Below are 70,584 nucleotides of genomic sequence, written 5' to 3'. Positions count from 1 at the left end.
GGTGCATGGAGCCTGCTTCGCCCTCTGCCTGTGTCTCTGCCTCTCTCTCTCTCTCTCTCTCTCTCTCTGTGTGTGTGACTATCATAAATAAATAAAAATTTAAAAAAAGATGAAATAAAAAAGGAGATCAGAAAAATACCCCCCCCTTTTTTTTTCGAGTAGGAAAGATCCTTTTATTGGGGTGGACACGGAGCACGCACTAGTCTGTGATAAAATGACTTAAGAGAAAGATCCGGAAATGCCAACTTCTCCCTCTGGCACACATTCAGAGCAAAGCCTGGGCACAGAATAGGTCCCAGCCAAGTCTTTAAGGCCCGGACTGGAGAGTAGGAGCAGGGAGAAAGGCTCCCACCCATGCTGCTGGGCCACAGCATGGCCCTGGCTCTAGACCCTTGCAGACATATTCTGGTTTTTCCGGAGGAGAACTGGAGGGGGGTGGGGGAGTGAAAGGAGGTTCTGGGTAGTGGAGTTTATGAATAAATGTTTTTTAGAAAGCATCTACCAACATCACACTACTGGTTCTGACGTCCCCTTTAACCATTGCTTGGTACATTTTACAGCATAAATAAAAACTCAAGGAAAATAAATACTTCTGCTCCTATGAGGTTGGAAGTGGTATGGATAGTCAGGTGTGGGTGGGCCAGTAGGGGCAGGACAGGGGGCGCTTACACAAGGAGGGCGGGCCGGGAGCAGACAAGACAGGAGATGCCTGTGGGGGAGTGAGAGTCTTAAGTGTCCTCATGCGTGTCCGGCTGTTGGTCTGAGCGACCTTGTGGGGGTGTGGGTGTGGGTGTGGGGGGGTACAGAGTTCTCACCCTCAAGGTCCACTTGCTTCTGGTCTCTCTTCTTGGCGGTGTTCTTTTTGTCCTATTGCTGATGTAGGTAGCGCAAAAGGATGTTTGTCTTTTCTGTCACAATGATCTGTTCAGATGGGTACTCCCAGGTGGGCAGGTAGACTGAAGGACGCCAGTTCGAAGCTTTGCACACAGAGTCAGCATGAAATCGACTAAAATTGCTTTTGTTGTAGACAGGCAGTCCTTTCAAAAAAATCTGCCATCTTCTGTTTCCTTCCTTGCTGCCTCAGCCACCGCCTCAGCCGCTGGCACAGCTGCCACAGCCACCTTCTTAAACGTGGCCGCACAGTCAGAAAAATATCTTGAGATAATAAAAATGGATACAGACATATCAAGTCTTATGAGATGTAGCAAAATCATTTCTTAAGAGAGACGTTTATGACAATAAATGCCTATGTAAGAAAGATTGCAAATAAACAACCTCGTGACACCTCAAGAAACTAGAAAAAGAACAAACAAGCCCAAAGTTATTAGAAGGATGAAAATGAATATCTGAATGGAAAGAAATGAAATTGTGATGAAAAACACATTAGAAAAGATCAATGGGGGATCCCTGGGTGGCGCAGCGGTTTGGCGCCTGCCTTTGGCCCAGGGCGCAATCCTGGAGACCCGGGATCGAATCCCACATCAGGCTCCCGGTGCATGGAGCCTGCTTTTCCCTCTGCCTGTGTCTCTGCCTCTCTCTCTCTCTCTGTGACTATCATAAATAAATAAAAATTAAAAAAAAAAAAAAAAAAAAGAAAAGATCAATGGAATGAAGAGTTGACTTTATGATCAGAAAAACAAAATTGACAATTGGTTAGCTACACTAAGAAAAAAATTATTATTTTCAGTAAATAAATAAAATACATACATTTATATTTACATAAAATATTTATATTTACACAAATATAATTTAATATAGTTAATTATAGTTATAATATAAATAATTATTATATGATAATAGTAATCACTCAAATACATACAATTATGAACAAAACAGGGAGACATCACCACTGATCCCACAAAGGTATGTATGAGCATAAGACTCTGACAGTAAATGCCAACAAATTAAATAGAAATATTGGATAAATTCCTAAAAACATAAAAGTTACCGAGACTGAATCATGAAAATTTAGCGAATCTGAACAGATCAATAACTAGTAGAAGATTGAATGGAGAATAGAAAGTCTTCCTACAAAAGAAAGCACCCATGCAACTTCACTGGTGAATTCTATCAAACATAAGGAAGAATCAATACCAATCTTTCTCAGACTCTTCTAAAATATTAAAGAGGAAGACAGACTTCCAAAGTCATTTAATGTGGCCAACTTCATGCTGATAGCAAAGCCAGACAAGGACATTATGAGAAAAGAAAATAACGGGCTAATATCATGGATGAATGAAGATGCAACCATCCTCAACAAAATACCAGCAAAATGAATTCAAAAGCTGTTTAAAAGGAACATATACCATGATCAAGTGAGATTTATGCCTGGGATCCAGCGATGCTTCAAAATACATTTGACAAAATTCAATATCCTTTCATGATCAAAACTCTCAAGAAACTGGGTATAGAAGAAATGTTTGTCAACATAATAAAGGCCATATATACCAAGCGCCCGCTAACATCATCCTCAATGGTGAAAAGCAAAGGCCTTTACTCCAAGATGGGGAACAAGACAATGATGCTCACTCTCACCATGTCTATTCATCATAGTACTGGAAATCCTAGCCAGAGCACTGAGGCAAGGAAAAGAAATAAAAAGCGTCCAAATTGGAAAGGAAGAGGTGAAACTGTCTCTGTTTGCAGATGACATGAATTTTTTTCTTTCAAGATTTCCTCTCCTAGCAACGTTCAAATACACAAAGCAGTATTGTTGACTAGTCATCATGCTATACGACAGGCTTGTAGCTTCCTTTACAATTGGAAATCTATAACTGTTGGCCCCCTTCACAAATCTGTTCACTGTTTTTATGAGCACAATCTTTTACACTTTTTGAGGGGGAGTTGTTTGTTGGTTGCTGTTGTTTTAGATTCCACACACAAGTGAGATCATGTGGTATTTCTCTCTTTCTGACTTATTTTCCTAAGTACAATATCCACAGAGTCCATCCCTATCATCACAAATGGCAAGATTTCATTCTTTAGTATAGCTGACTACTGTGGGCAACCACGGACTAGCTGGAGTAACTAAACCAAACTAGGCCCGGACTCGCGTCCCTCATTCACTCAAAAGGCTCGGGAGCCTAAAGGGTGAATAGTTGGTTGATGCTTGAGAAAGGGCTTGAGCAATGGTTTTCAGAGCTTGCTGGTAGGTGATCACCCACAAAACACATTAGATACAATGTATTCTGGCCTGGCCATAAAGTTGAATAGGGGTCTGTGCTGTTCTTGCTGGTCTGTTAATCATATTTAATGTTCCTTTGAGGAATGTACATCTGGAGCAACAAGCTTATCTATTTACCAAGGTCTTCTGGCGCCAGTGGGTCTGTCTTGCATGCTGATAAAGGGGAACCTTGGAGGGTTTCACAAACTTGGTAAGAACAGATACTTCTTTGTCCTTGTTTTGCTTATGCTATATAATGTTGTTGAACCTTGAATAAAGCTGGCACTGCTTGGACATCATCCACTGTGTCCCTCCTGTCCCCATCTCTTTACTTTTATTTTCCTCATCCCCTTACCCTCGGAACCCTGATCGTGTTGCCGCAGAGCGTGCAACAGACTACAATCCCATTGTACATATATATATATACACACAATTATATATATTGTGTATATATACAATATTATATATACAGTTATCTTTATACATATTTTACATAATGTATATTAAATATGTATAATGTATATATACACAATATTATATATATATACAATTATCTTTATCCATTCATTCATTCATTCATTCATGAGCACTCAAGTTGTTTCCATATTTTAGCTATGACTTAATCTTATAAGGAGAAAACCCTAAAGACTTCAACAAAGAAACTTTAGGACTAATAACAAATTCAGTAATGTTATGGGATATGAAATCAGTATATATATAAAAGTTTGACTATACCCTAACAACAAAATATCTGAAAGAGGAATTCAGAAAGCAATACATTTATAGTTGCATCAGAAATAATACAAGACTTAGGAATAAATTTAATCAGGGAAAAATACGCGCACAAAAAATTTTGATGAAAAACTTTCAGATGAGGCAATAAATGAAATGATATCCCAGGACACCTGGGTGGCTCAGCAGTTGAGTGTCTGCCTTCGGCTCAGGGCATGATCCTGGAGTTCTGGGATCGAGTCCCACAGTGGGCTCCCTCCATGGAGCCTACTTCTGCCTATGTCTCTGCCTCTCTTTCTGTGTCTCTCATGAATAAATAAATAAATAAATAAATAAATAAATAAATAAATAAAATCATAAAATAAAGAAATAAGAAAAGATATCCCATATTCTTGGATTGGAAGAATTAATATTGTTAAATTATCCACAGTGTCAAAGTGACATATGGAGCCCATGCAATCTGTATCAGAATTGCAATGATAGCTTTCAAGGAAACAGTAAAACCTATACCCACATTCATATGGGATTAAAAGAGACCCCAAATAGCCAAAACAATGTTGAGAAAGAACAACAAATCCAAGGCCCTACAATTCCTTTTTTTTTAAAAAAAAGATATTATTTATTCATTCATGGAAGACACCCAGAGAGAGTCAGAGATATATTGAGCCACCCAGGAGTCTCTGAGCACTCCAATTCCTGATTTCCAACTACATCACAAAGCTGTACTGATCAGAACAGTATGGTACTGGCATAAAAGCAGGCAGAGAGAACAATGGACTAGAACTGAGAGCCCACAAATAAACCTCACATATATGGCGAACTAATCTTTGATGAGGGAACCAACCACATGGTTGGTACCATTTTGGAGATCCACATGCAGAAGAACGACACTGCATTTTTGTCTCCCGTCACTCACAAAAATTTACTTGAATGGATTTAAGACTTAAATGTAAGAAGTGAAACCATAAAACTCCTAGGGAAAAAAACAGAGAACTTTTCTCATCAGTGGTCTTAGCAATGACTTGGGCGTATCACGAAAAGCACAGGACACAAAAGCTAAAATCAAGTGGGACTACATCAATGAAAAGGCTTCTACACAGCAAAGGAAACCATCTAATGAAACATGTAAAGGCAACCTATGGAGTGGGAGAAAATATTTGGCACTCATTATCTGGTAAGAGTTTAATATCCAAAATATATAAGTAGCACAAAGAAATCAAGAGGGAAAAACAAATGATGCAATTTAAAAATAGGCAACAAATCTGAATAGACATTTTTTCAAAGAAGACATACACATTGTCAACAGGTACCCGAAAAGGTGCTCGATATCACTGGTTATTATGAAAAGGCAAATCTAAACCTCAGTGAAACATCATGTCACACCTGTTAGAATGGCTATTATAAGAGGACCAGGGAACAGATGGGGGAGGGTGTGGAGACAAGGAAATCCTTGTCACTATTGGTGGTATGGAAGAGTGTGGAACCTCCCGGAAAAAATTTTTTTTAAAGATTTTATTTATTTATTAATGAGAGACACACACACACAGAAAGAGAGGCAGAGACACAGGCAGAGGGAGAAGCAGGCTCCATGCAGGGAACCCGACGTGGGATGTGATCACAGGTCTCCAGGATCAGGCTCTGGGCTGAAGGGGGCGCCAAACCCCTGAGCCACCGGGGTTGCCCTGGAAAAAAATTTTAAATAGAACTACCACATGATCCAGCAATCAAAACCCAGGGTACTATCACAGGAAATGAAATAGGAACCAAAGCAGGCTTTCAATTAAAAAACTTACAAAAGAAAAAAAAACTTACAAAAGACAACATTGCACTTTGAGAGAATATTCAGTAAAAGAAACTATAATCATTTTAAACATTTACACACCTAATAAAAGGTCCTCAAAACACATGAAAGAAAAACTGACAGACCAAAGGGAGGAATGCACAGTTCTATAATCATAGTTGGAGGCTTCAATACCCTATTCTTAATGATGATTAGAACCACCAGACAGAAGAGAAATAGAGAACATAGAGGACTTGAACAACACCGTAATCCAACTAGAGGTAATACACATACACACAACACTCTAACCAAAACAACAGACTGTATGGTCTCTCAAATCACCTGGATGGCTGTTCTCCAGTATTGATCATGTGCTAGGCTACAAATTAAGTTTCATAGATTTGAAAGGTATCATACAAACTATCTTCTCCAACTAAAATGGGTTGAAAGTGGAAATCAATAGAATATGGAAAACTGGGGGCAGCCTGGGTGGTTCAGCAGATTAGCGCCACTTTCAGCCCAGGGTGTGATCCTGGAGACCTGGGATTGAGTCCTAAGTCAGGCTCCCTGTGTGGGACCTGCTTCTCCCTCTGCCTGTGTCTTTGCCTCTCTCTCTCTCTGTGTCTCTCACGAATAAATAAATAAAATCTTTAAAAAAAGATGGAAAACTGGAAATTCCGCAAATTTGTGAAATGTTAACAACACCCCCTTAAATAACCAGTGGGTCTAAAGGAAACCACGAGGAAATTAGGAAATATTTAGAGACAAATACAAATGAAGCACAACATACCGACACTTACAGGATGCAGTGAAAGCAGTACTAAGAGGGAGATTCAGAGCTGCAAATACTTACATAAAAAAGAAGGCGCATCTGATGGCTTCATCAGTTAAGCTTCTGACTCTTGGCTTCAGCTCAGTTCATGATCTCATGATCTCAGGGTTGTGAGATGGAGCCTGCACTCAGCACAGAGTCTGCTTGAGAATCCTTCCCCCTCCACATCCTTCCCCTTCTGCTTCTCCCTCTGCTTGAGTTGACATGCTCTCTCTAAAATAAATGAATAATTAAACATATAGATTTCTTTTTTTTATTTTTTATTTATTTATGATAGTCACACACACACACACACACAGAGAGAGAGAGAGAGAGAGAGAGAGGCAGAGACACAGGCAGAGGGAGAAGCAGGCTCCATGCACCGGGAGCCCCACGTGGGACTCGATCCCGGGTCTCCAGGATCGCGTCCTGGGCCAAAGGCAGGCGCCCAACCAGTGCGCCACCCAGGGATCCCTAAACATATAGATTTCTTAATAAAATTAAAAAAGAGGATGAAAAGACGAAGGAAGAGGAGAAAGTGAAAGAATTCAGAAATAAACCAACACTTCCGTGGTCAAATGATCTACAGCAAAGGAGTCAACAATATACAGTGGGGAAAAAGACAGTATCTTCAACCAATGGTGCTGGAAAGCAACACCTACTTCACGAGAATGAAACTGGACTATTTCTCACACCATACCCCAAAATAAACTCAAAATGGGGAGAAGAACTAAACGTGAGACCTAAAAATGTAAGATTTCTAGAGGAGAACATAGGCAGTTATATCCCTGACATCAGCCATAGAAACAATTTTCTAGGAATGTTTCCCGTGGCTTAGGAAACCAAGAAAAATCACAGTTGTAACTACATCAAAATACAAAGCTTTAGCTCAAAACCTCAATAAAACAAAGGCAACCTACTGAATGGGAGAAGATATTGGCAAAAATATATTCAATAAGGGAGCATACCCAAAATATATGAAGAATGTATATAACTCAACAAGAACAAAACACCCACCTCAACAAAATAAACCAATTTAAAGCGGGCAGAGGACACGAAGAGCCCTTTTTTTTTTTTCGAAGAGCCTTTTTTTCCAAAGAAGACAAACAAGTACTTGAAAAGATGCTCAACACCACTCATCATCTGGCAAACACAAATCAAACACACAATGAGAGGCAGCGGCCTCCTTCCACATGGTCACGCTGAGCTAGTACCCGCACCTGGAATCAGGCTGCGACCTCAGCCATGCCTGCCCCCTGCCACTACCTCTGGACCATGGACCCCTGCAGTGAGCGAGCTTCGGGCCTTCATGAAAATGTGTAAGCAGGATCTGAGCATTCTGCCTACCAAGGAAATGCGCTTCCTGCGGGAGTGGGTGGAGACCATGGGAGGTAAAATACCACCTGCTACTTATAAAACTAAATCGGAAGACAATATCAAGGAATTAAAAACAGAAGGCAGAGGAAAACATAAAGACAGAGGAACCATCAAGTGAGGAAAGTGATCTAGAAATTGACAACGACGGTGTGACTGAACCAGATACTGATGCCCCTCAGGAAATGGGAGATGAAAATGTAGAGATAACTGAGGAAATGATGGATCAGGCAAACGATAAAAAAGGGGCTGCCATTGATGCCCTACATGATGGTGACCTACAGAAAGCCATTGACTTGTTCACAGATGCCAACAAACTGAATTCTCGTTTGGCCATTTTATATGCTGAGAGCCCGTGTCTTTGTCAAATTACAGAAGCCAAATGCTGCCATTCGAGACTGTGACAGGGCTACTGAAATAAATCCCGATTCAGCTCAGCCTTGCAAGTGGTGAGGGAAGGGACACCTGGGTGGCTCAACGGTTGAGTGTCTGTCTTTGGCTCAGGCCATTATCCCAGAGTCCCGGGATCAAGTCCCAAATCGGGATCCTTGCATGGAGCCTGCTTCTCTCTCTCTGCCTGTGTCTCTCTGCCTTTCTCTCTGTGTCTCTCATGAATAAATAAATAAAATCTTAAAAAAAAAAAAAAAAAAACAAGTGGCGAGGGGAAAGTACACAGACTTCTGGGTCATTGGGAAGAAGCAGCACATGATCTGGCCCTTGCTTGTAAACTGGATTATGATGAAGATGCTAGTGCAATGCTGAAAGAAGCTCAACCGAGGGCCCAGAAAATTGTTGAACATCGGAGGAATATGAGCGAAAACATGAAGAGTGAGAGATCAAAGAAAGAATAGAAAAGGGTTAAGAGGCTCGGAAGAACATGAGAGAGCCCAGGGGGAGGAAGAAACCAGACAACAATCAGGAGCTCAGTGTATGGCTCTTTCCCAGGTGGCTCTCCTGGGGGAATGCCTAGTAATTTTCCTGGAGAAATGCCTGGAAAGGCAGCGGGGAGGATGCCTGGAATGGCAGGAATATCTGGGCTCAACTGAGAGTCTTAGTGACCCAGAGGTTCTTGCAGCCATGCAGGATCCAGAAGTTAGGGTGGCCTTCCAGGATGGAGTCCAGAACCCAGTAAATATGTCAAAATATTAGAGCAACCCAAAGGTTACAAATCTCATCAGAAATTGTCAGCCAAATTTGGAGGTCAAGCATAATGCCCTTCTGACAAATAAAGCCCTTGCTGAAGGCAAAGTAACTTCCATCACCTAATGGATGTTGCTATAATACAAACTAGTGTACCTCTGACCTTCTCGTGAAGAAAGCTGGGTGCTGTGAAGAGAATCCTTACCCCTCTGCCCCACATGCAACTGAAACATTCTATAGTGGTTTGCCACCAGGGTATTCATTCAGATGATGTTTTCCAACTAGGAATTACAAACTATAAACACTTTTTAAACCCTTAAAAATATTTAAACACATTTAAAAAACCCACAATGAGATATCACCTTACATCCATCAGAATAGCTAAAATCAAAACCACAAGAAAGAACAAGTGCTGGCAAAGATGTGTAGAACAAAGAACTCTCATGCACTGTTGGTGGGAATGCAAACTGGTGCAACCATTGTGGAAAACAGTACGGAGGTTCCTCAGGAGATTGAAAATATGATTACTATATGATCCATTATCTCCACAACTGAGTACTCGCCCAAGGAAAATGAAAACACTAATTTGAAAAGATATATGCATCCCTATGTATATTGCATCATTGTTTACAGTAGCCCAGATATGGAAGCAGCCCAGGTGTCCATACATAGAGGGAAGGGATAAAGAAGTTGTGATATTATGTATGCATTTACAGGTATGAGTATTACGGAGCCATGAATAAGAATGAAATCTTGCCATTTGCAACAACACGGATGGATGTAGAAGGTATAATATAAGTGAAATAAGTCCAAGAAGGACAAACACCATATGATGTCTTTCCTATGTGGAATTTAAGAAACAAAACAAAGAAAAAAAGAGACAAAGTAAAACAGAGATTCTTAAATGTGGAGAACAAACCGGATGCTGCCAGAGGGCGGTCGTTGGGGAGGGATGAAAGGTGAAGGGGACTAAGAGAACAATTATAGTGATGAGATGAGCAATGTATATAGATGTATAGAATTGTTGAATCATTACATTCTACATCTGACTAATATAACACTCTGAGTTAATTATATTAAATTAAAATATAAGTTTTTTAAAAAAGAAGATCTCAAGTCAACAGCCAAACTCTAAACTTAATGAAGTAGAAAAAGACAAACAAAACACAAAGTTAGTAGAAGAAAGGCAATAATAAGTATTAGAGTAGAGATCAATTAAGCAGGGCATAGAAAAACAATCGGGAAAATCAATGAACCCAAAAGTTGGTTCTTAGAAAGATCTACAGAATTGACCAACATTTAGCTGGATTGACTAAGACAAAGAGACAAGACTAAAACTGCTAAAAATCAGAAATGTCAGTGGGGATATTACTGCCTATTCTACAGAATTAAAGATGATTAGCAGGGCAATGAACAGGTATGTAGCATCAAACTGGATGACCTAGATGAGATGAACAGATGCTTAGAAACAAAAAAAAACTATCAAAACCGCATCCAAAGAAATAGAATAACTGAATAGAACCATAACCAGTAGGATTTTGAATCAATCATCAAATATCTCCTACAAAAGGAAGCCCCGGATCTGATGGATTCACTGTGAATCCTACCATTAAAGAAGACCAATCCTTCTAAAACTTGACCACAGGATGCCTGAGTGGCTCAGCGGTTGAGCATCTGCCTTTTGGTTGAATCGTGATCTCAGGGTCCTGAGATGGAATCCTGCCTCAGGCTGCCTGGAGGGAGCCTTCTTCTCCCTCTGCCTATGTCTCTGCCTCTCTCTCTTTCTCTCTCTGTGTCTCCATGAATAAGTAAATATATCTTTAAAAAAATAATGAAACTCGGGATCCCTGGGTGGCGCAGCGGTTTAGCGCCTGCCTTTGGCCCAGGGCGTGATCCTGGAGACCCGGGATCGAATCCCACGTCGGGCTCCCGGTGCATGGAGCCTGCTTCTCCCTCTGCCTATGTCTCTGCCTCTCTCTCTCTCTCTCTCACTGTGTGCCTATCATAAATAAATAAAATAAAATAAAAAATAAAAAAAATAATGAAACTCTACCACAAAACTGCAGAGGAGAGAACACTTCCAATTTATCGCATGAGGCCAGCATTGTCCTAACACCAAAGCCAGACAGAGACAATACAAGGAAACTACAGGCCAGTATCTCCTAGGAATATCCACATAGGTATCACCAGCAAAATACCAGCAAACGGAACTCAGCAGCATCACCAGGATACACTGACTATTCTTGGAATGCAAATACATGTCAACGTGTGAGCATCAAGCAATCTAATACAGCGCATTAGGAGAATGAAGGGGAAAACACATGATTATTTCAATTGATGCAGAAAAGAAGCATTTGACAAAACTCAACACTCTTTAATCATAAAAACATTCAACAAATAGGAATGGAAGGAAACTACCTCAACATAATAAGAGCCAGAGATGAATACGCTCCAGGTGTCTTTATATGAAACGAGCAAGGATGGAAGTTTTTCCTTTAAGATCAGGAACAAGGAGGATCCCCGGGTGGCTCAGCAGTTTAGCGCCACCTTCAGTCCAGGGCATGATCCTGGGAATCCGGGATCGAGTCCCACATCCGGCTCCCTGCATGGAGCCTGCTTCTCTGCCTGTTTCTCTGCCTCTCTCTCTCTCTCTGTGTCTCCTTCTCTATCTCTCTCTCTGTGTCTCCCATGAATAAATGAATAAAATCTTAAAAAAATCAGGAACAAGACAAAAGTGCCCATCTTTGCCACTTTTGTTCAACAAAGTATTATTAAAAGTTCTAGCCAAATCATTTAGAAAAAAAGACAAAAGGCATCCAAATCAGAAAGAAAGAAGTAAATTTGTGTCTGTTCCCAGATGATATATTCTTGTATGTAGAAATCCCTAAGGATTCCACACAAAGACACAAAATTTGTAGAACATTTAAACAAATTCAGCAAAGCTTCAGGATAAAGGTGACGCAGAAATCATTTTCACTTCCACACACTACACTAACAATGAACAATTTGAACAGGATGTTCTGAAGACAATTCCATTTATAATAGCATTTTAATTAACTAATTTAAATTCAATTAATTAACATATAGTGTATTATTATTCCGAGATGTAGAGTTTAGTGATTCATCAGTTTCATATACACCCAGCGCTCATGGCATCTCATACCCTCCTTCATGCCCATCACCCAGTTACCCCATCCCCACCCACCTCCTTCCAGCAACCCTCAGTTTGTTTCCTAGAATTAAGAGTGATGATTGCATTTTTAAAAAGAATAGAATACTTGGTTTTTAAACTTCCAAATAAGAGACTTGTACACTGAAAATTACAAGACATTGACTAAAGAAGGTAACAAAGGTGTAAATCAATGGAAAGACACCCTATGTTCATAGGATCCAGCAGCTGTGCTTCCCGCTATTGACCCAAAGAAGTTGAAAACCTGTCCACACAAACACCTGCAATCACTCACTCTACCTGGAGCTAGTTTACCAAAAAAGAACAGGATCATTATGATTTTTAGAATTCCCTTTTAGTTTATGATTTAGGAACTCAAGATTGGCATTTACTTCTTATTCCCTAAGGTTCATTGAACACACAGCTTCTGTCAGGTAGGAGTGAACATAATTTTTGTTGTTTCTGGAGTAGAATTTAGTAATTTATCACTTACATGTAACACCCAGTGTGCTTCACAGCGAGTACGCTCATCTTTTTTTTTTTTTAAAGATTTTATTTATTTATTCATGAGAGACACAGAGAGAGAGAGGCAGAGACACAGGCAGAGGGAAAGCAGGCTCCATGCAGGGAGCCTGATGTGGGACTCGATCCTGGGACTCCAAGATCATGCCCTAGGTGAAAGGCAGGTGCTAAACTGCTGAGCCACCCGTGGATCCCGAGTGAACTCCTTAATACCCCTCCCACCGCTAGGCCACCCCCAGCCCCATCAACTCTGTTTCTTCCCTATCATTAGGAGTCTTTTATGGTTTGCCTCCCCTTCTCTCCATCTCTCTCTTTTCTCCCTTCCGTGTCACATATTCATCTGTTTTGCTGCCTAAATTCAAAATATGAGTGAAATCATATGTTATTTGTCTTTCTCTGACTTACTTATTTTGCTTAGCATAATATCCTCTAGCTCCTTCCATGTCACTGCAAATGGCACTTTCATTCTTTTGGATGGCTGAGTAATATTTCACTGTGTACAAATCTTCTCTATCCATTCATTAGTCGACAGACACTTGGTCTCTTTCCATAGCATGGCTATTGTTGAGAATGCTGCTATAAACATCAGGATGCATGTACCCCTTTTAATCCGCATTTTTGTATCCTTTGGGTAAATACCTACTAATGCAATTGCTAAATCATGGGGTAGCTCTATTCTTACCTTTCTGTTGTTCTTCCATCTTGTTTACCAGAGTGGCTGCACCAGTTTTCATTCTTCCAACAGTGCAGGAGTGTTCCTTTCTCTGCATCCTCGCCAACATCTGTTGTTTCCTGTGTTGTGAATGTTCTCCATTCTGACAGGTGTGAGGTGGTGTCTCATCATGGTTTTGATTTGGGTTTCCCTGATGGTGAGTGATGTTGAGCATCTTTCATGTGTCTGCAAGCCATCTGGATGCCTTGGGAAAATGTCTACTCGTGTCTTCTGACCATTTCTTAATTTGATTATTTGGTTTTGGGGTGTTGAGTTTGAGAAGTTCTTCCTAAGTTTTGGATACTAAACCTTTATCAGATATAACAGTACACTTATCCTGACAATCATGATGTCATGTATAGAACTGCTGAATCATTTTATTGTACATCAGAAGCTAATATAACACTGTATGCTAACTATACTGGAATTGATAGGAAAAGAAAACAAAGATTAGTGAATGGATCTTCCTCACTTGTGTCCTAGGAACTTTTCAAACTGGTGTTTAAACTGAGTCAGAGGTGAGTGAGACTGCACACAAACTTTAAGAGTGACTACTTCATTCCCTAGAGTTGTGTGGTTTTCCTGAATATGATCCCTTTGGTTTTCAAAGCCGGGCACATGAGGGGCTCGTCTCTCCTGTGGAGGACCCAGGGTTTAGTGTCTGGTGTAGAGCACAGACCCCTTGCTTCTCAGCAAAGTTGTGTATTTTTGTGATGCCACAATATTTTGGATTCTCAGGCCTGGGGTGGATTTTCTAGTTTTTTGGTTTTGGCAAGAATGTCTCTGCCTCTCTTACCTGTGTTGATGCTGCCCTTTTATCCTTTGCTGTGGAGGCTTAGATCTTCTTTAGAGGAGATTGTTCCACAAGTAGTTGAAAATCTATTGGGTCCATGGAAGAAGATGGGTTCAGGATGTTTGTAAGCTGCCATCTTGAACCAATCCCCTGACACCGCCTTGATTACCATTGCTTTGCCAGAAGTCTTCAAATTGGGACTCGGGGGACCCTGCTTCATGTGCTTGCTACTCAAAGACCAACAGCAGCAGCAGCAACCTTGTAGAAACCCCGAATCCCACACTGTGCTCCAGCCTCTCTAGATCTGCACAGTCCAGGAAATCCCTGTGCTCACTGAAGGCTGGGCCTCTCTGTTCTATGCACCTACTAGATGCAGAACTAGATGCGTACTGCTCTGTGGGGGTGCGCTCTGATCAGCTTGCTTAGCCCTGAGCAGTCCAGGGATTGGGCCTGTTCCTTTCTCTTCTATGGCCATCACACCCTTGGTGTCCTCATCTCTGCTGAAGGCTCTGAAACTGATTGATGTGGAGCCACCTCCCAAGTATAATTCTCCAATCTTGATATCTCTGTATCCAACTGACATCAGCTACATTTCTTATAGATCCCAAATTCCACACTCCTAAGTGGATGTCTGTGATGCTGCTTCCCAATGTCCTGATTCCAGTGTCTCCTTCATCTCTATGGAAGGCACTGCACACTTCTCCTTGCAGTCTGAAATACCGGATGCCCTCCTTGATCCCTCCCTCTCACCCCCCAGAAGGAATGCCTTAGGAAATACTGCAGAGTTCACCTGTAACCATATCCAGCACCCACTCATTTCCTATTACCTTCCCTCCCCACACTCCAGATGTTCAGCCCCCATCCCCCTCCTGGGACACTGCCCTGGGTCCTACAGGTTCCTTACTAGTTGCTCCCCTTCACCTCTCAATTCTGCGCAGCAGCAAAGAGGTGCTGGTAAAGAAATTCAATGAATTGATCTGTTCATTCTTATGACTCCACATCACACTCAGAGAAAACTCAAAACCCTTCTACTGTCCTCAGGCCTCCATGACGTGACGTCATGTCACCCCCCTTGCTCTCTGCTCCAGCCCCAGGGGCCTCCTCACCCTCCCTCAAACATGGGACAGGCTCCTGCCCTGGAGCTTGAGCATGGAGGTTCCCTGCCTGGAAAGAACTTCCCCCAGACATCCTCCTACACAATTCATGTCCTCCAATCTCTCCCAGGTCGCCTTCTCAGGGAGGCTCCCCCAATCCCTGCAGTAAGGTGGCCACCGTCCCTGTCCTAGAGCAGGTTCTCTCTGGGTCACCTTCCTCAAGGCTCCTACCTACTTCCAATGTCTACACCTCCCTTACTTATTGTGCTTACACACACACACACACACACACACACACACACACACACACACACACAGTTCATGTCTGAATTACACGGGTTGGGACTGTGCGTGTGCACCTGTATGGGGACTTTTTTACTGTAAGTACTATCCACGGTGTTTCCCTTCCTTATGATTTACTAATTTATTGCAGCTTCGCTCATCATAAGAGCACAGTACACACTACCCATAACACACAGTATAAGCAACTGCTCATGTTCTCCGTGAGGTTCCAGTCACGAGCACGCTATTAGTTGGCATGTTTTGGGGGAGACATGAGCTACACTCGGATTTCCTACTACAGAAGGGGGTCACTGCCCCAATTACCCACCAGCCTGGGTCAGGTGTAGTCTCCCCCGACCACTAGAACATACTCTCCAGGAGACCAGCAGGTTTGCCTCATCTGAGTCTCACTGAGCTGCCCAGATGCAAACAGTGTGTCCTGCATGTGACACAGGACAGTTACAGCTGAATGAATGCGCAGGAAGAGGGTCTCCCTCTTCTAGAAGCGCCTGGGGCACAGCTGTTCTGTGGCAGCTCCTGCCCCCCCATCAGCCACTGGTCATCAGTGCCCCCTCTCTCTCCTCACGGGGCTGCCCCCACTTCCCTCCCTCAGCTCAGCCCCCACCCCCACACCGTTTCTCCTGCACACACCACGCACAGAGTTCACTCCTCAGACACACTGCACTTGGGCTTCCTGGGTCCTCTTCTCCAGCCACAGAGAAATCTACGTTACACTCTGCTTTATAAATCCCACGGGGATCACGGGGCCCAGGGCGGGGAGGGAGGGCAGAGCAGCAGGGGAGGCAGAAACTCCTGGACGCTTATGAGGAGAACCTCTGATTTCTCCCCTCTCTACCTCAGGATGTGAACAATAATCCAGAAAGCAGCTGGGGAGGGAGGGGGAGAGTGGATGGATCTGGAAGTTCATCTCTCCAAACCTCGGGGACTCCTGTGTGCAGGGGACGACCTAGGCCTGTGGAAACGGGAGTCCAAAGGACACCTGCTGCTGTAACCAATGGGGTCACCAGGGGACAATGGGACAGGAACTTGGACACAAGAGCAAGAGCAGGCATGAGGCTCTAGAGGAACAACTCAAAAAAAAAAAAAAAGAAAGAAAGAAAAAAAGGAAGAAACAAAATGGGGGCTATGCTGTGACTCAGACCTGGGTCTAGCAGGCTGACCCAGTCTCAGGAAGCTCTGGCTACAGAAGGTCCTGGTGACAGGTGACGTCCAAGTCCCTGTGATCACAGGTCCTGGTGAGACAAGCTTCTACAGAAGGGGCAAGGACACGGAGAAGAGAGGACCCGGCTGAGGCCTGAACACGACTCACCCAGTATGTACTGAGCACCTACTGGGCACTGGCACCGTCCCCCCTAGGCTCCTGACAGCTTTCAGCCCCCAACTGCAACTGATTGAGCACAGCAAACATGAGGATTCTGGAAGGTTCTCAGGGCTTCCATTTATTTGCTCTCTCAACTTCAGAAATCTTTTATTACCTTAAGCAGTCCCACATCCCAAGACTTAGGAAACACAAACCCCTATCTGGATGCTTATTTTTTTAAAAAAGATTTTATATATTTATTCATGAGAGATAAGAGAGAGAGAGAGAGAGAGAGAGAGAGAGAGAGAGAGAGAGAGAATGGCAGAGACACAGGCAAAGGGAGAAGCAGGCTCCATGAAAGGAGCCTGATGTGGGACTTGATCTGGGACTCCAGGATCATGCCCTGGGCTGAAGGCAGGTGTTAAACTGCTGAGCTACCCAGGGATCCCCATGGATCCTTATTTTCAATAGGTAGTAAGTCATTAACTCAACATGAAACAAAGACAGGGATGGAGATGGTCCAGCACTGCCTCTCCTGGACAGGAAAGCACATCAGAGAAGAGAGTGCACATCAGATTAGGGACAGGTCATGGTGGGCAGGGTGGGCCAATCTCTCCACCTCCTCACATTATGCTCCTAGGGACACAGGCACATCCTGACACTGTTTGCAAAGAGACAAGCCAGGGTTGATGTCATCACGTGAGATGTGAACACATCTTGCATCGCTCAGTCACCACAGGGCAGCTGGTCTCACACTGTGAGAAACAATCAAGTACAAATTGAGGTCAGTCACATAAGTGCTGACATTCTCAACAGTCCCCCTCGCACTCATCAGGTCCCCAGTGCCCCAACCCTCCCCACTTCAGGGTCTCTGGGGTCTCACCTCTAGGAGCCGTCAGAGACACATCAGAGCCCTGGGCACTGTCATCGCCTAGAGGAGAATAAACAGGACGTGGTCAGAGCTCACAGGAGGTGAGACTAAAGGAGGAGCTGTGGGGGTGAGCTCCCCAAGGGGTCCTGTCTACACTCCCCCGGGGTCTCAGGGATCACCCTGTCCATACTCACATACAGCATGAGAGTAGCCTGGTCCTTTTCCTCCTGTGGGAAGAAAACATCATGTGAGAGGCCGGGCACAGGGCTGGGCCAGGAGATCGTCGAGGAGGCTCCCAGTCCTGGTGCAGAGTGAGTCTGCAGAATTCTGACTGACCGCCCAGGTCAGGGTCAGGAGACATGACATGAGGTGAGGGGTCACTGGACCACCTGACTTGCTGAAGGTCTGTCCTCAGCGGGGCCTTCCGCTCTGTCCTGTGACGGCTGGGAATCAGTGCCCGTCACCAGAATCACCAAAGTGAAACTCTGGCCTTCATTTTCCCAAGTGTTTGCTGCACAGTGAGTGTGAGTACACAGCTCCAGTGTGGGAGAGTAACCGCGTATGGACAGCACCTCCTGTTAACAAGGCAGGACAGCGGCTCCCTAGAAAACCCCCCAACAGGACAGGAAAACACAGAGTATTCAGTCGGTTCCCTACCTGAGCGCTGCTTCCTCCAGATCACAGCTCCAATCACCCCAGCGACCACGAGGAGAACCACAGCAGCAATGCTGATGATGAGAATGGTGGACAGAGGGGAAGGCTCTGGAAAGGGGAGGGAGGACGAGGGTACAGCCTCTGGCTTTAGTCCTGACTCTGCTGAAATTCTCCAGAAGAGCTCCACTTGCCCTGAGGAGAAGCTCTACCCCAAGACCCTCCTTACCCCATCTCCGCGTGACAGGCTCTGCCAGCCCCTTGTGCTGCACGTGGCACGTGTATCTCTGCTCCTGTCCAGAGGGCACCACCACGGCCGCCCACTTCTGGAAGGTCCCATCTCCTGCAGGCCTGGTGTCCACAAGCTCTGTGTCCTGGGTCTGGTCCTCCCCATCCCGCTGCCAGGCCAGGGTGATCTCCGCAGGGTAGAAGCCCAGCGCCCAGCACCTCAGGGTGACCTCACGGTCAGAGAAGGGGTGGCGGGTCAGGTAGATTTTTGGAGGATCTAAGGAGAAGGGTCAGAAAATTTACAAATTTGCATTATACCGGGTGGGCCACCTAAGCAGCACTGTTGTGACCATGCTGAGAATGAAGAGGACAAATGGGGGAGAGGGAGTGCAAAATACAGACACCAGCCTGAACTCCAGGACCTGGGATACCTTCCTATCCCTTTGGAAGATCTAGAATCAGGATAAGATAGCCTAAGGTAGGAAGTTCCAGGTCTCTGAGTGGGACAACAGAGACTTCTGGTCCTGACCTAGGTAGAGAAAACCCAGTGCCTCTTAAAACTTGGAGGCCGACCTCCAATTAAGTTAGGTGTGGGACAGGGAGCAAGGCCTGAGGGAGGAAGTCAGTCAGTGGTGCCCAAGGTGAATGCCAGGGTCAAAGAATTCTGCTATTGAATTATTTCAAAATATCTCTATCCCTCTCCATAAAGACTGGATCCCTTAAATGTCCTGAGAGAAGGATGGGTTCTCTGAGCGAGTCTCTCTTTAGTACAGAACCGAAAACCAAGAAACTCTTCAGTTTCAGGATCCAAGAAGTGGGGCAGGGAAGGAATTCTGGTGTCAATTCCATTTTCCTTTTTGTAGGGATAGCAGGAGGTACAGCCCCAGCGGGAGGGGAGATCCCGGAGTCCCAGCTGCCTCACATACCTGTGCGCTGCAGGGTCTCTTTCCCTCTCTCCAGGTACTTAAGGAGCGACTGCACGCACTCCCCCTGCAGGTATACCCGGTAGTATTGGGCCGCGCCCGCCGCCTCCCACTTGCGCCGGGTGATCTGCGCCGCCGTGTCCGCCGCGGTCCAGGAGCGCAGGTCCCGGTTCAGGGCGATGTAATCGGCGCCGTCGTACGCGAACTGCTCATACCCGCGGAGGAGGCGCCCGTCCGGCCCCACGTCGCAGCCCGAGGTCCACTGGAAGGTGTGAGACCCTGGGCAACCCCCCGCCCCCGCCCCCGTCTCAGTCAGTCCCGCCCCGGTAGCCCGGTGCCCGCCGTCAGCCCCGTCCACCTAGACTCCCCTGGCATTGGCTCTACGGCCGGTGAGTGGTCAGAGACCTCGGAAACAGTCCGCAAGTCCTTGCAGGCTCTTCCCGCGTAGGGGGCCAGGACGGTCTCCCGGTCTGGGGGTGAATCTCAGACCCGGGAACTCGGGGAGACCCGAGCCTGTCCAAGGGGGGTTCATGGACTCGTGCACTGGACCCGGCCCGGGTCACTCACCGGCCTCGCTCTGGTTGTAGTAGCCGAGGGCCGTCTGCAGGTTGGATCGGGCGGTCTGTGCGTGCACCCTGGCGATCTCCGTCTGCTCCTCCCAAAACTCCGGCGCCTCCTGCTCCATCCACCGCGCCCGCGGCTCCACCTTCGGACTCGCCGCGTCGCTGTCGAACCGCAGGAACTGTACGTCGTCCACGTAGCCCACAGAGATGTAGAGGGCCTCCCTGCGGCCGGGCCGGGACACGGCGGTGTGGAAAAACCTCAGGGAGTGGGAGCCTGCGGAGCCGAGGGGCTGAGACCCCGCCCGACCCCCCTCCCGCCGCGGGGCCCGGGGCTCGGGGGGAGATGCCCGGGGGCGGGGCAGGGCGGAGGCGGGAGGGACGCGGGAGCCCAGGCCGCGGGGGGCCGGGGGCGGCGGGGAGGCGGCTTCCCGGGGTCCCCTCGCTCCCGCCCGCACTCACCCGCCCGGGTCAGGGTCACGGCCAGGGCCGCCGACAGCAGCACGAGGAGGGCTCGCGGCATCACCACCTCCATCTCCGGGCTCCCGGGACACTGGCGGTCGCCGCTGGACTCGGGGGCGGAGGCGGAGGCGGAGGCTTTAGAGCCCGGGACCCGGTGCCGCTGATTGGCTCCTCCAGAAACGCTGCACCCAATGGGAGCGCGAGCTTGGCTGCGTCACGAGTCTCCAGGCAGGGGCCCCTGAGCCAGGTTGGGAGAGGGAGAAGTGAAACCCAGGGAGGTGCGGACCCCCCAGCCTGAGCGTCCCCGCCCCGGACCCGCCCTGGGGCCTGAGACCCTGAGAGCCTCGCCCTCCCCGGGACCGTGCAGTGACCTGACACTTTTCGTCTTGCGTGGAGCGCTCTTTGTCACACTTTTCCCCTGACTCCTGGACCAGGGTCTTTCTGAAGAAACCAGGTGTAGACACCAGACTGGGCTCAGCCACTTTTCCTGCCTTCCTTCCTGGAGACCCTTGCTGAGCTTGACTCTCTGCCTTTAACCCCTCACCACTCCCCCTCCACCGACTGACTTGCTTACTTACTTACCTACTTCTTTATGTATGGGTTTTAATTCCAGAAGTTAACATACAGTGTTAGGTGTACCGCAAGTGATTCCATAGTCCCATACCTGACAGGTCCATCATCATGCCGGCAACTTGAAAAAGAAAGAAAAGGGACCCCTTTCTCACACCATATACAAAAATAAATTCCAGATGGAGTAAAGACCTAAATGTGAGTCCTGAAACCATAAACATCCTAGAAGAGAACACAGGCAGTAACCTCTCTAGATCTGTCTCCTGAGGCAAGGGAAACAAAAGCAAAAATACACTATTGGGACTGCACAAAAATAAAAATCTTCTACTCAGCGAAGGAAACAACAGTCCAGACAGTCCCCCTGGACTGTCTGAGAAGGAAACTTGCTCTCAGGGAATTTGATGCCAGAGAGAGAGCTGACTGTGGGACAATCGGTGAAGGAACAAGGTGTCTTCTGTACCTGAGGCAGGTGTGCTTGGGGACTAGCTAGAGATTGTCACAGAGGCCAGTTTTCTTCTTGTTTATTAACCATAATCTTGACAACCCCTGAGAGATCGGGACTCGCATGTGTCAAAGTAGTGATTTTGTCCTTTCTGTATAAATTTGCCTAAACAGCTTTGAAATAACCAAAACTGTCGTTTTCACTTTCCCAAGCCAAGACTCTAAGTTTTTGTGCTTTAAAATGACCTCTATTCCATAGCTCCGTCTGTGAATTCCAGACATAGCCTCAATACAAAGATGCACGTTGGAAGTACAGTCTGTATGTGATCTGTGTCTGGGTCTTGATTTACCCAGGTGACTAAGTGACAGGTGGAGAGGCTGATGCCATTGAAAGAAGCTGTTTTTTTTTTTTTTATTACATTACTGAGAGGAGGGGCATGGAACACCACAGAGGGCCATATGGGGGAGCACCAAGGAGCGCCAGGGGGCAGAAGGAGTGGAAGAAAGCATGGCCCAGAGCGTTTATTGTATTTTCCTTGAGAAAGGCAGAGGGGCTGGGGACACATTTTAGAATTAACTAGTCTGAATAATGTCATCAGTTGGCTTTGGGTCACAGGAGTTGTCTCCAGAAGCCTGGTAGCTGGTCCTGAGTAATTGGAGCAGAGGAACATCATATCCTGGGGTAGTCTTAAAGAGAGGTAGTTCAGAATATGTTTGCAAAGGGAAGGTGTGCTCCTGGTCAAGCATTTAGCTGGTTCTCAGAATTGGCCACTCAGGGGAGGGAGAATGTCTCCCCAGTTATGGAGGCCACAAATGCCAGAGCATCAAGGATACAAAAAAAGAGAAAGTATCATTAATATAGTACATTTCAATCAGAGTGTGCAACCATTAATCACCTCATAGTTGCAAGTATTCAGGGCAGTCCAAATGCCCGACATCAGCATTCAGTGTTGCCTGTGTGTATGAATGAGCACCTAAGGAGGATTTTATTGGGGTATTAGTGGCATCTAGGTTACTTCTTAACCCTGATAACATAAGGAGGCCACAGGTATTCAGTCCACAGAGTGCAGTAAATATTAGATGCAAACAATATCTTGCTAAGACCCGGAAATAGAGATTAAATAAAAAATTGATATAACAATGTATTCAAATTCCACTACTTTAGAATTCTTTACCACTGCTTCTCTCCCTCCACCTGCATCTGCAGCCCTTCTCTCCATCTCTCTCAGCCCTCATGCCTTCTCATCCCCTTAGTCTCCACCCCCTCTCCTGATTGCGCCCTGCTGCCACCCCAACACCTGCCACCCAGGGCCACTCTCTCCACTGGGGTCAGTGATCCTGCTAAGGTGAGTCGGAATGTGTCATTTCATCACTGAAAATGCTCCAGGGGCTCCATCTCACTTTTAGGAAGCCTCTAGAATGTAAAGCATGAGAGCACAGGTGCTTTGGGCTACTTTGATGAAAGCTGTACCCCTAGGGTAGAAAGCCATTCTTGGTGCAGAGTAGGCACTAAATTAATTGTTGTTGAATGAATGAATGAAATATGACTATTAGATTTTAATCCCATCACTTAAAAGAATCACAAATGGAAAATACATGAAAAATGAGATTTTATTTCATGCAACTAGTGTGCACGACGATTCATACATTCATTCCACTGGGAAAATGTGATGTGCATTGAGGCTATGTGGTGGTTTTCTATTGCTGCATAACAAATTAACCACAAACATAGTGACTTACAACCACACCCATGTGTATGTGCACAGTTCTGTAGGTCAGCAGTCCAGGAGTGATGCTGAGGGGTCTTCTCCTCAGCATGTCACAGACAGTGTTTGCAACTAGAGCTCGAGGTCCCCCTACAAGCTTGTACAGATCTGTTAGCAGAATTCCAGTTCTTGTAGTTGGAGGTCGGCAGTCTCCACTTCCTGGCACGCTGTCAGTGGGATGCTGTTCTTAGCTCCTGTGGCCACCAGCATTACCTTCCATCGTAAAGCCCCCACTCACAATGAATCCTGCTCACTCTTCCAGTCCCTTCACTCAGGAAGCACCCTGTGCTATTAAGGGCTCACCTGATTAGGTCAGGACTACTTGGGATAATCCTCCTGTTTCGTTTGTTTGTTTGTTTTTTATTTATTTATTTATTTATTTATTTATTTATTTATTTATTTTTAAAGACTTTATTTATTTATTCATGAGACTCACACACACACACGCACACACACACACACACACACAGAGGCAGAGACACAGGCAGAGGGAGAAGCAGGCTCCATGCAGGGAGCCCGATGTGGGACTGGATCCTGGGTCTCCAGGATCATACCATGGGCTGAAGGTGGTGCTAAACTGCTGAGCCACCCCGGCTGCCCAATCCTCCTGTTTTAAATGCAGCTGATCTGAACCTTCACTGCATATGCAAAGTCCTTTCACACTAGCACCTGGATTAGTGTTTGATCCAACAACTGGGAGAATATGAATAACCAGAGGTTAGTTATGGCAGGCCATCTTAGCATCTGCCTGGGACAGCCTGCTTCTTCCTTTTGTTTAATTGGTTTACCGTCAGAAATCAAACTCCAAATAAATAGATTGTTGTGAATGATGATAGTATGCATTCTGTTCCCTTAGACATAGATATTCTTCTTAAATCTTAAAACCAATAGATGATGTTTAATTTCATAGTTAATTTAGAGCCAATCGAAATTAAAGTGCAATACTTCATTCACTTCTTTGGACTCTGTAGTAGTTATGTACTGGTGTCTAACAAATTATCCAGAGCATAGCAGCTCAGAGCAACAAATATATATTGTGTCCCACAGTTTCCCAGGGTCAGGAATTCAGGAGAGGCTTACCTGAGTGCTTCTGTCTCAGGGCCTCTCTCTGGGTTGCAGTCAAGTTGTCAGACAGGACTGCATCATCTGATGGCTTGACTGGGGCTGAGGGATTCCTAGGACATAAGGCTCCCTCACATGGCTGTTGAGGGAAATGAGGAAATGAGGAAGAGGCCTCATTTCCTTCCCAGATGGCCCCAAGGGGCCTCAGTTCCTAGCTGTGTGGACTTTTCCATTAGGTAGCTAATAACTAGGTAGCTTCTTCCCCCAGTGCAAGTAACCAGAGAGAGAGACAGAGACAGAAACAGAGAGACAGACAGACAAAAAGAGAGAGAAAGAGCCAGGTAGAAGCTGCAATGTGTTTTATGTTCCTAGACCCGGGTCGCACACCATCACATCAGCCTTTTCTATCAGTTAGAAGTGAATCATTCCGTGCAAGTCCACGCTCAGGAGGAGGACATTAAGATCCATCTCTGGAAGGGAAGATTGTTGTCAAAGAATTTGTGAACCTGTTAAAACCAAAATCAAAACTAAATATTATTTCAGAATTTTGTAAATCGAATGCTTCTTTCACCCAATTATTTTCCTTGAATGCTTCAAATTTCTCTTTGGAAAGTAACAATGAGAAGTTTATATAAATTTAACATTTATAATATTTAACATCTCTCTCTATGGTTGTTTTCAGTGAAATTTAGTAGAAGAGATTTAGGCAGTAACATAGTTCAAAAAAGCACTGTCACAATGCACTAAAATTTTTTACACTGCTCTATTTGCTGTCATTTCCATTTGTATTTGCTATTTCATCAGTGGTTATTCCATTGAATGATTTCCAGTTTAATTTATATTGAGCAACAATATGCTTTTCATTCTCTGAATGTACTGAATCCAGTTGAATGGGAGGTTAATGTGACACATCAAATCCTTCACAAGATAGAATTGCCTTGCACACCACATTGAACATTGTATATCAGAAAACAATAGACGGTGCCAGTGAGAAAAAGATCAAATGACCTATTCTAGCCAAAACTCTTGTTATGACTTTCTGTATCGTCTCTAACATGGCTCAGGATAATTGACTGGGGCTCTATTCCAATGTGAACAGTTTGTGCTTTGATCCAATTTGCATGGATTACCAAGTATCCTTGAAATGAAGTTTGGTATCTCATTTTTAATTTCCTTAAAAACGATGAACCTGGAATATTAAACAACTCCAGTTTGAAAAATGCCAGTTTCAGATGATCTGAAACAGCAAACACCTGGGCACACACCCCCAATTGGGACAAGAAACATGAAGCCCCATGGGCCACTCCCCAGTGCCGTACCCCAGGTGTAACCTCTGTCCAAGAATTCGTGGCTAACCACTCCTTTGAGTGCTCTAACGATTTTACAATAAGTGTTTCTGTGCCCAAAGCCAATATTATTGCTTTTTGCCTGTTTTACCTCCTTGTACAGTAAGCACAACTACATGTCTTCTGTGAATCGTTGTTACATGCAGGTAACTTATCCCTGATGTGTTAGTGTAGTTCACTCATTTTTACTGCTGTACTGTCTTACATTTTGGGATTAAATCACAATTTTGCTATTTGCCTATTTATTTTTATGTGGGGGTTATTCCAGTTTTCCCCATAAACTTAGTGCACGAGTCTTCTAGAACACAAATTAGACTGCAGACACTTCTTTTCCTTTCTTTGTTTTATTCAGTCAGGATTCATTCAAGGAAAGGCAACTTAATTTTTACATGTGAGCTTTGTTTTTTTACCATATCAGTAAGTACGAAAGTTCTGAATTACATGTTCTCTTATGTCCTGCATCCAGGACTGAATCCATGAAATTCTCAGATAGGAATCTAAATCATAGGTCCTATTAAAAATAGCCCAAGTGAAAAATGACCATATAGCCAGCCTGTTTGTGGTCTTAAAGAATATCTAACACTCTCAGGTGATCTCATAATGCAGAGTACCGAATTCTGTGAGATTTGTCAAAATTTAAAACAGCATTATTACTTACAGAATCATTCTTTTTTTTTTAATAGATTTATTTATTTATTTATTCAGAGAGAACGAGAGAGAGGCAGAGACACAGGCAGAGGGAGAAGCAGGCTCCATGCAGGAGGCCCGCCTTGGGACTGGATCCCAGGTCCCCAGGATCACACCCCGGGCTGCAGGTGGCGCTAAACCGCTGCGCCACCCGGGCTGCCCTACAAAATCATTCTTGAAGCTCTAAATGCCTTTACATAACAAAAATGAGAATTTTGAGTAGTTGCCTCACAGGACCAAATCTATAAATCAGAACTAGTTAAAATTCAATGGTATCAGTCTTCTCATTTATAAGGTAACTAGATGGCAAATTAATAGATGGCATAAAAATAAAGACTTACACCTTTTTTTATAGGAGGAAATGTATGATAACTAGGGAATACAGAAAGTTCAATGTATTTTACAATAAAATAACCATTCAAACCTCCATCCCTGTACAATAGGGTTAAGGTCATCTCTAGTAAATTTGCATGTTTCCATACAGTGTATTTTATCATAAGTACCTGAATTGTTTTAGATATACCATTTTCCATCGAAAGACTATTATATTTGTATACCTGGATAAGATTTATTACATTGAGATGTTTTAAAAATATGTATAAACTTGTTTCTGATATGCAAAAGCATTTGGCAATACTTTTACAGCATTCGATTTTATAGAATTAAAATGTCATACTGTACTCACTTTGATGTTTAAAGAACATTCTTAGAAAAAATATATTAGAAGCCTGACTGCATAATACTATTCTTTCCAGTTTCTGGTTCTGGTAATTAAAACCTTCATTAAGTCTGTTAACAAGTCATTTCCTGTACATTTATGAAGGCAACTGACATGATTGGCAAACAAAACCTTCAGATTTTATGTTATTTACCGAAGAGCACAGTTCAGCAAGAACAGTAAACCCAATATGCAAATTTGCAGACTATTTTCCAAATTTAGCAGTTCCTGTGACCCAAAGTGTTTCAGCCTTTCAAGGTACCGTCCATAAAGTTCCACATCATTGTGACCTGCCCCTTCAAACCGTGGCAAAGCTCAAAGAATGCGAAGCCATGTGAAAAGTCACTGACTTCACCTTCAGTCTCCTGAATTATTAGCACAGGAGCTGTTATCTTAGAGATTTTGTCAATGTTTGGGAGTGCATCAAAACTGTAGGTCTTAAAAACAAAACAAAACAAAACAAAAAACTGTAGGTCTTCCAAGTGTCAGGAAGAGTGATTCCCATCCCGTGGTCAAAGGAGAATGAAGAGAATGAAGAGTGCTGTAGCACTCTCACACCAAGCAGCAGGATCCACAGATGTCCTGTCCTTCTACTTTGGCCACATATGATCACATTTTCAGGGAAAATACCATATTTTGTGCTAAGAGTAAGCCAAGCAGCTCCTGTATCTGCATAGAGGTTTTTCTTCAACAGGTTCCCAACACTTACACAGTATAGTACAATCGGTCTGGGATCCCAGTCCTATGTAAAAGCTGCTCATCTGACCAAGATCAAGATCATTTCTGCGTGCGAAGAGTTAAGTGTACTTGGCATTGGGTGGACAAAGTACAAACATGCAGGCAATTCTGGTGCCTTTACTGGTTCTAGTCATGAAACACTCGATAGCATCTTTTTCTCTAGCAGAATACTACCAGTCTGCTTATTCTGATTGGTGTGAAGTCCACCAGTTTCTTTTTCTTTTTTTAAAAATTTTTTTATTAATTTATTCATGAGGGACACAGACAGAGGCAGAGGCACAGACAGAGGGAGAAGCCGGCTCCATGCAGGGAGCCTGATGTGGGACTTGATCCCCTACCGGGGATCACACCCTGAGCCAAAGGCAGACGCTCAACCCCTGAGCCACCCAGGCATCCCTAAGTCTAGCAGTTTCTACATTCATCACACATCATTGTATAAGTTGGATCAGGTGGTAAAAATGCTAATTTGAAGTCATTTTCCCAGGGAAAGGCAGACAGCAGCAGAGGCCACATAGGTCACTAAAGGAGAGCTTACTCATCTTCTGCACCTGAGGGGCTGGAGGAAAGGGTGGGGAGAGAGCCCTTGCCCACGTGCTGTTCTTCCTCCTCAAGGTGCGACCCACACTGCCACTGCTCCTCCACCTCCGCTTCTGTCACCACAGACACCATCCACATGCAGCCAGGTCTTCCTTCTCTTTGTTCACTTCTCTCTGCTCCCCTCCGCCTGCCACCGCGAGACTAGCTTTCCTGGAGGGAGGAAGGCAGTGGGGAACCAAAGGGCCAGCAGAACCCTCTAAGGCAGGAGTTGGTCACTGACTTAAATATTTCTTAAATATTTTACTTGTGATTTCTTTTGGCCCATTTGTTAAGAGTGTGTTTAATTCTAGTTTTCCTTTTGTTTTCGATTTCTAACTGCACCCCCCACCCCACCCCCACGGTGCTTGGAAAACATAGTTTATGTGATATCCTTTCAATTCTGTTTGAGTCTTCATCTGTGGTCTAACATAGGCTGCATCCTGGACAGTGAGCGTCCCGTGTGCGCTGGAGAAGAATGTGTATTCTGTTATGTGTGGGTAGAGTGTTCTGTATATGGGTGTCAGATCTAGCTGGTTTATTACGTTGCTCAAGCCCTCTGTTCCCTAACTTTTCTTCTGCTGGCTGCTCTATCCCACTCAGAATGTGATAATGAATTCTCCAGCTGTTACTGCGGGTCTCTCTACTCCTGCCTTTCATTCTATCAAGTTTTGCTTCATAGAGTTTGTTGATCTGTTATTAATGCTAGAAGTTTATAATTTTTATATCTTCTTGCTCTATTGAAACTTGTATTAATATATACTGTTCTCTTTTGTCTCTTCTAAACTTTGATTTATTTATTTATTTATTTATTTATTTATTTATTTATTTATTTATTTTTTATAACCACGCCCGACTGGCTTGTTTTATTGGAGAAGGGCATGTGGAGTTAACAACGTGAGGACAATTGGGACCTGAGGTCGGGGAAGAACAGCACCCCCTCCCCATACATGCCCACTGCCCCAAATAAAAAATAACCGACTATGGGAGAGCAGCTGAGACAGTGACTGAAGTTGGGGAAGGGAACAGGGAACCCAGGGGGTGGTGGAAGAGACCATGCGTGTGCTGGGAGGGCCCAGAGGCAGCGGCGGTGCGAGTAACATGAGTACGAGTCTCTTGTGTCTTCCACATAGGTCTATATAAATATATGGAGAGAAGTTGTTCACTTTCCCTTGCTCTCCCCTCTGCTCCGCGCGGCTTGCCGCGGTCCCAGCTCCTCTTTCCACATGAGGGCGGAGGGAAGGGGATGATGAGCAAGTCGTCACCGAATTGCAATCAGACCCACATCCATCAGCTTCTGGATCTTCTGTGCTATTACAGGATTCTTTAAGTGTTCGCTGAGTGCCTGAGGGTCCTTCTGCATCTGCTCCAGGATAAGCCGCATGGCAGGGTCACTCATTATCTGCTGCACCTCAGGGTCAGCCATGGCCCGTCGCTTCACGTCTTCGGGGCTATCGTGGCGGTTGTACTGGGCCATCATACAGCGCTGGTTACCGTCTGCCGCTTCCTTATAGTTGGAGTCCAGATCTAACGCCTTCTGGTAGACATCCATGGCTTTTGTGTAGTCCTTCATTGCCTCCAGGGCAGCTGCTTTCCGGGTGTCCCCCTTGATGAAGGCTGGCTCTAGCTGGATACATTCCTCACAGTCCTTGAGCGCCAGCTGAAACTCCAGGAGTTTGGTGTAGCAGGCAGCTCGACTGCTGTACAACTTGGCATCTTTTGGATTCTGTTTGATGGCTTCTGTATAATGCTTCATGGCCTGGGGATAGTCCCCTTTCTGGAAACATTCATTGCCTTTGTTCTTCTCCTCCAAGGCCAGATCTGGGTTTATGTAAGCCAGCCGCTCTTGCTCCTTCAGAATTTTCTCTGCCTGTTGGCATTTCTTGAGCACATCCGGGGTCCGGTGCTCTGCCAAAGACTCGTTATAGAAACGGATGGCATCCTTGTACTTTTCTTCCTTGAAGTGGGAGTTGCCAATTCGAGCATAAGCTTTGGCAATCTGTCGATAGTCTTCTCGGTTTTCTCGCCCCACTTCGATGGCCTTCTCACAAAGCTCCCGGCATTTACTGTAGTCGCCCTTCTCGAAGTACACAGCTGCTTGATTGGTCATGTAAGTCATGTTGGTGGGGTCCAGGTCCTTGGCTCTGTGATAGTGCTTCAAGGCTGTGTCAAAGTCTTTCTTCTTGTAGGCTTCGTTCCCCAGCTCTTTCTCTTTCAGCGCCTGCTTCTTATTCTCTGGAAGATCTTCTTCCCTTGGCTCTGGCTTGGTGTCCTTCTTGGGAGGAGGCGGTGGGGGAGGTGTTCCAACTTCCTCCTCCTCATCCATACTGCCCAGATCCACACCCAGCAGGACGCTCAGAGTAGTCATGATCCAGGGATCTTGCAGTTTCGTACCCAAGTCAGATGTCTTGTTTCCTAGTTGCTCTATCAGCTCCCGGTAGGTAGGATCAGCGAGCAGTGTCCTTGTCCTGGGATCACTCTCCAATTTCTGGTACAGATTGGGCCTGTTGAAAGGGTTCATGAATTTCCGTTCTGCCAACCGAGCCTCCATATTCTGTAAGCCCTCTTTGAGCTGAGGATTATTTGCTTCATGTTTTACACCCTCTTTGTAGGTTCGCTTGGCTTCTTCAAATCGGTTTAAGAACTCAAGGGCTGCAGCCTTCCTCGAATAGCCCTTGCCCCAGTCGGGCCTTAACTCCACGGTTTTGCAGCCATCCTCATAAGCCTTCTGGCAGTCCCCTTTCTTGGCGTAAGCTGCGAAGCAATTGCTATAGAGCACATGGTTCTGGGGATCTAACTTCATGGCCTCAGAGTAGCACTGCAGTGCGTCATCAATGTTGCCCGCACTCAGGGCCTTATTGCCCTTCTCTTTCAGCTCATTTACCTGCTCCATAGCCCAGCCCAGAACCCCGTTGAATCGACTCCGTCCGCTCCGCGTTCCCAACCCTAAACTTTGCTTTAAGGTCGATTTTGTCAGATATTAGTACAAACACTCTTGTTCTCATTCGGCTACTATGTGCATGGGATTCCTTTCTCCATCCTTTCTGTCAAACTATTTGTGATTTTAGATAAAATGAGCCTCCTTTCAACAACATAGAGTTAGATCATCTTTCTGTCACCATTCTGCCACCTTTGTCCTTTGATTGGTGTGTTTAATTCATTTACATTCAAAGTAATTTTGCTGAATAAGGAAGGGCATGTTCCCATTATTCTGTTATTTACCTATTATCTATATGTCTTTTAATTATGTTGTCCCTGGGACACCTGGGTGGCTCAGGCGTTGAGCATCTGCCTTTGGCTTGTGTTGTGATCCTGGGGTCCTGGGATCGAGTCCCACACCACAGGGAGCCTGCTTCTCTCCCTCTGCTTATGTCTCTGCGTCTCTCTCTGTGTCTCTCGTGAATAAATAAATAAAATCTTTAAAAATTTTTCCAGAATTGTTTTAGTATTTGTTTAGTTTATTTAGTAGAATGGTTTAACTCCCTTCTCATTTCCTTTTGCATGTATATTCCATAGATACTCTTTCTGTGTTTACCATGGGGGTTATATTACACATCCTAAAATTCCAGCACCCTAACTGTGTATTTCTACAAGCTTATTTGCAATAACAGACAAAAAGTGTCATTTTCTACAGCTCCATCCCATCCCCTTGTAGTGATTGATTTCAGAATATTACATCTTTACACAGTGTCCAAAAACATAGACTAATAATTGTTTTTATGCATTAGTCTGTCAAAATAAGTTGAAAACAAATAGTGGAGTTATAATTCAAAGTTACTAGCATATGGCTTTTAAGCAAGTAGTTGTTTTTTAATATATTGGTCTTTTAAATCATGTAGGAAACAAAAAGTGGAGTTACAAATCAGAGTCACACTAATACTACATTTATCATTGCTCATTTACTTCCCTTCACTAGCCCTGTAAGTCTTCATGTGGCTTCAAGTGACTGTCCAGGGTCCTTCCATCCTGTAGGATTCTCTGTAGCTGGTCTTGCCAGGCAAGTTCAGTGGTGATGAACTCATTCAGCCTTTTGTTCACTGGAGAAGGTCCTAATTTCTCCCTCACTTTTCAGATCTGTTTTGCAGATATAAGATTCCTGACTGAGTGCTTTTCTTTCAGCACATTGAGTATATCAGTATGTCTTGGGGCCTCTAGGGTTTCTCTCTTTCTTTCTTTCTTTCTTTCTTTCTTTCTTTCTTTCTTTCTTTCTTTCTTTTTTAAAGATTTTATTTACTTATTCATGAGAGACAGAGAGAGAGAGAGAGGCAGAGAAACAGGCAGAGGGAGAAGCAGGCTCCATGCAGGGAGCCCGATGTGGGACTCGATCCCGGGTCTCCAGGATCACGCTCTGGGCTGAAGGCGGCACTAAACCGCTGAGCCACCCAGGCTGCCCGGCTTCTAGGATTTCTGATGACAAACCTGCTATTTTTTTTTACAGGAACCCTTGTCTGTGATGAATCACTTTCCCCTTCCTGTTTTCAAGACTCTTTGCCTTTGGCTTTCAACATTTTGATTATAATGTGTCTCGGTGTGGATATCACCCTAAGTGGAATTTGTTATTCTTCTTCAGTGTTTATATTCATTTCTCATCAATTTGAGGAACTTTTCAGTCATTATTTCTTCAAATAATCTCTCCTACCTTCTTCTCTCTTTTCTGTCGGGGACTCCCCAAAATGCATAGATTGTTCCCTTTATGGTCTCAGTTCTCTTCTAGGCTGTCCTCATTTTTCTTCAGTATTTCTTCATTCTGCTCCTTGGATGTGATCATTTCAATTGTCCTGTGTTCAAGGTCAGAGATTCTTTCTTCTGCTGGCTGAAATCTGCTCTTAAATACCTCCAGTACATTTTTTATTTCAGTTATTTTTTATGTCAGCGCTGGATGTTAGTTTCTTTTTGTCTTATATCTCTTTGTTAATATTTTACTTTATTCATACCTCATTTACTTGAGTTTTTGTGTAATTCTCTGAGCATCTTATAGGCAGTTGATTTAAAGTATTGGTCTAGTAAGTCCACTATCTGATCTTCCACAGGGACATTTGATGTTTGTTTTTACTTTGAGTGAGTCGTATTTTCCTGGCTTTGCGTATTTTGTGTTTTGCTGTTGTTAAAAACTGGTGTTCTCAGTCTCCTAATGTGATAACTCTGAAAATCAGATTCTCCCCATCAGCAGGTTTATTGTTTGTTTTGATAGTTGATTGCTATAGACTGTGTGCCAGAAATCAGCTTTAGGTGTGCACTTCAGCTCTTCTCATGTTGTTTTTGAGTCCACACTTTTCCTGAGCATGTGGGTGTGGCTACTTTCTACATCCCCACCCCCTCCTGCCCCTACAGTGGTGTTCAGTGAGATTCTGGGAACCAACTGTTATGGCCTGGAGACCACTCTCTTCCCTAAGGCCACAGTCCCTGGTTACTCAATGAGGAGGAAACATCAATGTTAGTGTAGATCTGGGGAAACACTTTATAAGCCAAAACTGACTGGAGAGGCGTGCCCCCTCTATGTAGAGGCCTATCCTGGTGCAGTAGCCCAGGGAGACCCTGAGGGGGTCCTGGCTGAGCAGGCAAAAGGGGAATTCAGGCTTTTGTCCTCAGCCCTGTGGCCACACAGATCTGCAACCAGCCCCATAAACATGCTGGGTGCTCCAATATGCACTCCACCACTTTCTGTGAGGAGGACACTGGACCCACAAGTCCCTGATGTTGTGCCCAAGATCACGAATCCGAGAAACCACCAAGGAGCCGACACCGATGCAAGCGCACGAGGGTTTATTTGCAAGCTGGAGCTTGGGTCCAAGTATACCCGACGAAGCGGAGCAGGGACTTGGACCCTGAGACTAAGAGGCGTAGCAGCTTTATAGGGGCCAGTGGCCCATGGGATACGCAGAGAGTTGCCCAGTCATGTCGGTCCACATGCAGGTGGCCTATTGAATTACATTTTACCCTAAAGTATCCATTTGAACTGGCCTATCACTGAGCCGATTTCCGATTAGGGTGTGCCCAGCGGCTTGACTAGGGTGGGGCAGCGCCCTAAGTAATAAGCAGGTCATGAGGGGGCGATACAGGAGGTGGCGGGTGCAGCACAAAATGGAGTTAGTCCTGCTCTGCTTGTCCAGGGATAGGGGATTTTTGTTAAATTTCCTGGGTCCCACATCTGTCACTTGTTCCAGCCGCTGCCTCTGATGCTGGAGCTTGGGATACATCCCTCAGTGATGTCAGTGCCAGAATTTTCAGTCTTGACCACCTCAGGTCCCACTGTCTGCAACCCTTAACACCTGGACAGAAGTTCTACCACCCAACTCAAATCTCATATCTACCCTGATGGCTGACCCAGGGATTTGAGGGGGGCCAGCTGGGAGCCCCCTAGGGCTTTGAGCCCTGCAGCTGAGCCAATGACCTACAACATGGCTAAAGCCCCTTCCTGAGCCCAAGACATCTCAGAGGCATCTGGTGGTTAGGTGCTGCCTGTCTGCAGTGCCCATCTGGTTGACGTATGAGTGCAGGAAGCACTGTGCGGTCTTGGTTGCTTTCTTGGGTAACCAGGACCAACAGGTGGCATTAAACTCACCTAAGAACACAGGCAGGTACATGCACATGGGCACACACACATCATAAAGGAACCCCCTCACCAACTACCCATAAAATTACCACTTTCTAGCCTCAAGGCCAACTTCGGGGAATTCTACCCACAACATTTATTCATTCATTCTTTCATTCGTTCATTCCCCCAACTATATTCAGTGAATGTCTCTATGCCAATCTGTATGTTAAGTCTGGTAATCATTTAATGACATAGACACAGCACATGTTCTCCTAATGTTTATAAGCTCATAGGAAAGACAGACAATAAACAAAACATAATAATACTTGTACATGACACTATGTGATATACATACCTGTGACCTATTGCTAGGTAACAAAGTAATCTCTGAATAAAGCAACCACCTTTTAATTCTTTCTCATTGTGTGGGTCAGCTAGGCTCAACTGGCAGCTCTTCTGCTCCATGTGACATGGGCTGGGGCTACAGTCATCTGGAGATCTGAATAGTCCAGAATATTCCAGAGGGCTCCCTCACAGAGCTGCAAGTGGTGCTGACTCTCAGTGGGTAGTACACTGAGCTTGGTAAATGCTGGTTGCTGCCATCATGGCTTGTTGGTGCTACCAGGTCTTGAAGGCTACCAAGATTTTGGGGAAAAGAGAAACCCATAGAGGCCAATTTGTGCAAAATATTGTTTTGCACGTGCTCAGAACTTCTTCAGTTACTCCAAACTCAGCTCTGACTTTCTCTGAAGGAGGATAAACCCTTGCTGTTGTCTCTCTCTCACCCCTTTACCAGCCCTTGCTGCTCTCCCCACTGTGATGCCTCAGCATCACTAGCTGGCCCTGCTTCCACCATCTACCGGACAGGAGCAGGAAAGGGTCCCAGGACCAAGGACAACACCCTGGAGCAGAAACTCAATGCCTTCTTGGTCCCAACTGTCCACTGACAGAGAACATGGCCCCTGAGAGACATGTCCCTGTGGCCTGTTCCTCCAGGCCAGACAGTGGTTACAAACACTGCTTCTTCTCTCCCTGTCAGGCTCCCATTTGCATAAACACCTGAGCACTGAGACCTCTCAACCACAAGCACTGACCCCACCTGCAGCTCAGCCTCCTTCCCTCCCTAGCCCTAAGCTAGCAGCTCCTAACTGGAAGGCTCATCAGAGTGCTCAGGTGACCACCAGTCACAGTCTAGAAGAAGTGGACTACAGTGGGGTCTGTATTTGACCTGACTCAGGAGCACCCCATGCTCACAGAGGCCTGTCCTTGCCCTCCACCCTCACCCTGACCCAGGCGGCCAGGCTGCACTTGGCCTTCCCTGCTCCTTCTTGGCCCACCTGCACCTGGAATCACAGCTCCTCCCCAAGTGCAGCTTGGCTGAGGCTGCCAGGGCCTTCTGGCCCCAATCCTAGCAGGGACTAACCAGGCAATGCAAGGAGAACCTGTTGCAGTCTTCTTCTAAATGAGGTACAGGGCGTTCTTGAGACCCCAAGCCTGAGGCTATCTGTCCACCTTCGGAACCCTGAGACTGCCACTGCCACCACCTCTCTCCCACCTCCCACATGGAACCCTCCCAGACAAGAGCCCTCCCTCTGGTTGAATTCCTGATGTATTTCACGCACTAAGCTAGCTCAGGATCTGAGGAAATCCTATTAAAATTAGTTTGCTGAAATAATTTTTTTTGGACACCACAATTTAAAGCAGGAATTTGAGAAATTGACACATGACTTTTGTATTCTTTCTCCAGTAAATGCCTCAATGATATATGAGGCATTCATTTCTACCCTAAGGAATCAAAACTGGTGTTCCCTCTGGGAGGGCCACTCCAGAGGACAACAGGAACATCTGCAGACCTGCATGGCCCTTTGCTCTAGTTGTGACCTGGTCTCAGCCCCTCAGTGTGGGGCAGGGGACTAATCATCCCAGTCTGCCTGAGACCAAAGGCCAGCTTAGTATTTCAAGATTTTATTTATTTATTGATGAGAGACACGGAGAGAGACAGAGACACAGGCAGAGGGAGAAGCAGGCTCCCTGTGGGGAGCCCGATGTGGGACTTGATCCTGGGACCCTGGGATCACAACCTGAGCCAAAGGCAGATGCTCAACCGCTGAGCCACCCAGGCACCTAAAGAACAGCTTATAAGTAGATTAGGTTCCAGAGTGAGAAATCCGATGCCTGCCATGATGGTCACCCAGCAGTGGTGGAATCAACTGAAGGACCCCAGGCCCCACACACCCCATTCTTTCCCTGTCCCATGCATCACCTTGTTTTTGCCCAAAGACAAAACTCCAACTTTCTGTTTTCATCTCCCCTCAACCAGCCTGATTACACAGAAATCTTTTTTTTAATTTAATTTTTATTCAAGTGGGCCTCATGCCCAGCGTGGAGCTCCACATGGGGCTTGAACTCATGAGCCTGAGGTCAAGACCTGCACCAATATCAAGAGTCCGACTCTTAATTGTCTGAGCCACCCAGGCGTCCCTACCTGGTAATCATTCTGACCATCCCTTCCTCCAAATCTACAGGGCTGTGAGCAGCACATGAAAGGGAACCGGCTCAGGGAGGGCAGAGTGAGTCCACAAGGGTACAGACAGAATGCCTTGCCCTAAGTGGTTTCTTAGACTGTGCCCTGAGGGCCTGGACAGGACACATCAGGGAGGCAGGATAAAAGCAGTGGCCACAGCAGCCCTGAGAATGGCCTGACCCTCTCACCCAAATGATCAAGGGTTATCTGCTCACATCCCCAGAGTCTCCCTGAGACTCTTGCATATGATCTACAAGAATACTCCAGGAAGAATGGGGGCATATGATGGGAACCAGGAAAGAGCTCAGGTGGGAGTGACCCAGAGGAACAACTCGGGAGACAGGTCCTGGAGGTGCCGTTCGAGGGGCTACGAAGTGGACCAAAGGTGACCATCTATGCTCAGGATGCATGTATGCCTTGTGAGTGGAACTTCCCAAGGGGACGTCACAGGCAGGACTCTGGCATGCTCTCCTGGCTGCCACATGGGGCCTTGTGAGTCCTTTTCTTTGATTCCTCATGATGGCCGAAGATATTGGAACAGGTGTGGACAGGAAGGAAATAGAATCATTACTTCTGGTCTGGATTCTTGCCCAATGTTAAACTTCCCCACTAGGTCTTGGACCTTTTACTGCTTGTGCCTCTCTGGTCCCACGATCACCTGGGCCCTCCCCAGTCAACACATGGTCCCCACACATTACCTCCAGACAGAGTCCTGCTGAGCCTGAGAGTAGAGAGAGGTAGGGACAAACTCAGAGCAGGGAGCCCCAGTCCCTACTGCCCAATCCTCACCCAGAGCAAGGAGAGGCCACACTCACCACTCAAGGGTTCTGGGGACCCAGGGCTAAGGATGTAGATGCAGATGTGGCTCCCAGCCCCTCTCAGCTCTCTGACTTCCAGCTCCTGTTACAGAAGCTTTTCATCCCCTCTGATCTGTGCAGAGGGAGACATAAAGTGCCCCCACGTCCTAGGAGAGCCCCTCCCACCCTACCCACTGCCCAGAATTCTTATCTGGGCTTCCACAGCTGCTGGTGGTATCTTGTTCTTGGAGAAAAAAAAACATGTGCGATGATGACAGTAAGAAAATCAGCAGGAGCAGCAGCAGGCAGGTAGCTGTCCATCCACTCCGGGGCACTGGGGCCTTTCCTGGAAAAGGGCCTTACAGTGACCTGGGCTCCTCAAGGATACAGGCCTGCCCTCCTCTCCCGACCCTGGCTCCTAACTCAACCAGGGTCAGAACCCCCTCCCCGGATCACCCCAGGCTCACCTGAGGGCACACAGTGTACAGTGTGGTTCCTTGTGGCTTCCATGTGGCAGGTGAACCTTTGCTCCTCTCCTTGAGACTTTATGGCCCCTCTTGTCCAGTAGGTCCCATGCCCGACACTACTGGTAATCTTTGCTCAGGGGTTCCCATCCTGAAGCCAGGTCAGGGAGGTATTCCTGGGAGAGAAACTGAAAGCCCAGCATGTCAGAGGGATCATGCCTTCCAAGGCCTGGCTGCAGAGCATGTTCACTGTTGAGGGCACTGAGAAGAAGGCACAGAGCTGGTGAGGCCCATGGCTGAGCCCTGCTCACCTCCACAGAAGACAGAGAGAAAAGGCTGCTTCTCCCACTTTCCACCTCTGGCTGAAGCCCTCACTGACCCCAGACCTTCTCCAAGTCTGTTCTGCACGCTGGGACCCAGGTCCTTAGCCCGGGCAAGAGGCTGGGCCAGGAATGGGATTTCTTGGATGCATGTGTTACTGCTGAGGAGGGGGCATGGAGGGTGGGCTCTTCGGCTGAGGGGACTCTAAAGGAAACTCTTTGTGACAGGGAGACTCAACTTCCTCTCTTGCTGACACCTGCCTTCTCTGGTTGAGTTCTACGTAGGAAAGCCCACTGCTCCCTGGACTATTAACACTGGAAGCTTTCATTTCCATCCCAACCTGCTTGGTGTCTCTAGAGACTGTAACAGGACAGGCGGATCTCAATACAATGCGCCAACAGAACATGTGTGCATCCCATAGGACAGGACTGCTGGGGGAGGCTCAGTGAGTCTGGGGAAGAAGAAGGCTAAGAAGGCTCCTTCCCCAGGGGTCATACCTGACCTGTCCAAGAAGCCCATTCAGGTTGCATCCCAGGACTTCTTGATTTCCATGATCGCGGTCTAGCTGAGGATGGGGGAACAGTCCATCCATGGGTCTTCAGGTCATAGGAGAGGAAGAGCTCCCCATCATGGCAGAAATGCCCAAAGCTCCTGGTGCTGTCGTCTTCTGAGATCTTGAGCCCCAGATCTCCTGCAGGGAATGAAAGCCTGCCTCCAGCCAGCAGTGACTTCTCCCACCCTGTGTCCCTCTGACTTCCCCGCCCCAGTGACAAACTCCAGCCAGAGGGCCCCCCTTCCTCTCCTCTATGTCTTCCCTGTGCTGGCTCAGTAATGGCCCCCTTAGGCTGAAGTCCACAGACCTTTAGCCCTCACCCCCACCCCCAACCAAATCCAGGAAAGAGACAGGGCTCTGCTCTCTACCCTGAACTTCCCTGGGGAAGTCCTACCATCACTCTTGCTCCGACCCCACTCTCACCTCGCCTGTGCCTACAGGGCCAGGACGCCTGTCAGACTCATTCTGAGGCCGTTTCCAGTCTCTCTCAAGTCCTTGACCTCTGTGTTCTGCGTCTCAGACCCCGGGACTGCTTCTCCCCACAGTCCCTGTGGCTCTACCATGTCATGGTGGAGGAAGGCTTGATCATCCAAGTGTCCCTCAGTGAAAAATCTCCGATACACATCCATCTTGGACTCCACTGTGAGGTTATAAGAAAGACTGTGGGAATCTGGGGAGGGAGTAGATCACAGATGAAGTAACCTGGAAGGAACAACAGATCAGATGCTCCTCTGAAAAGCTCTGCTGTCCTGAACTGCCTGAAATATTGAGCATGCAGAAAATGCACCTGTACAAAGGACAGGAAGGAGGCTTTCCATACAAGAAGAGAGGAAAGGGGGCAGGAAGGAGAGGGAAGAAGGAATGGCAAAGAGAAGTGGAGATGGACAGACATGCAGCATGGGAGCCAGGAGAGGAAGGCATGGGGTCCTGTGGGTGGTGTAGGTAAGAGGTCAAGGGGAGACACTGGCCTGCAAGAAGCAGGGGGAGGGCAAGAAGGCCATGGGGAAGGAGAGGCCTTGTGAGCAGGGAGGCAGGGGCAGTGGGGAGCCCAAGGTTGAGTGATCCATGGCCAGAGATGCCACGGTGCTCAGGGGATTATGGTGGAGTGGAGAGCCAGGGGCTGCTGCCTGTGGTGAAAGTTCATCACGGAAGAGATGGGGTCAAGGGTAGAAAGGGCAGTGAAGCAGAAGGGCTGTATGTTGGGGGGGGTATTGTGACCACAAGGGAGCTCAGGGTGTGCCAGTGCCCCTAGGGGTGAGGAAGGTGTAGGCCCAGGCGGCCCAAGTGGAAGAGTGGCAGGCTGTGATCCCAGGTGGGGATGGGTTGGACCTGCCAGTGTCCCCTGGGAAATGTAGTTGGTGGGGGTCTCAGAGCGGCAGGGCAGGGAGCCCAGGGGTAGTCTATATTAGAAAGGAGGGGGAGTGGAAGAGAAAACAGAACCAAGACACCACGATGAACTCCTTGTGGAAGGACTTGCATGTGGGGGTGGTTCTGGGAGGAACGATAGGCCAGACCCTCAAGGAGGGTTAGGGGAAGACATCCAGCACAGAGCAGGCAGGCTGGGAGGAAGCTGGCTATAAGGAAAGGCTGGCGCTGACCACATGGCAAGAACAACCAGTTCGAGGACTGGGTCAAGAAACCAAAGGGGGCATGAGGGCCAAGGATTAATCTGGGAGGTTGGACCTGGAGTAGCTTTCTGGTCCACAGGGGAGAGGAAATGGCAAGAGGATCAGGGGACACTAGTGCTGAGGCTCTGGGAATGAGGGACTGGGTGACCCTGAAAGAACTTAATTACAGGCTGACAAGAGAGGAGCGGGCATGGGCTGAGAGGAGGGAGGAGGCATTGCTGACTGCAAGGGCCCCATTGGAGGAGCTCCTGAGAGAGGAGAGCTTGGTGAGGGCCAGGCAGGGGGGCGCCAGCAGGCAAGGGGCCCTGGGGGAAGGGTACAGAGGGATCAGGGAGGTCTGGAGTCCAGCCCACAGGGACAGTGGAGGCCACAAGAGGGTAAGGGTAGGATGAAGGAGTGGGGACAGAGTGGTGCTGGGTGCTGGTCCAGGATGAAGGAGGGCCAAGGGCAGGTGCCTGCACTGGAAGGGAGGGAGGAGGAGGGGGCACCAAAACAGGAGACAAGTCTGTACATAGGAGCTGTGGAGCCTGCTATAGGGCTCCCCTTGCTGATGGCAGGAGAGCAGTGGAAGGGAGACTTCTAGACAAAAGGTCATCTCCGGAAGTTAGAGTTGGAAAAGTTGGGGGGAGGGAGATCTAGGCCAGAAGCCTCTTTGTGGGCAGTGGCCATGAAATGGAGAGTGGTGAGGACCCAGAAAGGGATCAAAGAAAGGAAAGAGAATGGCAGACAGAGGCTGGGGGCATGGGAGACTCTGAGGGGAGGCGAAGAGATTGGAGAAGGGGGCTTGAGCTGCAGTGGCAGGCAACAGGTACCCCCTTCCTGTGCCACTGGGTGGAAGACATGGTTCTCTGACACTCACCAAAACCCACCGGGACCCCTAGGCATGCCCCGGGGTCCTGCTGGGCCATTGACCAAGGTGAACCCCACCACCAGTGGAGCTCCCCAGCTGAAAGGCAAAAGGTGCATGCGGCCTGGAGTAGTGGAACTGTCCCCATGGCTACGACTCTGCCTGCCTCACGGTGGCTGTGGCTGTGGAGGGCTCAGCATAGCAGCTGAAAATCAAGACCAAAAAGTACAATCCAGTAAAAACATCGGCCATACCTTTCACGCTGAGAACAGACAACCAATTAGGAGCAGGACATGAGCTTAGCTGGTGACCACTGAAGTCCCCTAAGGCCAAGGGGAGACAAACCAAGAGACCTGGTACCTCCTTACCCCCACCCCAGGCCTGTTGCCAGGGGCGAAAACCCCCAGAAGGTTGGAAGCCAGAGATTCCAGATCCCCAGCAGAGTTAGACTCCGGAACAGTGCAGCCAAATGCTGCAGAGGCAGGCTCTGGGCAGGTGACTGTTAGGGCCCTAACCTCAGAGGCCCCGGATCCCCGGGGCCCAGAGCAGCACACACCTCCTTGCACTCCCATAGAAATGAAATTTAACAATACGTCCAAAAAATAATTAACCACCATAACTGGGATTTATTCCTGGGTTGCAAGATGGTTCGATATTTGTTAATCAATCAGTGTGATACATCACATCAATCAGAAAAAGGATAAGAACTATGTAATCACTACAGTGGATGCAGGAAAAGTATTTGGCAAGGTACAACATATATTCATGATAAAAACTCTCAACAAACTAGGTTTAGAAGGATCATACCTTAACATCATTATTTATTAAGGCCAAATATGAAAAATCCACAGCTAACATCATCCTTGATGGGGAAAAACTAAGGGCTTTTCCCCTAAGATCAGGATGTCCATTCTCACCACATTTATTCAAGATAGTACTGGAGCCCTAGCATAGCAATCAGACAAGAAAAAGGAATAACAAGGATTCAAACTGGCCAGGAAGAAGGAAAACTTTCACTATTTGCAGATGGAATGATACTGTATACAGAAAACTTAAAAGACAACAAGAATTAATGAATTCAGTACAGTCACAGGATAAGAAAAATCAATGTACAGAAATTTCTTGCATTTCTATACTCCAATAGTGAAGCAGCAGAAGAAAAAATTAAGAAAATAATCACATTTAAAATTACACCGAAAATAATAAAATGCCTAAGAATAAATTTAACCAAACAGGTAAAAAGACCTGTGCTCCAAAAACTATAAAACACTGATGAAAGAAATTGAAGATGACAAAAGAAAAGGAAAGACAATCTATACTCATGGATTGGAAGCAAAAATATTGTTAAAATGTCTAACCTACTCAAAGCAATCTACACTTTTAATGCAATCGCTATCAAAGTACCACAAGCATTTCTCACAGAGATAGATCAATCCTAACAATTTGTATGGAACCACAAGAGCCTAATCAATCTTGAAAAACAAAAGCAAAGACAAATATGTATATGTTATATGCATATATAATATATGTAATGTAATACATATAACATGTATTATATGTTATCTATATACATATATATGTAATACATATTATATATGTCATATATATTACTATGTGTAATATAACAAAAGCAGATTATATTACAAAGCTATAGTAATGCAAATGGTATGGAATTGGCACAAAAATAGCTCAATAGAACAAAACAGAAAATCTGGAAATAAACCCACAATTATATAAACAATTCATCTTTGACAAAGCAGGAAAGATTATCCAATGGGAAAAAGTCTCCTCAACAAATGATGTTGGGAAAACTGGATAGCAACCTACAGAAGAATGAAACAGGATCACCTTATACCATACACAAAATGAATTCAAAATTGATTAAAGACTTCAACGTGAGGCCTGACGCAGTAATTTCTCTGACATCACACAGCGCAGCAACATTTTTCTAGGTATGTCTCCTGCGGAAGGGAAGCAAAAGCAAAAATAAACTATTGGAACTATATCACAATGATAAGTTTTTGCACAGCGATGCAAACAACAAAACCCAAAAGCAACCTATGTAAAGGGAGAAAATATTTGCAAATGATGTATCTGATAAAGGTTTTTTTTAATTTTTATTTATTTATGATAGTCACACACACACAGAGAGAGAGAGAGAGAGAGAGAGGCAGAGACATAGGCAGAGGGAGAAGCAGGCTCCATCCATGCACCGGGAGCCCGACGTGGGACTCGATCCCGGGTCTCCAGGATCACACCCTGGGCCGAAGGCAGGCGCTAAACCGCTGCGCCACCCAGGGATCCCTGATAAAGGTTTAATATCCAAAATATACAAGTAACTTACACAATTCAATGCCCAAAAAACCAATATTCCAATTAAAAAATGGACAGAAGGCAGAACAGACATGTTTCCAAAGAAGACATCCAGATGACCAACAGAGACGTAAAAATATATTCAACATCTCTCATCAGGGAAATGCAAATCAAAACCACACTGAGATATCACCTCACACCTATCAGCATGGCTAACATCAACAACACAAGAAACAACAGGTGTTGGCGAGGATGTGGAGCAAAAGGAACCCCCATGCACTAGAGGTGGGAATGCAAACTGCTGCAACCACTGTAGAAAGCAGTATGGAGGTTCCTCAGAAAATTAAAAATAGAATTACAATATGATCCAGTTATTCCACTATTGGGTATTTCCCCAAAGGATATGAGAACATTAATTTGAAAAGATACATACACTTCTGTGTTTATTGCGGCATTATTTATAATAGTCGAATTATGAAAGTGGACCACATGTCCACTGACAGAAATCAGTTAAGCAGAAGTGGTGTATTTATACACTGGAATGATACTCGACCATATAAAAGAATGAAATCTTGATGTCTGCAATAGCATGGATGGATCAAGAGAGTATAACGCTAAGTGACATCAGTCAGGGAAAGACAAAGACCAAATGATTTCGCTTATATGTGGAATTTAAGAAACAAAACAAAATGAACAAAGCAAAAAAGAGACAAACCAAAATACAGGCTCAGAACTACAGAGAACAAATGGAAAGTTACCAGAGGACTGGTGGGTAGGGGGATGGGGGAAGCAGGTGAAGGAGTTAAGAGTACACTTATCTTGAACAGCACAGAGTAATGTATCAAATTGTTGAATCACTATATTGTACACTTGAAACTAATATAATACTGTATGTTAACTCTCCTGGAGTTAAAAACAACAAAACAAAATGAAACAAAACAAAGATTAGTGAGTGGGTGTCCTTCATGTATGTCCAAGGCACTTTTCCTACTGCTGTTTAAATGGAGTCCTGAGGTGAGTGAGACTGCACACAAACTTTAAGAATGACTACTTCAAACCATCTTTCTTTGGTTTTCTATGGTTTTCCTGAGTATAATCCCTTTGGGTTTCAAAGCCAGGCATGTTAGGGGCTCTTCTCTCCTGTGCAGGACCTGGGATTTAGTGCACAGACCCCCTGCTTCTCAGTGAAGCTTTATATTTTTGAGAACCCACCATATTTTGGATTCTTGAAGTGGGTTTTTTAGTTTTGGTTTTGGTTATGGTTTTGCTTTTGCTTTTGGCATGAGTGTCTCTGCCTCTCTTACCTGTTTTGATGATGCCCTTTTATCCTTTGTTGTGGAGGCTTAGGTCTTCTTCAGAGGAGATTATTCCCTATGTAGTTGTAAATCTGTTGAGTCCATGGAAGGAGATGGGTTCAAGGATATTCGTAAGCTGCCATCTTGAACAAATCCCCAGACACCATCTTGATTACTGTCGTTTTGCTAGAAGTTTTGAAATTGGGACTTGGAGGTCCTACTACTTTGGCTTCTTTTTTTAAAGATTGGCTATTTTAAGTTCCTTGAATTTTCCTGTGAATATAGAATCAGTTTGTCAATTTTTAAAAAGGAGCTAGTTAGGTATCCCATAGGGATTGTGTTGAATCTGTAAATGAATGTGGAAAACATTTGCCATCTTAACATTGTCTTCTGATTCCTGAATGTTTGGTTTTCCATTTACTTATATGTTTTTAAATTTCTGTCAATAATGTTTTGTAGTGTTCAGAGTATATGTTTTGCACTTCTTTTGTGATTTGTATTTCTAATACTTTTTTTCATTTAAGTGGTGTTATAAATGGAGTTGTTTTCTTAGTTGCATTGTTGGATTAATTATTGAAAGTGTATGAAATATAACTGATTTTTATTTTATATATTGGCTTCATTTCCTGCAACCTCATTGAACTTGTTTATTCATTCTAATAGCTTTTTAGTTAACTCCCTAGCATTTTCCATATAGAAGACATCTGCGAATAGAAGTAATTTTACTTCTTTTTTTTTCTGATCAGATTGCATTTTATATTATTTCTTGCTCTAGAAACTCCAGCACAAATTTTAATAGAAGTGGTGAGAGTGGACATCCTTTTTGTGTTGCTGATCTTAGGAGAAAAACAAGTCTTTCACCTCTTTCACCATTAAGTAAGATGTTAGCTTACCGGTTTCTATAAATGCCTTTAATCAGGTTGAGGAAATTCCCTTCTGTTAGTAGCTTGTTGAGATTTTTATCATGATTTTGTCAAATGCTTCTTGTCTGTCTGTTGAGATAACCATGTGGCTTTTGTTTTCTAGTATATAAATATGGTGGATTACACTGATTGATATGGATGTTAAACCAGTCTTGAATTTCCAGAATAAATTTCATTAGGCTTGCATGTAATTCTTTGTATGTTGCTGGATTTTATTTGTCACATTCTTTTGAAATTTTTGCATCCATATTCATAAAAGATAATGGTCTCTAGTTTTGTCTTGTGATATCTTTGTCTGGTTTTGGTATCTGAATAATCCCAGCCTCATAGAATGAGTTGGGTTCCCTCCTGTCCTTCTTGGAAGGGTTTGTAAAGAATCGATATTATTTCAGCATGTGGTATAATTCACAAGTGAAGCCATTTGGAATTGTTTTTTTTTTTTTTTTGCTGAAGATTTTTTGACAAATGACTCAATCTTCTACTTCATTATAGGTATATTCAGATAGTCTATTTCTTCTTGAGTCAGCTTTAGTCATTTGTGTCTTTCTATGTTTTTGTCTATTTTATGAAAGTAAGTTAATTTTTTGGCTTATAATTGTTCATCATAATCTCGTAATTCTCTTTATTTCTGTGTGGTCAGTTCTAATATCCTCTCTTTCATTGCTGATCCCAGTAATTAGGGTCATTTCTCTCTCTTTTGTTTCAAAGAGTCTAGTTGAGGATTTGTCAGTTGGGTTGATCTTTCAAAAGCTCACATTTGACTTAGTTTTATATATTATAATTTTATTCTTTTTCATTTCATCAACTTCCACTCTAATTTTTCCCCCACTCTAATTTTCCCCCCTTTTGCTTGCTTTTGGTTTAGTTTGCTCTTCTTTCTTTCTTGACTTAATGTGGAAGTTTATGTAACTGACTGGAGATGTTGCTATTTTTTTTAAGATTTTACTTATTTATTCATGAAAGATGCAGAGACATAGGAAGAGGGAGGAGAAACAGGCTCCACGCAGAAAGCCCAATGTGGAACTCCATGCAGAAAGCCCCGGATCATGCCCTGAGCTCAACTGCTGAGCCACCCAGGCATCCTGGGATGTTGCTTTTTCATATAGCTATTTACAGCTATGTTTTTGCCTTTCAGCACTGCTTTAGCAGCACCCTCTAGGTTTTGGTATGTCTGCCTTCATTTTTATTAATCTCAAAGTATTTTCTGATTTCCATTTTGATATCTCTTTGACCTTTTGATATGCAGAACTGTGTTGTTTAATTCTGCATATTTTTGTTCACTCATTCTGAGTTTCCAAAATTTCCAGTTATTGATTGACTTCTAGTATCTGGAACTGTGATAAAAGACCATACTTTGTATTATTTTTACCCTTTAAACTCATTGAGGCTTTTTTTTTATTGCCTAGTAAATGGTTTATCCTCAAGAAAGCTCCATCTGCATTTGAAATGAATGTATATTTTGGGATCCCTGGGTGGCGCAGCGGTTTGGCGCCTGCCTTTGACCCAGGGCACGATCCTGGAGACCTGGGATCAAGTCCCGCGTCGGGCTCCCGGTGCATGGGGCCTGCTTCTCCCTCTGCCTGTGTCTCTGCCTCTCTCTCTCTCTCTCTCTCTCTCTCTGTGTGACTATCATAAATAAATAAAAATTTATAAAAAAAAAAAGAAATGAATGTATATTCTGTTCAAGGCAGGAATGTTCTATAAATGTCAGAGATATATTGTTGTTTTTATAGTATGGTTCAAGTCTTCTTTGTCTTTATTGCTCTCTGCATAGTTGTCCTATCCATTATTGAAAGTGACAATTGCAGCTGGACTATTATTGTTGTATTGTCTATTTCTGTCTCAATTTCTGTCAGTTTTGCTTTCATATATTTGGTGCTGAGTTATTAGGTGAATATATGTTTGGAATTCTTTCATCTTTCTGATGATTTGACAATTTTAACATTATAAAACAATACTATCTTTTTTTTATTAGTTTCAGAAGTAGAATATAGAGATTCATCAGTTGCATCAGTTGCATATATCATCCAGTGCTCATTACATCAAATGCCTTCCTGAATGCCCATCACCCAATTATCCCTTCTCCAGACGCCCCCTCCCCTCCCACAGCCCTCTAGGTTGTTTTCTAGAGTTCATTATCTCTTATGGTTTGCCTCCCTCTCAATTTTCATTTATTTTATTTTTCCTTCCCTTGTGCTATGTTAATCTGTTTTGTTTTTTAATTTCACATATGAGCGATATCATATGGTATTTTTTTTTATTTTTTATTTATGATAGTCACAGAGAGAGAGAGAGGCAGAGACATAGGCAGAGGGAGAAGCAGGCTCCATGCACTGGGAGCCCGACGTGGGATTCGATCCCGGGTCTCCAGGATCGCGCCCTGGGCCAAAGGCAGGCGCCAAACCGCTGCGCCACCCAGGGATCCCTCATATGGTATTTATATGCCCATTTCTTCCTCTGATTCACCTATTATACTTAGTATAATCATCTCTAGTTCATCAACCTTGTTGCAAATGGCAAAAATCTCATTCTTTTTGATGGCTCAGTAATATTGTATTATATATATCTATGTATAAATACATACACATCTCACATCTTCTTTATCCCTTCATCTGTCAGTGGACATCTGGACTTTATCCATAGTTTGGCTATTGTAAACATTGCTTCTATGAATATTGGGGTGTATGTGCCCCTTCAAAACACTATTTTTGTATCTTTTGGATAATTACCTAGTAATGCAGTTGCTGGGTCATAGGGTAGTTTTATTTCTAACTTTTTGAGGAACCTCTATAGTGTTTTCCACAGTGGCCGCAATAATTTGAATTCCCACCAATAGTCAAAGAGTGTTCCTCTTTCTCCACATCCTAGCCAACATTTATTGTCTTCTGACTTGCTCATTTTAGCCATTCTGACTTGTGTGAGGTAAAATCTCATCGTGTTTTTTAGAAGATTTTATTTATTTATTCATAAGAGACACAGAGAGAGAGGCAGAGGCACAGGCAGAGGGAGAAGCAGACTCCCTGCAGAAAGCCCAATGTGGGGCTCCATCCCCTGGGGCTCCAACCCAGGATGTGGGATCATGCCCTGAGCCAAAGGCAGACGCTCAGCCACTGAGCCACCCAGGTGCCTCTCGTTGTTGTTGTTGTTGTTGTTGTTTTTTAATTCATGAGAGACAGAGAGAGAGAGAGAGGCAGAGACACAGGCAGAGGGAGAAGCAGGCTCCATGCCGGGAGCCTGACGTGGGACTCGATCCTGGGTCTCCAGGATCAGGCCCTGGGCTGAAGGCTGTGCTAAACCACTGAGCCACCGGGGCTGCCCCTCATTGTGGTTTTGATTTGTGTTTACCTTGATGCTAAGTGATGCAGAGCATTTTTTTTCATGTGTCTCTTGGCCATCTGTATGTTTTCTTTGGAAAAATGTCTGTTCACGTCTTCTGCCCATCTCTTGACTGGAGTTTTTGTTTTTTTGGGTGTTGACGTTGATAAGTTTTTTATAGATTTTAGATACTAGCCCTTTATCTGATATGTCATTTGCAAATGTCTTCTCCCATTCTTTAGGTTGTCTTTTACTTTTCCCAACTGTTTGTTTGCTGTGGAAAAGCTTTTTATCTTTTTTTAAAAAATATTTTATTTATTTATTCATGAGAGACAGAGAGAGAGAGACAGAGACAAAGACAGAGACACAGGCAGAGGGAGAGGGAGAAGCAGGCTCCATGCAGGGAGCCTGATGTGGAACTTGATCCTAGGACTCCAGGATCATGCCCTGGGCCGAAGGCAGGCGCTAAACTGCTGAGCCACTCAGGGATCCCCAAAAGCTTTTTATCTTGATGAACTCCCAAGAATTCAAATTCTTGACTTTATTTCCCTTGCTTTTGGAGACATGTCTAGCCAGGATTGCTGCAGCCAAGGTCAAAGAGTTTGCTGCCTGTGTCCTCCTCTAGGATTTTGATGGATTCCAGTCTCACATTTAGTTCCTTCATCCATTTTGAGTCTAGTTTTGTGTGTGGTATAAGAAAGTGATCCAGTTCCCTTCTTCTGCATGTGGCTGTCCAATGTTCCCAACACCATCTGTTGAAGAGACTGTTCTTTTTCCATCAGGTATTCTTTATTGCTTTGTTGAAGTCTAGTTGACCACAGAGTGGAGGGTCCATTTCTGGGTTCTCTATTCTGTTCCATTGATCTATGTGTCTGGTTATGTTGTTGTTTTAACGTTTTATTTATTTATTAATGAGAGGCACAGTGAAAGGCAGAGACATAGGCAGAGGCTCCCCACAGGGAGCCTGATGTGGGACTCAATCCCAGGATCCTGGGATCACAACCTGAGCCAAAGAAGACACTCAACACTGAGCCACCCAGGTGCCCCTATGTGTCTGTTTTTGTGCTGGTAACATACTGTCGTGATGATTACAACTTTGTAATACAGCTTGAAGTCTAGAATTGTGATACCTCTAGATTTAGTTTTCTTTTTCAACATTGCGTTGGATATTTGGGGTCTTTTCTAGTTCCATACACATTTTATTTTATTTTATTTTTTAAAAGATTTTAATCATTCACGAGAGACACAGAGAAGGAGAGGCAGAAACATAAGCAGAGGGAGAAGCAGGCTCCTGGCAGGAAGCCCAATGTGGGACTCAATCTCGGGACTCCAGGGTCACGTCCTGAGTCAAAGGCAGATGCTCAACCACTGAGCCACCCTGGCGTCCCTCCATACAAATTTTAGAGTTGCTTGTTCCAGCTCTATAAAAAAGGCTGATGACTTTTTGATAGGGATTGCAATGAATATGTAGATTTCATTGTGTAGTGTGGACTTTTTAACAATATTTATTCTTCCAATTCATGAGCATGGACTGTTTTTCCATTTCTTTGTGTCTTTCACAAGTATTCTATACCTTTCAGAATACAGATCCTTTACCTACTTGGTTAGGTTTATTTCTAGGTGTATTTTGTTTTTTTGGTGCAATTGTAAATGGGATCAATTATTTCATTTCTCTTTCTTTGGCATCTTTGTTAGTGTATAAAAATGCAACTGACTTCTGTGCATTGAACATATATCATGCAACATTGCTGAATTCCTGATCAGTCTAGCAATTTTTGGGTGCAGTCTTGAGTTTTCTACATAGAGTTGCATGCCTTCTGTGAAGAGTGAGAATTTGACTTCTTTTTTGCTGATTTGGATGGCTTTTATTTCTTTTTGTTGTCTGATTCCAGTACTATATTGAGCAACAGTGGTGAGAGTGGATGTCCCTGTCGTGTTCCTGACCTTAGGGGGAAACCTCTCAGTTTTATGCATTGAGGATGATATTCACTGTGGGTTTTTCTTGTATGGCTTTTTAAATTTTTTTAAAATTTTTATTTATCTACGATAGTCACAGAGAGACAGAGAGAGAGGCAGAGACACAGGCGGATGGAGAAGCAGGCTCCATGCACCGGGAGCCCGACGTGGGATTCGATCCTGGGTCTCCAGGATCGCACCCTGGGCCAAAGGCAAGCGCTAAACCGCTGCGCCACCCAGGGATCCCTCTTGTATGGCTTTTTTGATATTGAGATATGTTCCTTCTATTCCTTCACTGCAGAGAGTTTTTTTTTTAATCAACAAAGTATTTTGTCAAATGCTTTTTCTGCATCTATTGAGAAGATCATATAGTTCTTGTCCTTTCTTTTCTTGATGTGGTGTATCACATTAATTGATTTGCAGATGTTGAACCACTCCTGCAGCTCAGGAATAAATCTCACTTGGTCATGGCGAATAATCCTTTTGATGTATGGTTGGATCCTATTAGCATAATATCTTGATGAGGAATTTTGCACCATGGATCTTGGTCTGTAATCTCCTTTTTGGTGGGATCTTTTTCTGGTTAGGGGATCAAGGTAATGCTGGCCTCTAAAATGAGTTTGGAAGTTTCCCCACCACTTCTATTTTTTGGAACAGTTTCAGAAGAATAGGTATGAATTCTTCTTTAAATGTTTGGTAGAATTCCACTGGGAGGCATCGGCCCTGAACTCTTGTTTCTTGGGAGATCTTTAATTATTGATTCAATTTCTTTGCTGGTTATGGGTCTGTTCAGGTTTTCTATTTCTTTTTGTTTCAGTTTTGGTAGTTTATATGTTTCTAGGAATGTATCCATTTCTTCCAGATTGCCTAATCTGTTGGTAACACTTGCTCATAATATTTTCTTTATTTGGGTCCTTTCTCTTTTCTTTTTGTTAAGTCTGGCTAAGCATTTATTGATCTTATCATTTCTTTCAGAGAACCAGCTTCTAGTTTCATTGATCTGTTCTACTGGTTTTTTTTTTAATTTCTATATCATTGATTTGTGCTCTGATTGTATTATATCTCTTCTCTTACTGGATTTAGGCTTTATTTCCTATTCTTTTTCCAGCTCTCTTAGGTGTAAGGTTGGGTTATTTGGGACTTTTCTTGTTTCTTGAGAAAGGCTTGTATTGCTATGTACTTCCCTCTTAGGACCACCTTTGCTGCATCCTAAAGGTTCTGAGCTTTTGTGTTTTCATTTTCATTTGCTTCCATGTGCTTTTAAAAATTCTTCTTTAGTTTCCTGGTTGACCCATTCATTCTTTAGTAGGATGATTTTTAACCTTCATGTATTTGTGTTCCTTCTAAAGTTTTTCTTGTGATTGATTTCACACTTTAAAGCATGTGGTATGAAAATATGTAGGGAATAATCTCAATATTGGATATCAATTGAGTCCTGATTTGTGACCCAGTATGTCATCTCTTCTGGAGAATGTTCTATGTGCACTCAAGAAGAATGAGTGTTTTGCTACTTTAGGATGAAAGGTTCTGAATATACCTGTGAAGTCCATCTGATCCATTGTGTCATTCAAAGCCCTTATTTTCTTGTTGATCTTCTGCTTAGGTGATCTGTCCATTGCTGTGAGTGGGGTACTGAAGTCCTCTGCTATGGTTGTGTTATTATCAATGTGTTTCTTTAACTCTGCTATTAATTGGTTTATATAATTGGCTTCTCTCAAGTTAGGAGCATAAATATTTATAATTGTTAGATCTGCTTATTGGATAAGCCCTTTTATTATGATATAGTGTCCTTCTTCATCTCTTCATTAGTCTTTGATTTATACAGTTTGTCTATTATAAGGATTGTTACTCCAGCTTTCTTTTGATGTCCATCAGCATCGATAAATGGTTTCCACCCCCTCACTTTCAATCTGGAGGTGTCTTTGGGTCTAAAATGAGTGTCTTGGGATCCCTGGGTGGCGCAGCGGTTTGGCGCCTGCCTTTGGCCTGGGGTGCGATCCTGGAGACCCGGGATCGAATCCCACGTCGGGCTCCCGGTGCATGGAGCCTGCTTCTCCCTCTGCCTATGTCTCTGCCTCTCTCTCTCTCTCTCTGTGTGACTATCATAAATAAATTTTAAAAATTTTAAAAATAAAAAATAAAATGAGTGTCTTGTAGGAGCACATTGATGTGGTTTTGTTATCTAATCTAATACCCTGTGTCTTTGATTGGAACATTTAGTCCATCTACATTCAGAGTAATTATTGAAAGGTATGAATTTCATGTCATTGTATCACTTCTAAAGTCTCTGTTTCCATAGATTGTCTATGTTCCTTTCTGGCCTTTGTTACTTTTGAGCTGTCTCTTCACTCAAAGGATTCCCTCTAATATCTCTTGCAACAACTGATTTAGTGTTCACAAATTCCTTTAGTTTTTGTTTGTCCTGGAAACTCTTTATTTCTCCTCTTTATTATCTGTGTGACAAATAAAGTATTCATAGCTGCATATCATTCCCATTTAGCACCTTGAATACATCATGTCAGTCCTTTCTGGCTTGCCAAGTCTCTGTGGACAGGTCTGCTGCCAGCCTTATGTGCTACCCTTTTAGATTAAGGACCTCTTGTCTTGACCTACTTTCAGGATTTTCCCTTATATCTGAAATTTCCAAACTTTCTTATTATACGTCAAGGTGTTGACCTATTTTTATTGATTTTGAGGGGGTTGCTCTATGCCTCCTGGTTAAATGCCTATTTCCTTCCCCAGATTAAGAAAGTGCTCAGCTAAAATTTGTTCAAATAAACATTCCACGTCGAAGCAAATGGTAGGTATTCATCCTTTCTGATTCCCACTAACAGTGCAAAGGGTTCCCCTTTCTCCACATCCTCTCTAACATTTGTTGTTTCTTGTTAATTTTCACCATTCACTGGTGTGACCTGGGATCTTATTGTGGTTTTGATCTGTATTTCCCTGATGGCAAGTGATGTGGAGCATTTTCTCATGTGCCTGTTGGCCATGTGTAGGTCTTCTTTGGAGAAATTTCTGTTCATGCCTTCTGCCTATTTCATGATGGGATTGTTTGTTTCATGGGTGTTGAGCTTGGCAAGTTCTTTATAGATCTTGGATACTAGCCCTTTATCTGATAGGTCATTTGCAAATTTCTTCTCTCATTCAGTAGGTTGTCTTTTAGTTTTGTTGACTGTTTCTTTTGCTGTGCAGAAGCTTTTTATCTTTTTTTTCTTAAAGATTTTATTTATTTATTCATGAGAGACAGAGAGAGAGAGAGGCAGAGACACAGGAAGAGGGAGAAGCAGGCTCCTCACAGGGAGCCCAATGTGGGACTTGAACCCGGAACCCCAGGATCACATCCTAAGCCAAAGAGAGACGCTCAACTGCTGAGCCACTTAGGTGTCCCAGAAACTTTTTATCTTGATTAAATCCCAATAGTTCATTTTTGCTTTTTATTCCCTTGACTTCATAGATGTGTGTTGCAAAAATTTGCTGTGGCCAAGTTCAAAAAGGGTTTTGACTGTGTTCTCCTCTCGGATTTTGATGGATTCTTGTCTCACATTAGGTCTTTCATCCATTTTGAGTTTATCTTTTTTTTTAATTTTTTTTATTTATTTATGATAGTTACACACACACAGAGAGAGAGAGAGAGAGGCAGAGACACAGGCAGAGGGAGAAGCAGGCTCCATGCACCGGGAACCCGATGTGGGACTCGATCCCGGGTCTCCAGGATCGCGCCCTGGGCCAAAGGCAGGCGCCAAACCGCCGGGCCACCCAGGGATCCCCCTTGAGTTTATCTTTGTGTCTGGTGTAAGAGAATGGTCCAGTTTCAATCTTCTGCACATGGCTGTCCAATTTCCCAACACCATTTATTGAAGAGACTGTCCCTTTTCCAGTGGATACTCTTTCCTGCTTTGCTGAGTATTAGTTCACCATAGAATTGAGTGTCCATTTCTGGATTCTTTATTCTGTTCCATTGATCAATGTGTCTGCTTTTGTGCCAATACCATACTGTCCTGATGACCACAGCCTTGTAATACAGCTTGAAATCTGGCATTATGGTGCCCCTGGCATTGGTTTTCTTTTTCTATATTCCTCTGGCTATTTGAGGTCTTTTTTGATTCCATACAAACCTTAAGATTATTTGTTCCAACTCTATGAAGAAAGTCCATGGTGTTTTGATAGGGATTGTACTGAATATGTAAAGACATAGACATTTTCACCATATTAATTCTTCCAATCCATGAGCATGGAATGTTTTTCCATCTCTTTACATCTTCCTCAATTTCTTGCAGAAGTGTTCTGAGTTTTTAGGGTATATATCCTCTTTGGTTAGGTTTATTCCTAGGTATCTTATGCTTTTGGGTGCAATTGTAAATAGGATTGACTTAATTTCTTTTCTTCAGTCTCATTGTTAGTGTACAGAAATGCCACTGATTTCTGTGCATTGATTTTGTATCCTGCCACATTGCTGAATTGCTGTGTGAGTTCTAATAGTCTTGGGATAGAGTCTTTTGGGTTTTCTATGTACAGTAACATCTGTATATAGATATCCTCTAGATTGCCTAATCTGTTGGCATATGATTGCTAATAATACGTTTTTAAAATCGTTTGTATTTCCTTGGAATTTGTTGTGATCTCTCCTCTGTCAGTGATTTTGTTAGATCTTTTTTTATTTTTAATAAGGATGGCTAGAAGCTATTTTATTAATTCTTTCAAAGAACAAGCTCCTGGTTTTGTTGATCTATTCTACAGTTCTTCTGGTCTCTATTTCATTGAGCTCTTCTCTAATCTTTATTATCTCTTTTCTTCTGCAGGATTCAGGCTTTATTTGCTGTTCTTTCTCCAATTCTTTTAGGTGCAAGGTTAGCTAGGTATTTGAGTTTTCTCCAATTTTTTGAGGTAGGCTTGTATTGTGATGTATTTCCCTCTTAGGACCACTTTTGCTGTATCCCAAAGATTTTGAACAGTTGTATTTTCATTTTCATTAGTTTCTGTGAATCTTTTTAATTCTTCTCTTTTTTCCTGGTTGACCCATTCATCTTTTAGTAGGATGCTCTTTAACCTCCATGTGTTTGAGTTTCCTCCAAATTTCTTCTTGTGATTGAGTTGTAGTTTCAAACATTGTGATATGAAAATATGCAGGAGACAATCCCAATCTTTCCCTATGGGTTGATACCTGATTTGTGACCCACTATGTGGTCTATTATGGAGAAAGTTCCATGTGCACTTGAGAAGAATGTGTATTCAGTTGCATTAGGCTGAAATGTTCTGTGTATATGCCTGTGAAATCCATTTGGTCCAGTGTATCATTCAAGACCCTTGTTTCTTTGGTGATATTCTGCTTAGAATATCTGTCATTTGCAGAGAGTGCCGTGTTGAAGTTTCCTACTATTAGTGTATTATTATCTAAGTATCTCCTTACTTTGGTTATGAATCAATTGATATACTTGGCGGCTCCCACATTAGAGGCATAGATATTCATAATTGTTAGGTCTTCTTGTTGGATAGACCCATTAAGTATGATATAGTGTCCCTCTGCATCTTACTACAGTATGGGATAAAATCTAATTTATTTGATATGAGGAATGCTACCCCAGCTTTCTTTTGAGGACCATTTGAATGGTAAATTGTTCTCCACCCCTTTATTTTCAGGCTGGAGGTGTCCTTAGGTGTAAAATGAGTCTCTCATAGACAGCATACAGATGGGTCTTGCTTTTTTATCCAGTCCATACCCTGCATCTTTTGATGGGATAATTTAGCCCATTCACATAACTATTGACAGACAGGAATCTAGTGTCATCGTATTCCCTATTCAGTCCTTGTTTTTGTGGATTGTTTCTCTGGGCTTCCTCTTTCTTTTACAGTGTCCCCCTTAATATTTGCTGGTTTGGTGGTCACATATTCTTTCAGTTTCTGCCTATCTTGGAAGCTCTTTATCTCCTCTTTTATTCTTAATGAAAGCCTGCTGGATAAAGTATTCTTGGCTGCATGTTCTCATTTAGGACCCTGAATATATCCTACCAGCCCTTTCTGGCCTGCCTGGTCTGTGGAGAGGTCTGCTGTTAATCTGATATTTCTCCCCATATAAATTAAGAATCTCTTGTCTCAAGCTGTTTTAAGGATTTTCTGTTTATCTTTGAAATTTGCAAGTTTCACTATCATTATTATTATTGTCAAGGTGTTGAATGGTTTTTTAATTTTTTTTATTTATTTATGATAGTCACACACACAGAGAAAGAGAGAGAGAGAGAGAGAGGCAGAGACATAGGCAGAGGGAGAAGCAGGCTCCATGCGCCGGGAGGCCGACGTGGGACTCGATCCCGGGTCTCCAGGATCGCGCCCTGGGCCAAAGGCAGGCGCCAAACCGCTGCACCACCCAGGGATCCCTGAATGGTTTTTATTAATTTTTGAGAGGGTCCTCTCTATCTCTTGGATCTGAATGCCTGTTTCCTTCTCCAGATTGGGGAAGTTCTCAGCTATGATTTGTTCAAATATACTTGTGGTCCTCTCTCTCTATCAGCCTCTTCTGGAACCCCAATAAGATGAATATTCTTCCTTTACAAACTATCATTTATTTCCCTAAGACTTTCATTGTGGGCTCTTAATTGTTTTTCTCTTTTTTCCTCGGCTTCCTTCCTTTCCATCAACTTTCCTTCTATGTCTCTCTCTCTTCCACCTCATTAACCCTAGCAGAGCACCCAGTTTGGATTGCATCTCAGTTAAAGTATTTTTTATTTCGGCCTGATTAGATCTCAATTCTGCAGTAACGAAGTCTCTAGAGTCCTTTATGCTTTTTTCCAGAGCCACCAGTAACTTTATAATTGTACTTCTGAATTGAATTTCTTTATATTATATATATATATATATATATATATATATATATATATATATATATATTGAAGTTCAATTTGCCAACATATAGTAGAACACCCAGTGCTCATCCCATCAAGTGCCCCCCTCGGTGCCTGTCACCCAGTCACCCCCATCGCCCCACCTGCCTCCCCTTCCACTACACCTTGTTCGTTTCCCAGAGTTAGGAGTCTCTCATGTTCTGTCACCCTCTCTAATTTTTCCCACTCATTTTCCCTCCTTTCTCATATAATCCCTTTCACTATTTCTCACATTCCCCGTATGAGTAAAACTATATGATGACGGTCCTTCTCCAGTTGACTTACTGCACTCAGCATAATACCCTTCAGTTCCATCCATGTTGAAGCAAATGGTGAGTATTCATCGTTTCTAATGGCTAATATTCCATCATATATATGCCACATCTTCTTTATCCATTCATCTTGAATTTCTGTCATCGTATTTAAATCCATATTCTGTAACTCTGTGGCAGAGAGTATTGGTTCTGGTTCTTTCTTTTGTGGTGAATTCTTCCTTCTGGTTATTTTGTCCAGTGCAAGAGTGGCTGTATGAGTGAACTAAGTCAAAAATATCAACCACAGCCTGAGAAAAATATACTGTAGATGATTTCAAAGAGGTCAGAGACCAGAAAATAAAAGAAAAAGAAGAACAGAACACAATAAAACAAAAGGACTACTTAAATGAAAAACAAATTTTAAAACAAACTAGTAAAAATTAAAAAAAAAAAAAACAAAGACAAGAAAGGGAAAAAAAAGGAGCAGGATGATGGTGGTGAGGAAGTGGTAGTGGATTGGGAATGTAGTCTCCTTGAGGGGACCTAGAGGGTAATCCTCTTGGTTCTGAGTGTATATTGTTCTGTATGTTAGAAGATGCCAGTCCCAAATTTATATAAACCAGCAATACTTATCTAAAGACCCAACACTGACCACAAAGACATAAATAAGATAAAAGAGGGGGGCATAATGGGAAGGAAGAGAGAATATAATCTCTGAGAATGAACCAACACGGTGTTCCATTTGGTTCTGGGTGTATTTGGTCATGTGTTAGAAGGTACTAACTTCCACTATTGTAAAACAAAATGAGACAGAAAAAAACAAAAACAAAACAAAAACCCTATAGCTCGTATATCTCCCAAAATTAAATTGAATACATTGAAGAGAATCCAGAAGTGAAAAATATATCTAATACATGTAATTGTAGAAATATGACAGTCAAAAAGGAAAAAACTTAAAAACGAAGAGTTGGTAAAGTATCATAGTTAAGGTGGGAAAAGAGAAAAAATATTGGAAAATTTTAGCCTGATATAAAAATGAGTTGTAAAAAAAAAAAAAAAAAAGACCCTCTAGTTCTACATACTATTTTCCCTTAGTCCTGGAGCTTTCCAGCGCTGCTTGTTCAGTAAACTCTTCCCCTGTTCTTCCAGCTGGTCTTCTGGGGGAGGGGACTGCTGTGCTGATTCTCAGGTGTGTGTGCACCTGGGGGAGCTGCCCCACCTCCTGCCAGGTGCGGGGCTCAGTGGGAGCTGTTTACCCTGTGAAGCCTTTGTTCCCTAGAGGCCCTGCCTCTCTCAAGAGCAAGGTGAAAGGAAGAGAAAAAAATAGCTTTGGCCAGATCTCCAACTCTGGAGTCAGCTCCCCCAGTAACCACCCGCAGTCTCCCAGTCCACACTGGCCTGGATGCTCCCGGGGCGGGGGCGGGGGGGGGGTGCTCACCTGCACAGCTCGGGGGCACTCAGCGGCAGGAACATCTTTGCAATCCTGTGCCCTCTCCACCTCCGCCTGTACCGGGGGAGCACAGGATCGTCGGCTGTGTCCCCCGGCGCCCTAGGATCTGGGGCCTGAGCTGCTGGAATCGTGCGCTCCGGGCTGCGGCTCCCAAAGGCAGCAGGGCGCAGCCCCCTCGGCCCAGAGCCCCCGCCTGACCGACCAGCTTCTCCCCAAGGCCCCGCCGGGCGCGGCTCCAGCCCTTTACCGAGCTCGGCCGCAGTGTGGGTGCGCTCTCCCCGGGTGCCCCTCCTCTGCTAGTGACCCTGGGAGACTGGAGGCTCCACTGTACCCCTGTGCTTCTGCCCAGTTTCCCTGCTGAGCGCCTTTCCATCGGGGAAGAATCCAGAGCAGAGTTAAAGTCCGCTTCTCAGGGGCTTGGCTTTCCTGTCCCCCTCCCCAGGCTCCTGCAGGCCTTAGCCCGGCTCCTGGGGGAGCAGGTTGGGGGGCTCCCTCACTTGATTCTTTTTTATTTTGTTTTTTCCACCTTCTTACCTTGATAGAAGTGAAAACCCTTCTCTCTGTAGCGTTCTGGCTATTTTCTCTTTAAATCTCAGGTCAGATTCATAGGTTTTCAGGATGGTTTGAAAGTTATCCAGGTAAGTTGGTGGGGCCGGGTGAGGTGAGGACCCTACTCCTGTGCCATTACCAATCTCCTGCCCAGCTAATATCTTTATGATCATTTTTTAATTTTTTTAATGATCATTGTTTTAAATTCTAGTTCAGATATCTTACTTATATCCATATTGATAATATCCCTGGCAGTAAGTATTACCTCCTTTTTTTTTGTATCTTTTGGGGTGAATTTCTCTGTCTAGTCATTTTGTCCATGAAAGAAAGAAGGAAAGAAAGAGTGGAAAAAAAAAAAAAAAACCTAGCCAAAATAGCAATAATAACAGTAACAACAATAAGTTTAGGATGTGTTTCTGGTATATCCTGTATACACTCTGCTGTTATGTTTTGGCTGCTCTTTCCTATTGGTCCTCCCTGCACAGAGTTCTTCCGTGCTTGTAGTGGGGAGTGTTTGGACCATTAAGTTGATATGCTTTGATTTGTTTGTCAAACTAAACCTATAAAAGAGGGCAGCCCTGGTGGCTCAGCGGTTTGGCACCACCTTCAGCCCAGGGTGTGATCCTGGAGACTGGGATTCATGTCCCATGTCGGGCTCCCTGCTTGGAGCCTGCTTCTCCCACTACCTGTGTCTCTGCCCCAATCTCTCTGTGTCTCTCATAAATAAATAAATAAAATCTATAAAAAATACCTATAAAAGAAAAAAGAAGAGAAGTGAAAACAAAAAAGAAAAAACAAACCAAAAAACCCCTGATCCAAGACAAGAAAAAAAGATAAGAAACTAATACACAAACTTGATTCTAAACAATAAGAAAGAAAGAAAGAAGAAAGAAAGAAAGAAAGAAAGAACTAAGAAAGAAAGAAAAGGGAAAGAAGAAAAGAGGACAAATTGAAAAAGAAGCCTGATCTGGAAAATATGAGAAGGAAACAAATCTACAAATGAACAAAATATTATAAACCTTATACAAAGAAAAGATAAAAAGAAAAAATACATATAAAATAAAAGATAAGGAATAAAAAGAAAAAATTAAAAAACAAATTTAAAAGCTTTTTTTTTTTTTTTTAAATTAAGAAGAGGAGAGAAAAAAGAAAAAGGAAGCAAGCCTGGCCATATTTCCATCGAAGCTGATGTTTTGGAGCTTTCTTCAATCAGTAAACTCCGTAGATGTGGGGCACCTGTGCCGGTGCTCTGGGGAGAGGCGCTCTGCGGGCTCAAGCGGCCCACTTGTCCCGGGAAGGGCGCTCCTGCCCGGCAGGGGCGGGGTTCGTGCAGGGGACTCCAGCCTCGCCTGGAGCTGCCGTGCTCCTCTCTGGAGTCGGCGGTGCCCGCGGCGCGGGGCGGAGGAGAGCGCGGTGGTGGGGAGGATACAATGCGGCTTCACTCACCTTCTTGGCCGAGGAGCGAACTCCCACTGCTCAGGAGACCCTCTTAGAAAAGCGAATAACCTCCTGTGTCCTGGGCGGTCCCGGCTTCCCTACCCTCTCTGTACCCCAGCCGTGGGCGCGCCCCAAGCCACAGCTCTCTTAGAGTTTCTGTCTGGTCAGTGGTTGGGGTTCAAAATTCCAAGTTTTAAAGGGCCTGGGAGAGTGCACGCCTGCCCCCGTCCGCCTGCAGAGAGGCTCAGGGTGTCCCCAGCACCGTGCCAACCCCAAAAGGCCGGGGCCCAGTGCCCACGCAGAGGCTAGAGTCTACTGCAGCTGCTCAGCGAGAAGACCTGGCTGGAGCCAGGCTACTGGCCGTCTGCCCTCGTCTCGGTCCCCTACCCCCTCTGTCCCAGAGAAGTCATCACAGAGGCTTGAATCTGTTGCGGCTCCCAGAGAAGTAAAGGAAGAGGTTTTCTGTCCTCTGCGCACCTCGACCCTGCTGCTGAACGCCACGCGACGGCTCGGGCTCCGGGCGGCCTTTCGTCCTTGGAGAGGCTAAATATGCCCCCCACATGCCCTCCGGGAGGGGAGCACCTCTTCCGACCGGCCCAGGGATCTCCTCACCAGGACTTACTGTGCACCCCTACCTGCTGGGCTCTTTGGCTTTCTCCCCCTGCTCCCCTAAAAGGGCGCCCTCCTGCGTCTCGGCAGCGGCTTTCCTTGCCACGTGGCCCAACCAGGGATCGCAACCTCGCATCTGCCACGTTCTCTCGCTCTAAGTGTGCACATTGTTTCCTTGATCCCCAGATGTCTTCCCAGTTGTTCAAAACTCTTGAACGTTGATCCAGCTGTATTGGAAGGAGGAGGCAAATTTCAGAGTCCCCCCACTTCTCCTCCTATCTGACTAGCATTCTTAAAGTCCCTTTTAGCTAATGAGTGCATCCACTCCAGCTTTCTTTTGCTTGTCTGCCTGACATGACTTTTTATTTTTTATTTTTCATGCCTTCACTCGTTCTTTTACTGAATATTTCTTATTCTTTTCTTATTCTTCTTATTCTTATTCTTATTATTTTCATCATTGAATCATCAATCACTCTATATTGTACTTATTTTCAAGAAGTGCTTTTGCTTTTGCCATTTTTTTCGACACTTTCAATATAGTGATTTTTTTCATTATATCATATCCATAATATATATTCAAATAATATATATTTATATACTTATACCCTAGTCATGTTACATTTTGTCTTATGATTCCAATATTGAAGTTTCCTGAGCTTCTTTTTACTACTGATTCTTTCTAAAGTTGCTCAATCACAGTCTTTTTTTCATTTGAATTCATTTTTGTTATGAGTTGCTTTATTTTCTTTGTGTAATTATTTTTGTCATTTTTTTTGACACATAGGTTCAAAGAGAGATTTCTCTGGAGAAATTTGTTTCTTTCTTATAATTTTTGGGTCATCACCAGTACAGGACAATTACATACTAATCTAGTGACATGAAGTTATTTTGCCCCAATGGCCAATGGGCCAATATTGGATTATGAGTCACAGAAGGGTTGGTGTGTGCTTGCAAACTCCTTAAAATAGTTGCTTACTCACTTTTTGCTGACTCAAAGGCAAATTTCCTTAGAATATTCTTGTATTTGAATATAGAATAGATTTGATTTGAACCATTCTTTTCTGAGGATATGAATCTGAGTTTCCCAGATTTTCAGGAGGGAATGTTAGTTTCCCTGTTCCTCACATGAATAAGCTCTGAGCATTATTTCCTCTCTGTGAAGCTCATGAGCCAAAGAAGCCAAGCTAAGATTTTCTAGATATTAAAAGTACCCTGGGATGCCTGGGTGGCTTAGTGGTTGAGTGTCTGCCTTCGGCCCAGGGCATGATCCTGGTGTCCCAGGATCGAGTCCCACATTGGGTTCCCTGCATGGAGTCTGCTTCTCTCTCTATGTCTCTCATGAATAAATAAATAAAATCTTTAAAACTCAGTCCACAGGAAATGGAATCCCCATCAACCATTTTCCTTTCTGCTATTTATCTGGCATGAAAGTAGGTGCCAGAGTGTAAGTCACTCAACCAATGGGGATTTGTGTCTCCTATAAGCCAGTACTGGTCTCTAAACTGTTACTCAGCTTATAAAAAGATACATACAGAAATTGAAAGTGAGTGTAAGCAAAAAAGCTCTACATCATCCTGTGTGAGATTGGTCATTACCAAAACAATAATGAGCATGCATATCACATCATTGGATCTGTTAAAAATCACTGCGATTATTACCTGTTCCTGGACTAGAGATGAAATAGGATAATGTCTAACCTGGAATAGTGTTTCAGACTTTTGTGGAGGCCATGAAATCTGATAAAATTGAAGATATTCTCCCCAGAAATATATGCATGTATAAAGAAACCTAAAATGACAGCATATGTACATCATCTGAAGTGATACAGATCTGGATTTTTAATCCCAGGAAGAGACAAAGGCCAGGAGAAGACATGCTGAGCAATCACTTCATCACCCAACGATGCTCTTCCACTTATCTTTGAGTAGGAGCTGGAGTCGACAGAAGCTGGACCTGTAACAACCATCAAGCGATAAGGTGAAAGATGCCATTTAGGAGTCATTCCTTCACCCAAGCTCACATGAGGGCCTACAGTGTACACAGATCAAGTTCTAGTCTGAGATAACTGCTCCAAATGTTGAAATCTGTCATCCTCTCCAATTCCTGACCCTTGATGTCCATTCCCGGAACTTGTACCACTCTTCCCACATAAAGGAATCCCACACTTAAAAAAATCTTGAAGATGGCAGAGACCATCTCCTTCTACAGAGAGGAGAAATCACTCTGTCAAATAGTCTTGAACTTGGACATGACATGAAACTTCAACAGTCACATGACCACCTACCACACTTAGGACATGTGACAGACACTGGGACAGTGTACATGCATTGAGCCCAGGTGGTCTGAGGAGTGTCACAGGAGTGTCATGCAGCTGTAAGGTGCAGCAGAGAGAGAGCCTCAACCTCAGGGTCCATGTCCTACCTCAGGGGAGACAGTGGTGTGAACAGTCACATATACACCCAGTAGCAGGGAGCTGGTTGTATGGGGGCCTCCACTGAGGGTCCATTGTGGATTCTGTTCCTGGCTGTGTAGCCTCAAGCCTGTTTAGTGGCATTTCTTGAAATAAAAAAAGGCCCCATATACTCTCTCTTCCCTAAGTCTCTAACTGTATGTATGTATCACAATGAGTTAGAAATGCATGTATAGTTTAAGACAATTAAGTTTCAGACATTTTTTAGCTTTATTAAAATGTAACGGATGTACACTTTTGTGTAAGTTTAAAGGCACAACCTGTTAATGTGATACATTTCTATACTACAAAATGATTTCAACTGCAGCATTAGCTAACACCTGCAGCATGTCACCTAGCTACCATTTCCTTTAGGATGGTGCATTCAATATCCATTCATTTCTGTCTCAACCTTACAAATTTCACTTCTATTACTTCATCAGCCTCACATGCCATGAATTAGAAAATATATCGGGATTCTCATTTTGTTTTTTTTTTAAGATTTTATTTATTTATTCACGAGAGATGGGGGTGGGGGCAGAGACACAGGCAGAGGGAGAAGCAGGTTCCATGCAGGGAGCCTGATGTGGGACTCCATCCCGGGTCCCCAGGATCAGGCCCTGGGCTGAAGGTGGTGCTAAACCACTGAGCCACCAGGGCTGCCCTGGATTCTCATTTTGAATAGAAAAGTAAGGCACTAGCACTCAGCCCAACATGAAACAAAGACAGGGATGGAGATGGTCCAGTCCCACCTCTGCTGGACAGGAAAGCACATCAGAGAAGAGAGTGCACATCAGATTAGGGACAGGTCATGGTGGGCAGGGTGGGCCAATCTCCCCACCTCCTCACATTATGCTCCTAGGGACACAGGCACATCCTGACACTGTGCAAAGAGACAAGCCAGGGTTGTTGACGTCATCACATGAGATGTGAACACATCTTGCATCGCTCAGTCCCCACAGGACAGCTGGTCTCACACTGTGAAAAACAATCAAGTACAAATTGAGGTCGGTCACATTAAGTGCTGACATTCTCAACAGTCCCCCTCACGCTCATCAGGTCCCCAGTGCCCCAACCCTCCCCACTTCAGGGTCTCCGGGGTCTCACCTCTAGGAGCCGTCAGAGACACATCAGAGCCCTGGGCACTGTCATCGCCTAAAGGAGAATAAACAGGACGTGGTCAGAGCTCACAGGAGGTGAGACTAAAGGAGAAGCTGTGGGGCTGAGCTCCCCATGGGGTCCTGTCTACACTCCCCTGGGGTCTCAGGGATCACTCCCTGCATACTCACGTGCAGCATGAGAGTAGCCTGGTCCTTTTCCTCCTGTGGGAAGAAAACATCATGTGAGAGGCCGGGCACAGGGCTGGGCCAGGAGATCGTCAAGGAAGCTCCCAGTCCTGGTGCAGAGTGAGTCTGCAGAATTCTGACTGACCGCCCAGGTCAGGGTCAGGAGACATGACATGAGGTGAGGGGTCACTGGACCACCTGACTTGCTGAAGGTCTGTCCTCAGCAGGGGCCTTCCGCTCTGTCCTGTGACAGCTGGGAATCAGTGTCCGTCACCAGAATCACCAAGGTGAAACTCTGGCCTTCATTTTCCCAAGTGTTTGCTGCACAGTGAGTGTGAGTACACAGCTCCAGTGTGGGAGAGTAACTGCGTATGGACAGTACTTCCCGTTAACAAGGCAGGACAGCGGCTCCCTAGGAAACCCCCAACAGGACAGGAAAACACAGAGTATTCAGTCGGTTCCCTACCTGAGCGCTGCTTCCTCCAGATCACAGCTCCAATCACCCCAGCGACCACGAGGAGAACCACAGCAGCAATGCTGATGATGACAGTGGTGGACAGAGGGGAAGGCTCTGGAAAGGGGAGGGAAGATGAGGGTCCAGCCTCTGGCTTGAGTCCTGACTCTGCTGAAATTCTCCAGAAGAGCTCCACTTGCCCTGAGGAGAAGCTCTACCCTAAGACCCTCCTTACCCCATCTCCGCGTGACAGGCTCCGCCAGCCCCTCATGCTGCACGTGGCACGTGTATCTCTGCTCCTGTCCAGAGGGCACCACCACGGCCGCCCACTTCTGGAAGGTCCCATCTCCTGCAGGCCTGGTGTCCACAAGCTCTGTGTCCTGGGTCTGGTCCTCCCCATCCCGCTGCCAGGTTAGGGTGATCTCCGCAGGGTAGAAGCCCAGCGCCCAGCACCTCAGGGTGACCTCATGGTCAGAGATGGGGTGGCGGGTCACACGTGTGCTGGGGGGTTCTGAGGAAGAAGAATTGGACAACCCACACTTTGGTTAACTGCGTGGTCCACTGAGACTGCATTTGTGTGACCATCCTAGGGTGGACAGGGCAGTTGGTTCACTTGGAAGAAGCACAAAGCCCAGTCACCAACCTAGCCTTTGGGATGTCCTAATCTTTAGAAGTTCTAGAATCAGGGAGAGAGTCCAGGGTAGGAGGCTGCAGGTCTAAGGTGGAGAGCACACTGATGGTCCTGACCGTGGTGGAGGCTGAAGGACTCAGAAAACTCCCAGTTCAAGCTCCAAATATGTTTTCATTGAAGAAGGCCTTGAGGGAAAGTCATGGTTCCCACCCAGCTGCCAGGTCAAAGGGCACCGCTGAGGTTATCTCAGGATGGCCTCCACCTGCCTCCCTGGCCTCCACCTGCCTCCCCGGAGTCTCTGGATTGCTCCATTGTCCTTAGAGAAAAGCGGCCTCTGGGTGAGTCACCCTAGTAGGACTATCAACACCCAGGCGGATCCCCTCTCCCCAGCCGTGGGAGGGGCGGGTTTCTGACCCTGAGTCCATATTCCCTTCCTGGTGGGAAGCCCTCCCTAGTGAAGGCGAGATCGGGGAGGCCCGCGCCCCGGTACCTGCGCGCTGCAGCGTCTCCTTCCCCATCTCCAGGTACCTCCGCAGCCCCTCCACGCACATGGTCTCCAGGTAGTTCCTCAGGTGCTCTGCATCACCTGCCGCCTCCCTCTTGCGCCGGGTGATCTGCGCCGCCGTGTCCGCCGCGGTCCAGGAGCGCAGGTCCTCCTTCAGGGCCAGGTAATCGGCGCCGTCGTAGGCGTCCTGACTGTACCCGCGGAGGAGGCGCCCGTCCGGCCCCAGGTCACAGCCAAACATCCACTGGAAGGTGTGAGACCCTGGCCCCGCCCCCGCGGTCAGCTCCGCCCCGAGGCCCCGCCCCCGCGGTGAGCACCCTCAGTAGTCCCGGGACCGCAGGAGTTCTAAGTTCAAACCGAAAGGAAAACCGCTTGAAAGGGCGCACGGCCTCTTCCTGGCTCTGAGGACCCGTTTAGGGTGGGGGGCCTGCAGCCTCGGGGTGACGCCCGGACCCGGACACTCGGGGCGACCCCGGCCGGTCGGCGGGGAGGGGGGTCGTGCCCTGGCCCCGGCCCGCGTCGCTCACCGGCCTCGCTCTGGTTGTAGTAGCCGCGCAGGGTGTCCAGGTCCACTCGGAAAGTCCGTGCGGACTCCTTGACTTTCCTCGTCTCCCGGTCCCAATACTCCGGCCCCTCCTGCTCCACCCACGGCGCCCGCGGCTCCATCCTCCCAGTGGCCGCGTCGCTGTCGAACCGCACGAACTGCGTGTCGTCCACGTAGCCGACGGCGATGAAGCGGGGGTCCCCGCGGCCGGGCCGGGACACGGACGTGTAGAAATACCTCAGGGAGTGGGAGCCTGCGGAGCCGAGGGGCTGAGACCCCGCCCGACCCCCCTCCCGCCGCGGGGCCGGGGCCCGGGGGGAGATGCCCGGGGGGGGGCAGGGCGGAGGCGGGAGGGACGGGGGAGCCCAGGCCGCGGGGGGCCGGGGGCGGCGGGGAGGCGGCTTCCCGGGGTCCCCTCGCTCCCGCCCGCACTCACCCGCCCGGGTCAGGGTCACGGTCAGGGCCCCCGACAGCAGCAGGGCTAGGGTTCCGGGCACCATAGCCCAGACCTTTAGGGTCGGTGGAGTAGCTGCGTCCTGGCGGTTCTGGTGTGGACTTCAGAGCCCGGGACCCGGTGCCGCTGATTGGCTCCTCCAGAAACGCTGCACCCAATGGGAGTGCGAGCTGGGGCTGCGTCACGAGTCTCCAGGCAGGGGGCCCTGAGCCAGGTTGGGAGAAGAAGTGAAACCCGGGGAGGTGGGGACTCCCCAGCCTGAGCGTCCCCGCCCCGGACCCGCCCTGGGGCCTGAGACCCTGAGAGGCAGCCCGGGGTCCTGAGACCTTGCCCCACAGCGCTCTTGTACACTGTCTCCCTGAGTCCTGGTCAGGGAGCTGTGTGAGGCAGTGAGTCTAGAACATTCTGTTCCCACCGGGCATCTACACAGTCTCACAGATTACTGAAGATCCCAGGATAATGTTGTGGCTGTGGGTTAATCTATCAATATTTATCATAGTAGGGGATCCCTGGGTGGCGCAGCGGTTTGGCGCCTGCCTTTGGCCTGGGGTGCGATCCTGGAGACCCGGGATCGAATCCCACATCGGGCTCCCGGTGCATGGAGCCTGCTTCTCCCTCCGCCTGTGTCTCTGCCTCTCTCTCTCTCTCTCTCTCTCTCTCTCTCTCTCTCTCTCTCTGTGACTATCATAAATAATAAAAAAATATATATATTTATCATAGTAGGAACAAAAGAGGTTTAAAAATGTATTGGGGCGTCTGGGTGCCTCAGTCAGGTAACCCTTAGACCCTTGACTTCCGCTCAACTCAGGAACTCAGGTGGTGAGATCTAGCCCCCAAGGGTTTGGGGCTCAGCAGGGAAAACTGCTCAAGATTCTGTCTCTCCTTCTCCCTCTGCCCCTCCCTGCCACACTCTTTCTCTAAAAAATAAATAAATAAAAATATTGTAAAAATTTTATTCATTTAGAATCATATTAATAACCCATGCCATGAAAACAATAATATTGTTTTTATGAAAAATAACTACTTCCCCAAATACACAGGGTCGTGAGTGGTTTTGTTCATTTTACACAATTTTAAGTTTCTTCTGTCTCATTAGAGTATCTCTATTAGAAAGTACTAGTTCA

The 70,584-nt window shown here is 45.1% G+C and overlaps 4 protein-coding genes and 2 pseudogenes across 4 annotated transcripts; 1 reads left to right on the top strand and 5 right to left on the bottom strand.

Annotated features, from left to right (window-relative positions):
- The window catches only part of LOC129512778 (hsc70-interacting protein-like), a 13,682-nt pseudogene extending 4,611 nt beyond the window's left edge, over positions 1–9,071 (top strand).
- A 7,935-nt stretch (positions 9,072–17,006) lies between these two features.
- Positions 17,007–20,702, bottom strand: LOC129513147 (DLA class I histocompatibility antigen, A9/A9 alpha chain-like). The gene is made up of 8 exons (XM_055330912.1): positions 20,589–20,702; positions 20,134–20,403; positions 19,570–19,845; positions 18,645–18,920; positions 18,422–18,526; positions 17,959–17,991; positions 17,777–17,824; positions 17,007–17,648 (listed from the first exon to the last, which is right to left on the bottom strand). Exons 1-8 carry the CDS (start codon positions 20,659–20,661, stop codon positions 17,644–17,646), a joined length of 1,086 nt encoding a protein of 361 aa, XP_055186887.1. The 5' UTR covers positions 20,662–20,702; the 3' UTR covers positions 17,007–17,643.
- Positions 20,703–27,328: 6,626 nt separating this feature from the next.
- LOC129512777 (alpha/beta hydrolase domain-containing protein 17B-like) lies at positions 27,329–28,591 on the bottom strand (annotated as a pseudogene).
- Positions 28,592–29,331: 740 nt separating this feature from the next.
- LOC129512739 (stress-induced-phosphoprotein 1-like) lies at positions 29,332–31,429 on the bottom strand. Its single transcript, XM_055330290.1, has one exon. It carries the CDS (start codon positions 31,380–31,382, stop codon positions 29,751–29,753), a length of 1,632 nt encoding a protein of 543 aa, XP_055186265.1. The 5' UTR covers positions 31,383–31,429; the 3' UTR covers positions 29,332–29,750.
- Positions 31,430–38,768: 7,339 nt separating this feature from the next.
- LOC129512776 (MHC class I polypeptide-related sequence B-like) lies at positions 38,769–40,312 on the bottom strand. Its single transcript, XM_055330324.1, is given in 5 exon segments — positions 38,769–39,070; positions 39,196–39,290; positions 39,689–39,815; positions 39,818–39,879; positions 40,122–40,312. Coding segments are annotated over 5 exon segments (777 nt in total).
- Positions 40,313–66,069: 25,757 nt separating this feature from the next.
- Positions 66,070–69,580, bottom strand: LOC129513138 (DLA class I histocompatibility antigen, A9/A9 alpha chain-like). Its single transcript, XM_055330884.1, has 8 exons — positions 69,443–69,580; positions 68,990–69,259; positions 68,448–68,723; positions 67,562–67,837; positions 67,339–67,443; positions 66,876–66,908; positions 66,694–66,741; positions 66,070–66,564 (listed from the first exon to the last, which is right to left on the bottom strand). Exons 1-8 carry the CDS (start codon positions 69,504–69,506, stop codon positions 66,560–66,562), a joined length of 1,077 nt encoding a protein of 358 aa, XP_055186859.1. The 5' UTR covers positions 69,507–69,580; the 3' UTR covers positions 66,070–66,559.
- Positions 69,581–70,584: the final 1,004 nt, after the last annotated feature.

This window comes from Nyctereutes procyonoides, unplaced genomic scaffold, assembly GCF_905146905.1.
Source record: "Nyctereutes procyonoides isolate TBG_1078 unplaced genomic scaffold, NYPRO_anot_genome, whole genome shotgun sequence".
NCBI classification, from domain to species: Eukaryota; Metazoa; Chordata; class Mammalia; order Carnivora; family Canidae; genus Nyctereutes; species Nyctereutes procyonoides.
This window is presented reverse-complemented; position numbering and strand designations above follow the sequence as displayed.

Coding starts and splice junctions, on each gene's coding strand:
- LOC129512739 (XM_055330290.1), bottom strand. CDS start 31,382: ATGGAGCAGGTAAATGAGCTGAAAGAGAAGGGCAATAAGGCCCTGAGT.
- LOC129513138 (XM_055330884.1), bottom strand. CDS start 69,506: ATGGTGCCCGGAACCCTAGCCCTGCTGCTGTCGGGGGCCCTGACCGTG. Junction 68,724..68,989: donor CTACAACCAGAGCGAGGCCG/GTGAGCGACGCG, acceptor GGGCGGGGCCAG/GGTCTCACACCTTCCAGTGG. Junction 67,838..68,447: donor GGAGACGCTGCAGCGCGCAG/GTACCGGGGCGC, acceptor CTTCTTCCTCAG/AACCCCCCAGCACACGTGTG.
- LOC129513147 (XM_055330912.1), bottom strand. CDS start 20,661: ATGGAGGTGGTGATGCCGCGAGCCCTCCTCGTGCTGCTGTCGGCGGCC. Junction 20,404..20,588: donor CGTGACCCTGACCCGGGCGG/GTGAGTGCGGGC, acceptor TCGGCTCCGCAG/GCTCCCACTCCCTGAGGTTT. Junction 19,846..20,133: donor CTACAACCAGAGCGAGGCCG/GTGAGTGACCCG, acceptor GGGGTTGCCCAG/GGTCTCACACCTTCCAGTGG.